Source organism: Stylophora pistillata, chromosome 10 (genome assembly GCF_964205215.1).
Source record: "Stylophora pistillata chromosome 10, jaStyPist1.2, whole genome shotgun sequence".
NCBI classification, from domain to species: Eukaryota; Metazoa; Cnidaria; class Anthozoa; order Scleractinia; family Pocilloporidae; genus Stylophora; species Stylophora pistillata.
Genome location: NC_142528.1, coordinates 20,413,230 through 20,482,807, shown reverse-complemented (window position 1 = coordinate 20,482,807; position 69,578 = coordinate 20,413,230). Strand labels below are relative to the sequence as shown.

Below are 69,578 nucleotides of genomic sequence, written 5' to 3'. Positions count from 1 at the left end.
AGTTACCTAAAATTGAAAATGAAGGTAGATTTAATTTTTGACTGTGGCCGCGATTTTATCAATTTGATCGTTATTCTTGTGCATTTCCTCTTAACTCAACAACATCCTGCTTGAAAGAAAATTATAAGGTATTCAACACGCAATCCAAAAACCTTAAACGACTGGCAAGACTCAGGCTCAGTTTTTTACCACAAGAGTGACTAGTGATTGTCCAAGGGAATACAGTCAATACTGGTATAACCTACATTAGATATGGAATATTTGATGACCATACATTCTTCAGTTCGGAGAGTTGCCACAGCCATCAACAATTAAAACAGGTTTTTTATCCATGAGTTTCAGAGTTAAGAAAGTACTTTTGCAGACCCCTTATGCATGCCTGCTGAGTTGTTTTTCAATGAAAAAAAAGATGAAAATAAAGTCCCTAGAGCATAATTATACGTACTATTTTTAGGGAAAAAAGAGAGACGGATTTACTCTATCTGTGCGTAAGTTTAAGTGGCATCTTAATTAGGAAATGATATCTGGGAAAATTAACCACAGTTAAAAACTAAATGTGTTAAGGACCTCTCTTCTTTTGTATGAAGTAGGTAAGTGGGAAGATAAACGAGAAAGATTTGATTTAGCTACATAAAAAGGATTAGAAAATTTAAGGCCGTCAACTCAGTGACACGTTTTGTGCGTATGTATTTACTTGAACCGTAAAGAAAAAGCATATTGGTGTAAATTTATTAAACGACTTAAAGCAAACACTCACAGTAAAAAAGAAATCATTTTGGTGCGATTCAGTCTCGTCCGTAAATATTTCGATATTGAGGAATAGCATTTCAATTCTATAATTGTTTAGAAAAAATAAACATCATTATCCAAGTGTGCATTAAAATCTGTCAGAGCAATTAGTGTTTCAATATGCAGTTTACTCAACGGCAATTTACTGTTGATGCACTCAACGATTAAACCGAATACTCGTGCATCAATTCGTCCAACCTGAAACTAAACATATATATTCACTTTTTGAGAAAAAAAAAGATAGTTTTAGTTGGTAAAAATCCTTCTACTAGCAAGATATTTTACTAGCCTCTAGAATGCCTACGTTTACTTAAATGTCTTCAGCCTCCCTTTCAGTTTTGTGCATTCTCAGGTTATTTGGAGGGAATGAGCTAAAACAGTCATGTAATTTTACTAAAAACTCGAAAATAATGCATAGAGTAGCTACTATGTTTAAGGAATTTTTAAAGCAACAACTTGCAAATTTATTACAAGCTGGGTGTACAACTTTAGAAAATATCCTGGATTACCTCACGTATTAAGGAACCTGTGCACAGCTGTATTTGGTCAACGAAGACAGCTGATTCATCATTATATCATCCAAACCTTTCCCACCTATCAATATCTTTAATTAATTTGTCACTAATCAATGGTAGCAAAGCGATAAAATAGCCTGGTTAAGATCAGTTAGCAATCATTTCACCCTAAAGCCCAGAGTGTTCGTTTGAGTTGTTTCGCAGAGGTAAGTAAGCTTTGAACTTCTAAAGAAGAACTGAAATGCACTCGAACTTAGCGTTGGAATGTTTAAGAAACTAAACAATTTTTATCTCTTGAAAAGGTTTGGGAATTCAGTCGTTGGGTTTTTCACCTTGTTACGAAAAAAAAAAGGAACACTGTTATGATTCCAGCCATACTCTCAACATCAGTCCACGTCTTACGAGAATGATGACTGAAAAATCTTTTTTACAGAATAAATTTCTCAGGCAAAGGTGAAAAAGTCAGTGGAACTAGCTAACTCAGTGTAATTCCTTATTTATAAATAGACTTTTTTATGGGGAACGAAGGGATCTAATAGTAGCTGATTATAATTATATGTGTTACAGTCCTCATTTCAGGTCAGTGATGAATCTTATCGTCTGCGTTTTGCTGATCACTTCTTGTGTGACGCTCGCCATGTAAGTATTTATGAACTAAATTGAGAAGACTAAATTGATAACAGATTTAAACTCACCTTGCCTTCAACCAAAAACGTTTTTCAACTTCACGGTATTCGTTATTCTCCAGACGCCTTATAATCTTATAAGCGGAATTCAGTCGATTTTCAATTTACTGATTTCGCATTTTCTTTTCAGCTCCGAAGAGGTGCTTTTTGGCGTTACCAATAATGGTAAGTTCTACAAGCGACATCCACCTCAACACGCCAGCGACAATTGGCTGGGATCAGCCACTTTGATCGGCAGTGCAGGATGGACCGATTTCAAGCATTTGTTCTTCCACCCAGACGGTACCTTATATGGTGTTCACAAGGACAAGTTCTACAAAGGGCCTCCACCTACCTCTGCGGGACAGAACTGGATCAGTGAAGCGACTCTCGTCGGCACTGGAGGATGGAATGTCTTCCAGTTTCTGTTTTTTGATCCTAAAGGGATGCTTTACGGCGTCGCAAATGGCAAGTTTTATCGGCGAGCTCCCCCTAAGCATGGCTCAGACAACTGGCTGGGATCCGCAACACTGGTTGGAAGTGGCGGCTGGCAAGTCTTCAAGCTCTTGTTCTTCGATAACAGAGGAACGCTGTATGGCGTTGAAAACGGCAGGTTTCACAAGAGAAAGCCGCCCACTCAGGCAGGAGACAACTGGTTGGGATCATCGACTCTCATTGGTACTGCAGGATGGAACGATTTCAATTTGCTTTTCTTCATGAATGATGGCCTGTTGTATGGTGTCAACCACGACAAATTCTACAGGCGTGCACCTCCTAGCCATGCACACGATAATTGGGGGGCCTCTGCGACATTGATAGGCTCAGGTGGTTGGTCTGTGTTCAAGTTCCTGATGACTCCTCTGCGGCCTCACCCGGGGTAATTCAAAGTTATCATCATTAAGTGAATTTTATCGTATTGCATTTCTTAAAGTTGCTGCGCATAATATTACACGACCGTGATACGCACAAAAGAGGTTTATTTGTAGGTGTGGGTGGGTAGGAATACTAACAACACCCTTATTTATTCATTCCCTCTGGTTTACGAAAGATACAGCAGGAAATGGTGAAATGTTCCTCGGCTACGAGGTAAATGATGTTACACAAATAAACCCAACTGTAAACAGCTTAAACTAAAATGAGTACTTCAGCCGGTTAGGATGAAGAAAATTCAGTATAACTAACCTCACCAAAACGAATTTTGATCAGAATCCAATAAACGGTAAAACCATGGGACAATTAATCATCGGCGGGACTCTTGTACAAATACAAATGCATCATATTGAAAGCGTATTACAGGTAGGAAACCAAGGCCAAACAACTTGCAGAATACTTACTATTTGATGAAATATTTCTCACACAATAAGCTCCACCCATTAACTAGAAAAGAGCTTTGGGGATCAGCGTTTGAGTCTTTAGTTGTCGTTGTTGCTGTGGCTGCTTTTTTTTCAGAATAGATTGACGGTGCGTAGTCTGGTCAAATGAAGGAGAGGGACGTTTTTTGTTCTTTTGGTTAGGACGTGAGGACACATTTTGAATGAATCGGCGTTAGGTCTGAAATCCAGGGAAACACGTGAATTAATTAGTATTTTTCCATCTATTCATTGTGATTGTGATTCTATGTTACGAAGAGCGAACAGAGAAAGCACAAGTCGTGTCCTGATCTGTGGTGTGCAAGGAATAAACACAAGAGTCAACACAACCAAGCTTAAATTTCTGCCCGATAATTAAACACAGTCTGTCGTAAGCAGTTTTAAGACTAGTCGTTTCCCAAGATTTCGCTTTTAAGGCTTCTCAGTGAAACCTGATGTGACTTATTTTGGAGTTTACACCAACCATAAGTCTCCAAGCATTATTTCGTAAAAGAACCGCCTCTGTCTGTCTTACACCATATTTTAGTGCACAAAATTCAGTAAAATATAAAGCATTAACAGAAGCATAGTTTCTTTCCTTCCGTACGAGAATGGATAAGAGCTGATAAAAATAGTCAGTTTGCAGTAGCTAAGAAATTGATTTGATCATTTCAGAATACTCTATGGAGTTGTCAACAATGGTAAGTTCTACAAGCGAGAACCACCTCAGTATGCCAGCGACAATTGGCTGGGATCAGCCACTTTGATCGGCAGTGCAGGATGGACCGATTTCAAGCATTTGTTCTTCCACCCAGACGGTACCTTATATGGTGTTCACAAGGACAAGTTCTACAAAGGGCCTCCACCTACCTCTGCGGGACAGAACTGGATCAGTGAAGCGACTCTCGTCGGCACTGGAGGATAGAATGTCTTCCAGTTTCTGTTTTTTGATCCTAAAGGGATGCTTTACGGCGTCGCAAATGGCAAGTTTTATCGGCGAGCTCCCCCTAAGCATGGCTCAGACAACTGGCTGGGATCCGCAACACTGGTTGGAAGTGGCGGCTGGCAAGTCTTCAAGCTCTTGTTCTTCGATAACAGAGGAACGCTGTATGGCGTTGAAAACGGCAGGTTTCACAAGAGAAAGCCGCCCACTCATGCAGGAGACAACTGGTTGGGATCAGCAACTCTTATTGGTACTGCAGGATGGAACGATTTCAATTTGCTTTTCTTCATGAATGATGGCCTGTTGTATGGTGTCAACCACGACAAGTTCTACAGGCGTGCACCTCCTAGCCATGCGCACGATAACTGGGGGGCCTCTGCGACATTGATAGGCTCAGGTGGTTGGTCTGTGTTCAAGTTCCTGATGACTCCTCTGGTCCTCTAGTAGCTTTCATAACGACGGCACAGTAACTCAAAATACCGTATCCTAGATCACCCAGGAATTAAGTTAAGGGATGGATGATGGAAAATATTATTTTCCCTCTTCCGTTAATGTAAAACAAGGGGAATAAAAGCGAAAAATATAATCAAATAAAAATGTCTGAATTGTGAACATTATCTACATTAATCTTGGACAAAAAGCGAAAACAGCATCTCCCTAAATATTCTGTTTAAGCATAAGAGACAATGAAGAGAATCCTAGCACAGCTTTCCTAACGGAAAAAATTGCAGTTCATTTATTTAAAAAAAGGGTTTGGCTCAAATGTTTTCTGATTTTTAATTTCTGTTCAGTTACCTTTTCATAGAAAGGTAACTGATCCCTATCTCTATCTCTCATTTGGCGTTAGATTAGCTTTTTATTGGGCTGTAATAATGTCTTGAACCACAACGCAGTGCGTGTGTGTAAAAGTCATCTCTTTTGTCAATCAAGTTTTTGCACAGAAACTACTTGGACTTCTTAGAGATGGCCTGCGGACCCATGAGGAAAATGTGATGCCGTTGATGGTGATCTTTTCCACAATTATTCGCCCCATCTGGCAGTGTTTGGTCGACGCAAGGAAATTCTCATGAAATTATAGTCTTTTTTTTTTTTACTAACCTGCAGCACAGGCGTCTTATTTTGAGGGAAATTCAATGTTGCGAGCTTACGATCGTTTATTAGAACGGTCACATTAGGTTTAGAGTACGAGGGGACGTTCGGGGGAGAGGGGCGGGAAAGATACCACAAACTGCCTCTCCTCCCTTTTTTAGACCATCGCTCACCCTTTTGGTACAGCTTTTTCTCTACCCAGCCTTCTGCTGCAGTAAAAAAGATAGCAACAATTTTCACCAGGAAAATAATGATCACTCGATCACTTGCCAAAATTAGGCGTGCTCTGCCGACACTATTGTTTTACTCTTCCCCCCACCCCCCTTATCTTAAAGTTTCAAGCAGGTGATCTCGTAAAAATTTCATTCAATGCTCTCTTGGAATGCCGGCCAAGGGCTTGTTAATGAAAAGTACGTCTAGTCTGATCAGTTACCTGTTTCTTTGTAGGGAAAATTTGTCTAGCTGGCGACTTATTCAGTTTGATCATTAAGAACTAATGAGCATCCGGTGACCTCAGAGTTAAGAAATCTTCAAGAGAAATCCACCTCAGCAAGCCAGTAACAACTGGCTGACAACAGCCACCCAGAGATTAGTCCCAAATAGAAGTCCTACATAGCGTTTCGTTGCTTATCGTTGATGTTGATGGTTCCTTAGCCAGGCTCCACAGTTGTTCTGAACATGCTGAAGAGAACCAAGCATGCTCGCGAAGGAAGTACACTCGTAGGTTTTTCTGATCGGTATTTCTGATTACTTTAATTTCAGTTGAGCTACAATCGATTGAAATTAGTTCCATAATGATATGTGAATATTTAAACGGGTTATATCAACTAAGTTGAAATAGTAAATTGGCCACCGCAAAGAATTAAAAAACTGACGTCTCGATCTTTAGCCCTTCGTCACAGCAAATGGAGGAATTGTGGGTTTCGATAGGCGAGAAGCTGTCATTGCAGTCGCGGTGGATCTTAGTAAGGCTTTCGACTCAGTGTGTCATTCACTTCTTCTAGCTAAATTGACGGCCTATGGTTTTTCAGGGAGGGCATTACAACTCATGACTGCATATTTGTGCGAGAGAAAACAACGTGTTAAACTTGGCAATACTTATTCTCAGTGGAGAACTGTTAGAACTGGGGTCACTCAGGGGAGCCTTTTAGGTCCTCTGTTGTTTAACATATACATGAATGATCTAAATTATTTTACTGAAGGCACCTCATTGCGATTATATGTCGATGACACTACTGCTTATGACTCAGATACATCTCCTGTTGTTTTACAATACATTATTAACTCAGATCTTCAAGTAGTGTGTACATGGCTCCAACATAATTATTTGCAAATCAATGCAACAAAGACCCAAGCGATGGCCATTGGCCCAGTAGATTATAGATATAATATTAATCTACAAGATAATAATGTAGAGTTGACTGATAGTCTGAAGATTCTTGGTGTCATTTTAGATGAAAGAATAACATTTAAGCCCTATATATAAGTACAACTTAAGAAGGCATGTGCTAAGGCAGCTGCCATGCGTAAGCTGCGTAAGTTTATACTACAAGGTGTTATGATTCGCCTTTACAAAGCATATATACTACCCCACTTAGAGTATTGTAGCCCACTCCTGCTAGGAATAAATAATGGGCTCCAACACAAGTTAGAGGACACTAATTACTACATCCTAAGGACTATCCTAGGGTATTCAAGCTCAGTGCTTTATGATTTTCTCCTTAATTTAGCTAAATTACAAAACTTAGAGACAAGGAGGCAAATCCAGTCATTAGTTATTTTATATAAATGTTTAAGAGGACAGGGACCGGAATTTCTTAGAAAGTTTTTTAACGTTTAAATGTGAATTACAACCTGAGGGGGTCTAGCACACGTCTTATGCTGCCGTCGTTCAACTTAGAATACATGCATAAGTCATGGTCATATCTAACCACTAAGCTTTGGAATGGTTTGCCTACTAGAGTCAGGGAATGTCCGGACTTGGCCGCTTTTAGGCGTGCGTTGCATTCGTTTATGGCGAGGCCTTAACACGATTTTTAACGCACTTTCGCTTAATAATTATCTAGTACTTATAAATTAGATAAAATATAGCTTTTCAACACTTTTATCTTTTAATGTTAGTTCTTATTAGCTCATTATTTGTAATTAGTTTCACGTTCACATTTTAAACGAGCTATTAGCTCTTAGGTGATACGTGGGTAAATAAAGTATTATTATTATTATTATTATTGTGTGTGTTTGTATGGAGATCACATCATGTCGCACCACCTCGACATGGTGTTCCAGTCGGCTTACAAGAACTTTCACTCCACGAAAACAGCCTTAGTGAAGGTCCAGAACGACATCTTGCGGGCAATGGACAATAACGAGTCTGTCTTACTTCTTTCATTGGATCTGTCTGCAGCCTTCGACGACTCGATATTGCTATCGAGACTGCAAGATAGTTTTGGAGTTAAAGGCATTGTACTTGCATGGTTTAAATCCTTCCTGACGTCTCGCCAGCAGTTCGTACAAGTCAATGACTGCAAGTCGACACAGCGCTATTTGGAACGTGGCGTACCTATCTCCTCAGTACACATCACCCATTGCCGACATCATTAAGTTCCACAAGTTGCGGTATCATTTCTACGCTGATGATACCCAGCTGTATATATCTTTCAAAACTGACTGTAGCAAGTTCCTTGCCAAACGTCATGCTGAATGCTGTGTCAATAATCTTTACTGTCGGATGGTGAGTAATGGCTTAAACTCAATCAGGAGGAAACTGAACTTGTCCTTATAACCTCACAATTTCGTTCCAGGCCCGCCCTAGAGTTCATCCAAGTGGGTGATGAAAAGATTCAACCTAAAACTTCTGCCCGGAATCTGGGGGTTACCATCGATCATTGTCTTAACCTAACGGAACACGTTAAAAAAATCCATTATTACTTGAGGAACATTGTCAAGATTAGGAAACGGTACTTAACTGAAGACACTTCTGAAATGCGTTTATTAGCTCTAAACTGGATAATTGTAATTCCATGTTATATGGACTTCCCAGACATCTGCTGAATAAGCTAAGATAAATACAAAATACTGCTGCACGCCTTGTTACGTTAATTAAGCGGTTTGACCGTATTACTCTTATCACATTTAAACTTCACTAGCTACCGTTAAACTATCGCACGCATTTTAAAATATTGATTTTAGTGCAGAAGTGCTTGACACCAACGCGCGCATTTTAAAATATTGCTTTTAGTGCAGAAGGACTAGACACCAACTTATCCATCTAAACTTTTATACTGCCATAATAGTCCACGTTTACTTCTTTCTAGTTCTCAGAATATTTTTGCTGAGCTTAGATCCAGGTTAAAGACATATGGTGATAGAGCTTTTTCTGTAGTTTCTCCTTGGCTATGGAATCAATTCTCCCTTGAACTCAGGAGTGTTACCTCTGTTGACCAATTCAAGAAGCAGTTGAAGACATACTTATTTCAATTGGCTTATGACGTCTAATTTTTAGTAGTGTAGTTTAGTTAATTTCATTATAATAGCTTTTGTATTTTATAGTTTAACCAGCGCTTTGCGCAATTAGTGGACAGAGCACTTTTTAAGTGTTTTTATTATTATTATTATTCACCAAGTGGAACTACGCTATTGGCGGAAACATGGTGACGAGAAAAACAAAAATAAATTTGATTTAGTAGAATGAAAAGCGTTCGTTGATGCCTGTGGGGTTCAGAGTGCCGATTTTAACGATAAACTTTTGTTCAAGGGTTTTCCAGTTTTTCCGAGCCACTTAAATGTAAGGAAAGACCGCAGATTGCCATATGCTGCTTAGAATGATTAGGTAGATTAAAGTGTCTAGCGACTGGTTTTGATGCGTCCTTGTCATTCCTTTCTACGTCTCGAAGGTGTTCTTGGAATCGGTCACCTAGTCATCTTGCTGTTTCACTGATGTACATCTTTTTGCAATAAGTGCAAGTTATGCAATGGATGACATTGGCGGAGGTGCAAGTGAAGTGATCAGTGATCTTAACGGATCGTTTGGGTCCCGATATTTTCGCAGCGTTATGAATGAAAGGACAAGTATTGCATCGTGCGCGAGCGCATTTAAAGGTTCCGGGTTGGTCATTAGTTTGGAATGAGCTTCTGACCAAAAAGTTGCCTATGTTTTTGTCACATTTGAATGAAATAGGTGGAGGTTGCGAAAAGATAGTGCCAGGCTCTAGATCGTTTTAATTTAATGTTTTTTTTTTAATAACAATGGATTTAACTGAATGGTCGTGAGGGCGAAGTATGAGAGTGAAAGGAACGTGGTCGGAATTTTCCTTCTGTGGCGTTTGTATTGTTGACTGTCAATCAATAGATGGATTTAGCAAGAGTACAGGAACGTCAGTTGACAACGGCGCGCACAGCAAAAATACCGGTAAGAAACTAGGTCGAGAACGTCGCCCTGTTGTGTAGCAGTTGTTGCAATGAGGCGTAAATCTTTAATCTTTATCTTTAATGAAATACTCCTAAAGCAGTAAAGACTATACTAGGAGATAATCTATGTACAATAAAAACTGAAAATTAATATATGCATATAAATTAATTAACAAATTAATACTTAATAAATTAGTTGAATATGTGACAGGAGTTAAGCTTCTTTGATAATCAAAAGCGCATTAGCCTTGAGAGCGTCTAAACTAGTGCAGGAGTTTGGAATACTATTTCATAGAACTATAGTTTTAGGAAAAAAAGAAAATTTAAAAACAACGTTATTTACTCTAAGTTGTCTAAAGGGGATGCAGTTTGAAGCTTTCGAGGATGGCCTTGTGTTTGGTTTGACATCAGGTGGAAAGGGGATGCCTACTTGACCAATATAGATTTTATAAAACATTAATGCCTGGGAGAGTAGCCTGGGTTGGAGAGTAGCCTTCGATCATGGAGCTTGTCCCATCCAAAGGTATCAATCATGGGTGTCACGTGGCTAAACCGCGAGTGGTCATTAAAGACGTGGCGAGCAGCTCTACGTTGAACGGATTCAAAGTTATCGATGTTTCGTTGACTGTGAAGACTCCATACACTCGATGCGTATTCCACTTTGGGACGTACAAGAGTACGATATGCAGTGTCTTTAACTTTACGGTCGCACCTTGACAAAACTCGGTGGAGAAGGCCTAAGGTAGAGTTGGCGTTCTTGCAGACTTGATCTACATGTTCATTCCAACTCAGCTTACTTGATATTGTTACTCCGAGATATTTTGTGGAGTCCACTTTGGCTATTGGCAAGCCATTTAAGGTGTATTGATGGAGGTTGGAATTCTTTTACATGTAACACCTAGATGATAGCATTTTTTAACGTTAGAACCGAGTTGCCAGGTTTTAGACCAAGCGCATAACAGATCCAGGTCGTCCTGCAAAGATATATGAGATACAGTCATCAGCAAAAAGACGCAGATTGGTGGTAACAGATTTAGAGATATCGTTTATGTAGAGTAGAAATAATACTAGGCCCAGTATAGAGCCATGTGGGACACCAGATAGAACGGGCGTGGAAGTCGATTTAATGCCATTGATGGAAACACATTGAGACCGATTTAGTAAGAGGGCTTTGATCCACAGGAGGACGTTCCCTTTAATCCCATAATAGTCTAGCATCAGAGGTAATCTTTGGCGAGGGACGGAGTCGAAGGCTTTCGAGAAATCAAGTAGAATGGCGTCTGTCTGGTTGCGTGCATTAATAGATCTTGCCCAGTCGTGAATGACAGATATTAATTGGGTTTCACAAGCCGTAACGCTGACGGAAACCATGTTGCTCGTCTATAATGATATTGTTTTTCGACAGGTGTTTAGCTAAATGACTGAGCACTATATGTTCCATAATTTTGCAGCAGGGAAGTTAATGAGATTGGCCGGTAGTTTGAGGGAACAGATTTATTGTCTTTCTTGTGGACAGCGGTAACGAGGGCCTTGTTCCAATCAGACGGGACTGAGTTTTTGTTAAGAGATTGCTAGAAAATAAAACTGAGCAAGCCACGCAGACGCTGAGTGGGATATCTCCTTCAACACACGTGATGGCAATTCATCCGGGCCACAGGCTTTTTTAGGGTTCAGCTGAGATAGCAGTTTAGCGACACCTTCAGGAGATATCTGTAGATCAGAGATGGAGAGGCATGGAGATGTAGAGACACTAGGTGGAGGCATCTCTTCGTTAGTAAACACAGAGAAGAAATAGGAATTTAGAGATTCGGCCTTATCTTTGTCTGAGAAGCTCAGCCCATGTTCAGATTTGAGGGGTGGGATGGCAAGGTTCTCAGATTTGTTGTGCTTGACGTAAGACCACAACTTTTTAGGGCTAGGGTTGTCCCTAAGGCTTTCTCCGATGATGTCATTAAGATAACGGCTGTGTGATTCTTTGATCAGATTTGATACATAGTTTCGTTGACGTTTAAACTCCTTCCAATGATGCTGATTTTTCGAGTGAATTGCCTTTTTGTGAAGTCGATCTTTTTTGCGCATTTCACGTTTTATCTGGGGGTTGATCCAAGGCCGGAAGCTTAAACTTAGACTTGGAAGATCCTTGAGGTATAAATTGATATTGATTCCAGAAGTTACAGCATTTTTAAAAGCAGACCAGTTTTCTTCCACGGAGTTCTGCCATGGGTGTGCGGCGAAGAATTCAGATGAGGACTTCGTAATTAAAGCATTCAGACCATTAAAATCAGCCCTTTTGTAGTTAAACACCTTATGAGGAGGTTTATTTGATCAGTGGGGCTTTAAATTAATGTCAAAGTTTACTATGAGATGATCGCTCAAGCCAGATGAAATAGATACATGAGAGACACTGTTTGGATAGGTAGATAAAAGTAGATCGAGTGTTTTCCAGGATACAGGTCTGGTGGGGGCTTTGACATGTTGAAATAATGAGTAATCGTCAAGCATATGCATAAATTTGTCATGCTGAGCCGTGGTAGCAGGATTGGTTGTACACGGGATCTCTTGGTTCCAATCGATATCGCCCAAGTTGAAGTCTCCACCCATGATGATGTTCGGATGGATTGGGACTTTCGCGAAGACATTGTTAATGGTGTCACCAAGATGATCGAGTATCTCAGCAGACGAGTTTGGTGGTCTGTAAAAGGTTGAAAGGTACAATGTTTTGTGATTGGCCACTTTCAGGGAGGACCATAGGACTTCGCAGTCATCCACTTTGAAGTCAGGTTCTTCGGTGCATACTAGATCATTCTTGATTGCTTGGAAGACGCCACCGCCAAAAGCATTTCTATCGTTTTTAAAGATCGTATAAGATTGCAGGAAAATTGAGTATGATGGAATATCCGGACTAAGCTTAGATTCAGTTCCCAGGACAATATCTGGATCATGAAGCTCCAAGAGTGCTTTAAATTCAGTAGAATGGTTGACACTTTTGAGGCTATTGCAGTTTATTATCATTCCTTTTAATTTGGATCTTTTGTTACGCCTCGGTGCACATATCGGTGAACTTGAAATCCGAAAATTGTTTGAATTATTAGCCACGGAGTTAGACAGAACATCAAAGGAGTTATATAGGGCCAGAGAAGGAGTAGTAGATAGATCCAAAAGCGAATTTGAGAAGTTAGGAACGTCGCATTAGGGACAGATCCACAAACAGGACGAATTTGCAAGTGATTGATATTCAGCGTTGTCCATACTTAGATAGCGTGCGTTTAACCAAGAATCGCATGAATCACATTGTATACCTCGTTGGTTAGACTTAACGGGTTTTTTACAGGACTTGCTAGGGAATTTCCAAGCTGGACCAGGGTTTACATTAATGTCGCCACATAGCAGAAGTAGGTTGAGTAGGATGCACAACGTAGAGGGAAACGTAGGAGAACGGTGTTGTTGATGATGCGTTTTTATGAAGGCTTCAAAACCAAGCAGATTTGTAGATTCAGGCTTTATAGAGACATTGCTTTGGACCAGTGGGTTAAAAGCATTTGATTTCGAACATTGAAGTAAGCATAATCGTAGAAATAAGCCGATTAAGAGCTAGGCAAATTAACGGAGCTCTAAAATTCACAACCGCCATGTCATCACACCTTCACATCACACCTTCCTTCCACGCAATATTTGTTCTTGAATAGCCTAAACTCGGCTTTTTAAAGGTCGTCAACACAAATTGTCGGTTTCAACAAACAGCTTTAAGGACAAAGAAATTGTCCTCTTTGAGAGTTATGCAACAAGCGCAAACAAAGGATATATTATAGTTACGGATCCATTCCAGGTAAGAGTCGTGTCTGTTGATTCAACTGTCAAACTTTAGACCCATTAGATATTTTTTTCTGCGATTTGTGTTGCTGTCATTTCGTTTCGTTCCACTAGATTTTAGTAATGCTCATCTTTCTTCGTAATTTTACGAAGTATAATTTGAAAATCGTCATCGTTCCTCCCCTTGTTGGCGCGGTGGTGACCCGCTTGAACGACACAAACAGGGTAACCACTTTTTACGAAAAACTGGCACATTAACTCTGATTTGTCGAAAAACTCAGAATCATCACTACATAAACGACGAGGCCTTAGAAACTGAGAAAAGGGTAATGGAATTTTTGACATGAGATGGATGTGAAGATGAATACAACACTCTGTGAGTTTGTAGGTTTGTACTATACACTAGTGCATGAACCGGCCGTTGCCTTCAACTGAAACTTTGATGCCGAAAAAGGATAAAGAATAGTCGGAAATTTCTAAGGTAAATTTGAGAGCTGGGTGAAAGGAATTGACTGCGTTTATAAATCGAGCTAGCTCCTCTCTGGTAGAGGAGGTAGTGCCGGTACAGTCGTCATTGTAGCGACCGTAGAGTTCAGGTTTAGGGCCGTTGTATTGGCTGAATAATTGGTGTTCAGCAAAACCTACAAAAAGATTAGCATCATGGTTGGGTCACATTTTAGTACTCATGACTACGCCATTAGTTTCTTTGAAATAGTTGTCTCCGAATGAAAAACAATTGAGTGTAAGCACTAGTTCGGCTAGGCGAAGTAGTGTTTCAGATCTAGGTTCGTTAACAGTGCGTTGATCAAAAAAAATTTTGAGGGCCAGAAGACCTTCGCCAATTACAGTATAAAGATGTAATATCCATAGCGAAAAGAAGTTTGTCTTGGCCAAGGAAATTAAATTCGCGAAAAAATTGAAGAGCGTGTTGGCTGTCTTTGATGTATGTTGGTAAAGTTTTGACGATGGGAGCCATAATTTTGTCGAAATAGCTGGAAATAAGTTCAGTAGGACAACTGCAAGCCGAGACAATGGGCGGACCTGGTTCGTTAGGTTTATGAATTTTTGGTAAAAAGTAAATACAAGGAGTTCTAGGAGTGGTAATGACGAGATTTTTTGCAGTGACCGGCAATTCTTGTTTAGCTACGAGTTCGTTAATCGTATTTTTGACATTCTTTTGATTAGTGGAAGTAAGATCTTTGTCAACATTTTGATAAAAATAGGTGTCCGGCAGAAAGTTGCCGCAAAGCTTCTTTTTGGTAGAGGTTGGTCCCTCAAACAACTACGGCGCCGCTTCGATAACAATGTCTGCGGATTTTTAGGCTTTTCAGTGCCGACCACTCTTCAGAGGAAAGATCGGAAAATTTGGTGCTACGATTGATTTGAAGTTATATCGTGCCGACATTTTTTGATGAAAAAATCTAACGATGCGAAGTGGCCCCCTAGGGGAGTCCATTCAGACTTTCGAATCTGAAGTGCTTCGAAAGTGTCTTTGTTCGAGGTGTTAGAATCATCCTCTTTGTCATGAAAAAAAGGCATTTAACTCTTTACGGTGGCCAATTTACTATTTCAACTTAGTTGATAGAACCAAATTACCTTATTACCCCCGCCGACGCAGCACCACAGTTTCTTTAGAAACTTACCTCCTTTGTTGATCCACTTAGACCGTTATCATCATAAAATCTGCCTATTCGAACTGAAATTGAAGATTGCTCAGTTTCGGCTCTTGCAGCCAGGACGGAGAGAGGTTAACGACCGTGAACCTCTCTCTGCCTTTTCTGCAACTTCATGGACTTGACCAGTCCTTCCTACCAGTCACGCGTTTGTTATGGTCACGCATGTCATGCAAATGAGCACCTCACGACCATTCTAATGCAATAAAATAGTTGACGTGATTCCATTACTCACACTATAGGTGAGGTTACGCTTGCGGTAAATGCTTTGTAAGATTATCTGGTTATTATTTTTATCTGAGTGTAAACACTTTGTCGCTAGGTCACGAAGCTAACTCTTCAAATGCTTGGCACTCTCCTCGCCAACATGGGACTGAAACAAGAGCATTTTGACGAAATAATACCAAGCGAATTTATTTGTTCTCATTGCCACGATGTTTTTCTGGAGCCAGTTTGCTTAGCTTGTTATCATGTGCTATGTAAGAAGTGTTTCAAGAAGAGGACGAAACGCAAAACACCAACGTGTCCTCTTTGCAAGAAAGCCTTGTGTTTGGGTGACCAAAGTGTTGATGGGAAATGGAGACAGCAGTACGAAAGCCTTCAAGTTAATTGTCCGAAGGGATGCGAAAAAGTGCTGTCGCTAGGAAACCTAAATGATCATTGCTCTAATCACTGTCCACTGACTTTCACAGTTTGCGTGAACGGCGGTTGTAATCGAAAGGTACGGCGAAGAGACCTACCATTACATCTCCAACATTGTGACTTTAGAGTCGTACAGTGTGAAGGATGTGGGTTTTCAACAAAATACATCAATTTACGAATGCATCGAATCGTTCAGAAGTGTCTCCTAAGGACTAATTTGCACATGATTGTGCAAAACCGCCGTGAAATGACCGCGCGAGTGAAAGAGCATCGTCTGAAATTGCAGGAGGAAAGTTTTCAAGTCGAGCTCGCGGAAAGAGATTTGAATCGCGCAAAGATGTGGAGTGCCATTGCCAGGAACGAAATTTCTAGATCCAACACTCCAAATCATCTTGCACTCGGAGGGAGACATTCTCCAAAATTAACTGGTTGCAAGAGGGCTTTACCAAGAGTGGTTCATAGCGCCCCATCTTCTCCGGTGATGCCCTCGGCAGTGACCTCTAGAACTCCCACAACTCGTAGTACTACTAATCTATGTACTAATTGCAAGAAGCTATTTAGCGAACACCGTAACCATGATGAAGCTTGCAGGTGGCACAAAGGGGTAAGCGACTTTTCTTTTGTTGATGACAAGTTCATTGCTATGTTCCCTGGTAGCCTGAACTCAGTAGGGGAGGGAGGGGGTAGCAAACAGAGAGTTTTAAAAGCCCTTTCAAGTTCACTTTGAAACGTAACATAACTTGCAGCGGTGTCTCATAATATCAACAGTACAATGAGCTCCATGTTGTCACATAGTAATATGGTTGCTTAGTCAGATGACAAACAAGTAGTTGGAAATGGTGCATAATTACCGGTATGCATCTCCATCTGCGCATGCTATTCAAATCCTTTTCATATACCTTTCACATGCATTTAAATTTTCTATATGAGCTAAGTGTTAGAATCTTATGAATACTGTGGGAAGTTTATATTAAAAGGCCCTGAGTACATGGAGATGTTCATGTATGCTTACTTTGACATCCAAATGGAAGACATGAACCCGTTTGGGACTACCATTTTGAAAAAATTTTTATTTTAATGTATGTTTACCCAAAGCTGATACTGTTACTATTACAAGAAAAGCAGTCTGTGGTCCCTGTTTCTGTTACTTTTAACAAAATGATACAATATAAATTTAAGCATTTTCACAAATAAAGTACACGTATATAGAAGTGTAATAGGACTACAGGCTGTCCAATTTGGAAGTAATTGGATGAAAAAAATTCTGGGGACAGAATTGGATGAGGCTGTAAGCCAAGTCGAATTTGGCTGCCAGAAGAATTTTAGAATCCAAACATTTCCAAAATTGGACAAGCATGTAGTCCTCTTAATTGTATAGTTGGTAGTTAATCAGAAATTGTTAGCATAGCTATTGTTCTTTCATTTTGTAAAACTGTCCAATTAAGGATTGATTTGGATAGTTTAAGATATCCAAATAAATTCTTTATTGGACAGTTTAAAAAAAAAACAAAGAATGATAGCTATGCTGACAATTTTGGTTTAACTAAAACTATACAAGTAAATATTAATCATTAACTAGTTAACTTTGTCTCTTTCATTTCCCCTCTAAATTGTGTTGGATCTTACCTGACATTGACAGCCGGTATGTACAAGTTAAAAGTTTTCTGTTCAATGCCTTTTCTAACAAATATTAATTTGCAGAGTATTATCAGTATACAATTCATTAATTCCCCAATCTTGAAAACTAAATGCTACAGTGCCTCCCAAAAGAAGCTAATGTTCATTGCTAGAAACTCTGTTTTGTTTCATAACATTTTGAACATCTAATAGTTTAAGTGTGTTATTTGAGAATTTACAATTTCTTTATGGATGATGAGTTAGGTTACAATTGTTCAAATGAAGGTTAACCTCATCCAAATGTAAGATTTACAACCAACCATTCCCAAAATAAAACCCTTCTCAACCAAGTTTATGTTTTATTTTCAATTATAAACACACAATTCAAAGGTGCTGTAATTTATGCCTTTTTTTTATCTAGAATAAAACCTTATAGTTTAGGAATGTACAATATATCTGATTTTTTTTTATTCCTTCTTTCATGTGCTATGAAAAGGTTGTGGATGTGGTAAGTGACAAACTTGTTTTTTCAGACCTAAGAATAATTTTTTTTCTTAAAATAAAAGATATAAAATAATAATAATAATAATAATGATTGTCACTGCTAATCGCCGTCACAAAGTACTGCAACGACGCAGCTCAACAAGGTTGAACCAAAAGCTTACAAGTTCAACTTTTGGCTCAATTGAGTGGCACAAGAACACAAAATGCAAATTGTTCACAAAGAAACCTTTTTTTTTTTTCTAAATTTTTTACCTGGTTTTGAATTTTAAAGGATTGCATTCCTAAGTAGCTGAGTTCTTTAAGACAGCTCACATGCCTGCCATCATTAATTTTCTTCTTGTGTTTCTTTTCTTGCACTGATGCATTTGTTGTGATGTCCTCCTCTTCAGTTTGTAAGTAAAATTCCTCTTTTATAGTTAATTTTTTTTTAAATAATGAGATACTTGAGTGGATTGAACACTGTTCTTCAGTTGAAACTCAAAATGTGGTTACTTGTTATCATTTTTGTTTGTTTTTGATCCAAGCTAGAAGTTAGGATTGAATTAAACAATGTAATGCCATGAGACTGGTAAAATAAAACTAATCAATGCGCAACGTTTTCAATTTGCATGAATCGGTGAGTAAATTTATACTTATTCTCAACATACATGGTCAAGTAAAGAATGCTACAGCTTAAATCTGTTCTGGTTTGACCAACATGGTAAAATAAAACTAATCAATGCACAACGTTTTCAATTTGCATGAATCTGTGAGTAAATTTATACTTATTCTCAACATACATGGTCAAGTAAAGAATGCTACAGCTTAAATCTGTTCTGAAACGCCTCCCGGTAGCTCAATGGATAGAGGGCTGGACTGTAGTGCAGGAGGTCAAGGGTTCAAGCCCTGGCCAGACCAACACCCAAGGTCTTAAAATAATTGAGAAGAATTTGCTACCTTTCTATAACATCAAGAAATGGTTAGATATTCTAGTCTTCTCGGATAGGGACGAATAAATGGAGGTCCCGTCTCCTGCAGGGTTGGGGCAGGAGATGTTAATTTCCCACACACGAGATTACTGTGTGATGGATGTCCTCCCCTGGGGTGGGATGGGTGGGTTAGGACAGCAGGTCCATATCAGCTATTACAGCTGCCAATTAATCAACCTGCTTAAACAAATAAATGAACTACAACTACTACTAACAAAAACAATCAAACAAACTCACAGTAGTTAACTGAAGTTATTAAATACCAATTGTTTTTGTTCTGTTTGTTTTCCATAAATCTGGCTTGGTTTTGCAGGGGGTAAGTTCCACTTCTTACTTGTGATTTCACAAAATGTTACACTTATGATAATGTAATAAATTAAGAGTTAATTATAAATTAATAGATCTGTGCTGCCAGCAAAATTTTTTTGAAACTGAAAAAATTTCAAATGCTCTTGGAAAAATCATAGCAAAGATTCTTTAAGTATATCATTTGTCACAAAGATGCAATCAACAATTTGTATTCTATGGAGAAGGGAATATTTTCAAGTGACACTCATTGTGCACATTCTCTTAGCTTCTATACATTTTTTAACAGCTCTTTGTTAACTGTCTCTTTGTTATCAAATGGACTGAAAGTTACAAACACCAATTTTAACCCTGAATATTGAAACAGTAACTTTTCCTTACACCAAGAGTGATGATTTACACATAGAAGACAAATTCTTCTAAACTTTTTTTTGACACTGAAATAACTAGTTGAAGTTGTTAGGGGAACCCTTTCATGTTATGGATTTCATTTTCAAGTTGCCTGTTTATAGATGTTTGTCTGGAAAAAGTGTCACAGTAACTAATGAGAATGTTTGCAGTTGGGAAAAAAATGCGAATTTCTCAAATTTACAGCTGTTAAATTATTTTCACATTATAATAATCTTAAATTAACTTCTTCTTTTTCATTTTAACAAATGTTCCGTTACAACAATGGACAATTTGTGAACAGGGGGTAAGTACTGACAAGTAGTCAATGCATGCAATACGACTGCAAACTAAACATTACATTAATAACAATTATCTGCTTTGATTTACAGCAAAGTGAAATTCGAGTATTCTGAAAGAAATTGTTGAAATATATGTTTTGATGGAGTTATATATTAATTTTGTATGTTGTATATTCTACGAATCATTTTTTATGTGATAAGATTTTGCCAAGGGTAATTTATTTTTGTTCTTTTTATCTCAATCTGTTATCTACAATGGATTTCTCTCCTCTTCACCTAAAAGATGGTAAGTGTTGACACATCTAGACATTAATATGGTTGCCATGTTGTTTAGAGGATATACTTTACCTCATACATTGGGGAGTTTAGGTTAGAACCCCCTCCCCTCTTACCTTGGTTCATACTTTTTTTTTAAATAAGGTTTCAAGTTGGTTCTTGAGCCCCCACACTTCCTATTGGATTTCTGTGTACCCTTCCTTCTGATGAAAAGAATGGATGTTTTCTTACTCATTAATTACTATTTTTTAATTACTCTGTGGTTCATTTTAATTATAGAGTCAATTTATTTAGATTGAAAATGTGCACTACTGAAAAAAGGATGTGCAAAATGTAACAAACTCTTAAAATGTTACATAACCGTTTTTTGTCAATCTCATATTGGTTTTAAAGGAATTATTTTGGATTGTTTGAAAAAAATATGGATAACTAAAAATACAGTTGCATCATTTTTCCATGCATTACATCCAATAAATATGATTGATTGTTTTTGATAACAGTGTCAAGCCTGTGGTAAACTTGATAACCTAGAGGGATGTGTGAGGGGCCAACATGTATCTGTTGATTCAAGAGACAAGAACACTTCAACAACTATCACTGCCTTTCTTACATGAATAGTCCTGGAAGATTAATTTTTTACTGCTATAAAGTTTTCAGCTCTTGCAATATAAAGAATAATTTTAGTCATACCTAAGCTTTATTGCTGCCTTCTGAATGTTTTCCATTGAATTAATTTTCGACACTATATCTGCAGTCAAATGTAGCTTTACTTTATAAAGTGTGGTCTAAATATTTATTCTGCTCAAGGTCTGAGGATCTTACCAAAAAAAATAACATTTTATATTACCAGACAGCTATGGTAATAGGCAAGACAAATATCATTGTTGTGAACAAACAACTAGACATTAAATTATTAGTGGTATTATCTTTCACATACAACTATGTAATGTCTGTTAAATTGGTATTTACATCCATGTGTATGAATCAAGCTAATGTTTCAGAAGTATAAGGTATTTTAAAAATTTGTGTTAAAACATGTAGTACATTTAATGTAAGTTTTCTCTCTATCAACATTATTACTAGTTTAAAATAAAGGTTATTTTCTTTAAACAGTATTAGCACTGAAGTACTTCCCTACTGCTTCATTTCTCTTTTTAAACTACACATTTCATTGCACGGGCTCACCGAGAAAGAAAACCAACTTCAAGTTACTCATTTCACCTGAAATAGTTACACTCCATTACATAAATCAACTGCACAAATAGCTACTCAAAAGATAATTGTACTGAACATGTTTAGTAATGTAACACCAAAGAACAGAACATTTTCAACTGTTGAGATCAATATTCAGTTTACTTGTTTGTTATTTTGTTTGGTTTATTTTTTTCACAAAGCTGATTGAAAAGTTAACCACAACAGCACATTATTGGGACAGTCTTAGTAAGGTTTTCACAACTACCTATTTGTTTCTGAAGTCCAAGCTACTTCCATCAAGACAGAACAGTAAATACCTGTCTTGTATGAAATAGATTGTAATCTTTGCCCTATTTCCATAAATGCTCACAAGATTGATTTAAACTGAAAGAAAATGATTAGTAAAAGCAAAGAGAAAACAAGCTAGCAGAATACATGCTAAGGCCCATTGGAAGCCCACTTGTTTCCTGCCAGTTACTTTTCTTTTATAAGAGGTTTATGAAAAATCTGTGAAAAACACTGCTCACTTACTTCAACCCTCTATTTTGAAATAGTAAGTAAGTAATGGCCCACATTCAATATGTTTGATACTGTGCAAGAAAAGGTTGGTCCAGTACATCATAGTGTGTGTTTTGCTTGTCTTTTCTTATTATAAGCTCCTACCAGATAAGACTTTTCAGGGCTCAAAATTAACGGTAACCCGTTAATCTATGGTTTGTTATTTTTCAACATTTGGTTACTAAAAACGTGTCCAACTAACCAGACATGGTTAGTAAGATTTTCTAATATATTTAAACATTGGTGGACTTTGGGACAAAGAGCATGTAGACCCGACTCTCAGAGGAATACTTAGAATACACAAGTTGTTAAATCAACTTAAACTCTTTCTAGAGAATGTGCTGTAGATGTACTGTTCTTGACTAATCATGGTAAATGAGAGGGAAATAAAATAAGTGCATAATTGTAAACGTTTTTAAGGTCACCATGCAATTTCAGCTACTCTTTAATTTGTCTTAGTTGTTATTATCAAAATGTTGAATATTTGAGATATCGTAACTTGTGAGCTTGGATGCTAATCTTTTTAATTTGGTTAGCAAAAAAGATGTCTACTGACCCAAAGGGTTAGTGCTCCAAAAATTACTTTCGAGCCCTGCTTTTAAATTTGGAAGTTGTACTTGCAAATTCTGATCACACAACTAAATAGTTGTGACAGGCATTTGCAAACCCTGTAGTAAAAGAATATGAAGTCATTGTTGCAGACAATTTCTTCTCTGAAATTAACCCAAAAGCATTGACTGAGTACACTCAGTCTGGTTTTAACCAGGTTAATTAACCAATCTGGATTTAACTTGGAGCTGAGACATTCAGTATCACATTTTTAACAACAAATCATTTAAGTGTTGTGTTGTATTAGTAAAGATTCTTCATTTTCAATTCATTAAGTTACATAGTAGTAGTAGTAAGACTTTATTTATTGAGGATAGCACGTGATAGTGCACAAACACTAATAAACTTGTGGTCCTCTTAATTACAATAAATATATAAATGCAAATACAATAGAATCATTAATATATTGAAAAAAAAAAAAAAAAAAATTTAGAAAAATAGAAATTTAGCTAATTACAAATAATATTTAATTGATAAAATATATACTACAAGATAATATAAACAAGTAAGAATATATAAAACTACTATCAATAAAATTTTTTTTACCGATTAAAATGAGCTAAGCATGATTTGTCATCATAATAATATTTAAATACGTCATCATAATAATATTTAAATACATTGATTTTGAATGGTTTATGTACCATTAAGAACCCTGTTAAAATGCTACACCTGAACATTTACCTTTCTATGTTAGTATTTGAAAACATGCTAAACTTAACATTCTGGCTCTAGTGTATAATCAAGTATTTCTGAGTGTCCTTTAAACTTAAAATATCCAGAGAACTTTTGTCCTTTTAACAGGAATGGAAACCAGAGAATGTCATCTGGCCACATGTCATCAAATGGAACCTCTGAGATTGGAAACCACTGAGGCCGCATTTCTGAAAAAAATATTATCAATTATCACATAAAGCTTGGTTGTTAAATCCCAAATTTTACCTTGTCAAAATTTAATTGTGTTAGAATGTGCCACTCATAAATAATATATGATTTTTAAATTTTTGAACAGGTTAATGTTCTAGATACCATCCTTGTCCTTACCTTCTGATTCTGTTGGTGTTCCTTCAAACTTATTTGTGGTGAATACATGGACCTCCATTATTTCAGTTTCACCAATAAATTCAAACCTTAAAGTCCCAGCCTCCTGCAGTTCATTTACCATAAGACCAGACTCTTCATGTAATTCCCTACAAGTACAGTGACAAGGCTAGTGATTTGAGAGTAAATCAGACGGTCCTCAATGCAATATACAAAACTAGAATCTGCTTACAGTAAGTTAAATCTACAAAGTCAGGTGGAGCATTGGTAATATTTGTCATAAACTTTTGATAACCCAGCTCTTGAAGAGATTTCCGTAGGTAATACATTGTCTTGTCATTGTTATCTTTTATCCTAGCATAGTTAATCAAGGGGACTATGATCCTAGTTATTGTAGACATAATGAAGTTTGGGGTTATAAGGAAATCATGCTCTGTTTTTAACCACTGAAAGAGAGTCTGCTCCCTTAAAGGTAATGCAAACATTGTTAATTTTTTGGAGGGAACATTTTGCTCACCCATAACTAATGCTACGAAAGAGATTCACAATGGTTATTCTAGTTTAAGAAATGGGTTCCATGTCACTTTGTTCAGTTATAGATCACAGATGATAACAGAATTTGAAAAGAACAAGGCGCAGCTGAGTTTGTAAATTGACGTATTTTATAATCTATCAGTGAACAGATACACGGAGACATGGAATCTTTTTGTATTATTTACTGAAGCCAAAAAATTGTTGATAGTGACGTCATCTAGGCGTCTGCATTGGATACGTAGATGATGGGTTGAAGTACGATAAAAACACTTATTATCGTACGCGTCTTTCCACCTGTCTCAAATATTTATCATACAGCGATTTACTTATGCATATTGTGATCAACTCTACCCTCTTGTGAACGAACCGCGTGCATTTAACACTTAGTACGGTCCCTCTCAAATCGGTCAAACCAGCGTCTACTTTATCAAACAAATCTAGCCTATATAATAAACTCCTTTATCGTCAGTCGATTAAAAAAAAAGAGAAAGAAAATGCGCTATGTAATGGTACCTCTTCGCCGCTTCCAAAACTGTTTCATTTGAGTGCACTTTCCCGCCAAAACCATTCCACCGTCCCACACCAAATCCTCTCTTTTTCATTCCAAGAAGAATGTTACTGTTACTTCGAATCAGGGCTAAAGTGTATAGCTTAGTTTTAGTCATCCTGAGCCTCTCAATTTCCTAGATCATCGAAGGATTTTTCCTTTTTTCTCTTGTGCCGGCAGGGCGATTTCCTGCTCTTGTCAGTCCCCGATACTTGTCGACGGACGTGTCTGCTGTTTTGTGGTACCGCACGAGTATGGCCAGTGGCTTTCCATTTATTGCACAATACTTTTTGTGTATGCCTACAGCAGTTGTCTTTAACAAAATGATTAAAATTGGACTTGTGAAAAGCAGCACCGTACTAAGTGGTCACGCGTACGGTAAGCAGTCAGTTGTCAAAATCCCGAAATTTCTATTACCTAACTAATTAATTATTCACCTCTATTAAGCAGTCGTGGTTACCCTTTACTAAGTCCTAACGGCTTGTTGGTGTAGTCCTTCACCTACACTGAACGGCCAAATGATCTTTCATGAAAACTTTAAACCATGTTTATCTCCCGAAATCAATGTCAGTGGTATTTTTGAGGGATTTGTTGTACATTTTTATCGTTTCTTTATAATACCGATACTCTATGGAGCCTTTATTTTTATTTTGTGTGGACCACCTGTGTGAGCGATTACCTCTCTTGATCCCCGTTTGTCCCGTTTTGCAGGGGTGAAAGAAAGTTAAGGGTTGTTATCTTTCGAATTACCATTGGTTGGTTGACCTTGACTTACAGACCTCTCAAGTCTCACGATTTTGTCGTGAGACTCACGATTTTCAGTTCAATCTCACGGTCTCACGACGAGACAGACAAATCTCACGATAAATAGAGGCGTAAGCTGAAAGGATAAACTTTTTGTATAATTAATTTTTGGATTGCTAGTGGTGAGTTTTTTTGTGCCAATTCTGTGCAAATCCATAACAAACCAAGCTGTTACGTTCTTCATCCGTCTGTTTGCTGGAAACACCGTGAGTCGTCCATGACTAGATATAGAACACCTGACGCTCGAACCGTCAGCTTTTGTAATCATTACGGTGGCCAATTTACCATTTCAACTTTGTTGATATATCCAAATTATTTCGTTACTCCCACCGACGCAGCCCCAAACAGTTTCTTTCGAAACTATCAGCCTTTGTTCCAAATTAGTTCATCATAACCAGTCTCTCGCATTTTGACACGACACGTTATCAAAATGGCGGCAATTGATGAACCTGATGAATATTATTTATAGTTTATTTCTGTGTCAAGGTTCACACATGTTTTAAGTAAATTATGAGCAGGACAAAAAACACTTTCTCTTAATTTAAGAACATGTGTTTACTTGGTTTTGTCTGCCGGTCGACCAATCTCCAGATTTTTACTGAAATCTCCAGATTTTTTTACATCACTCTCCAGATTTTTGGTGTCTTGAGGTTGAGAGTTAGTGTGACAATGATCGTAACAACACTTGGAAGCTCATTATGAATGCATTAGAACGAATAACTATTAAGGGACAAATTCGTTATTACGGCGTTTACTTTATGATGATGTATTTTTGCACAATTAACACTTCTGAAGGCTATATATCACTGTCACTATTCGTTTCTCCCTACTACGGCTTTGCCTTTTTAGAAAGCGACCACCTAAGCTTGGCATTTTGGGCGCTGCCTTTACCATGCATCACTAACAAATTTACTTCCTAATCCCAAATTTCCCAACATAGTAATGTTGAAACTAACCTTAAGGTGGCTGGTGATGGTTTGTAACTTTGAAAGAATACAACAAAAAGACTGACCAAGGCCAGTTCAACACTTTTATTGGGTTGAATTATATAATCATTGACTATTCAAAAATAGGTGTCATTTCGTCACTAGCAGTTTCCATGGCAATGCTTTCATAGGCTTATTCAGACGCATTTTTTAGCTTGTGGCTTAAATAATTCAAAAACTAACCCGGTGACCCCGTGTTTTTCTTCAGTGATTGCTTTTGGCACTTGAAAAGGAAAATGCACAAAGATTTTTTTAAAAATTCTACGGAGCAGAATTTCAGAAAATCTAGAAAAAAGGCAATTTTCACACATCGCAAATTTCCTTCCGTAGAATTTTCTAGTTTTTTTTCTGAAGATTCCTTTCGACGTTATTATCATATTGGAACAAAAAAAAAAAGGGGTGACCGGACTTGTTTTCATGCAATAGCTTTCGTGAGTTTACCAATTTCCACGTGCATTCTAGCGCATTTAAAAATCTGGATTCTATAAGATCGACATTTGCTCATGATCTGTTATAGCCACCGCTGACAATTGCGTGTGCTCGCGCGAGCGCCTACGATCGGATGTTTACAGGATCTGTTTACAGACGTTTACTGCTAAGAAAATTATCACACAGCTAGGTAAACTTCTAACAAAAGTAGAAAAAATTCCACGCGCCGCCATCTTTGTTTTGAATTTTCATCTTTTGATCTCGCGCTTCTTTCGCACGTTTCTCTCGCGCTTGTCACGCAAGAGTGACCTGTTCCCCGCGCGAGGAAACTGGTACGAGCCACCTTAAGAGCGTGTATTTGATGTGATGAGTGACCACTGTGAATGCGGGAGAAAGAAACTAAGATAAAGAAGACGATTTAAGGAGAAGTAAAGGTTGCTTCACTTCATATCTAAAAGAAATATTCAACCGATTTGAAATCTTGCGACGGCGAAAAGAGAACAACTCAAGTGAAGGATAATCTACCTTAAGTGAAAGAAGACTTTGAAACTTCAAGGAAAATAATATGATATAGCCAGAAGTCGTGTGTAGGATTTTTAAGACGAGCTCGGGAGGCTGTCTTCGACAGCTGTTTAATGATTTCTTAGCAGTAAAGGCGAATTTACGTATGTAAACATCAGATCGTAGGCGCTCGCCCGAGCACACGCAATTGTCAGCGGTAGCTATAACAGATCATGAGCAAATGTCGATCTTGTAGACTCTAGATTTTTAAATGCGCTAGAACGCGCGTGGAAATGGCTAAACTCACGAAAGCTATTGCATGAAAACAAGTTCGGTGACCCCTTCTTTTTATTGTTCCAATATGATAATAACGTCGAAAGGAATCATCGGAAAAAAAATAGAAAATTCTACGGAAGGAAATTTGCGATGTGTGAAAATTGCCTTTTTTCCAGATTTTCTGAAATTCCGCTCCGTAGAATTTTTTAAAAATCTTTGTTCATTTTCCTTTTCAAGTGCCAAAAGCAATCACTGAGAAAAACACGGGGTCACCGGGTTAGTTTTTGTATTATTTAAGCCACAAGCTAAAAAATGCGTCTGAATGAGCCTATGAAAGCGTTGCCATGGAAACTGCTAGTGACGAAATGACACTTATTTTTGGATAACCAATGATTATGTAATTCAACCCCGTAAAAGTGTTGAACTGGCCTTGGTCAGTCTTTCTGTTGTATTCTTTCAAAGTTACAAACCATCAAAAAGATGAAAACCGGTACGAGCCAACTTAAGGCACCTCATCGCCAGAAAATCCGCCAGAAATCGAGGACATTTTGCTCCCGCATTCATTGGTCAGCGGATTGCAGTCGGATGAAAACAAAGATGGCGGTCAGGACAAGTTCCATATAAGATATCGAACGATTTAAGTTCTGTGGACCTTCTTTATGGAGAAAAAAAAAAAGCAAAAGAAAAACAACTTTGAACAGATCTCTTGGTATTTTTAAGGCAGAGCGACTTATAGCAATTTGCTGTCTGATGTAATGCAAGGGACATTCTGTAGTAAGCTTCAATGTCTACTCAAACTAGCTTTTTTTGTAATCTACTAAGATGTAAGACATTTTGGAAATTGTAGCTTAAACCACTTGCATTAAATAATGGGAATATCTAAGCAAATCGTACTTGAAAAGGGCTTTTTCTCCCAGTTGACAACACAGTTCAACGAACGCACTATACAGATCTCTCTGATCTGCTTCTTAATTTTCGTGCGAGAAAATAAATTTATTCAAGGCTCTACTTCAGTATGAGGGGGTCTGGATAGAGTTTATTTCCCGTCAAACATTGTAGAATAAGGAAAACAAATATGGCGACAGTTTGAAGGTTTCGCGGAGGGTTTTTCTTTAAACGCTTTCCCTTCTGGTGCGTTCTCAAGGATGGTCTCAGATCACAGACTCCACAGAGCAAAAATAGAAAATTTCAATCTCTTTTGGAAGTATCTCATTGTCAAGAAATGTCTTTTTATGGACGATTTGCTTACTTCGAACTTCCCTTTATTTAATGCGAGTCGGAGCTAGCTCACTTCTTGGAGGGTTGCTCCTCAAATCGACGATCCTTTGCCATGGATTACGCTATATTTGAAACAGACTAGAGGTAATGGCTAGCTTCGAATATCGAACATTGCTGACATTGCTGGAAGTAAGTAGACAAACAGCTTTTGAATTATTTTTATGTTAGAAGTACAGCTTAATCTCTACTAAACATGTTTCGAGTAAGAGCTAGGGAATAATCTGACTCGTATTTGTTGTATTTTGGATTTTTGTGGAAATCCCATACATTTCCTTACACTATTTCGCCGCCATTTACTTCTCAATACGCACGCGCGTCCGGCATTTTGACCCAAATTTCTGGCAATGTTTAGTTATTTTATCTATTTCCTTATTAAATAACATATTGCTAATTCCCCCCTTCGCCTCTGAATATTTTCAAATAATCAAAAGCGTTACGAAATAAATAAAAACACGAATGGCTTTACTGGACTATGAACTGGTTGTACACAAAAAAACGCGACTAGCAGTTGAATATGTTAGAGTGAGACAATTCTCCACCCTATGGGGTGTGAAGTTTTTTTTTTCCTTTTTTAAAAAGGCCCGCCCAGTAAAAAAAAATTTTTCAATATTTTCCACTCACAAAGTTTGACTAGTAGCGAAAATAAATACATTTACAAAACCTTTCATAAACACCCATTAAGACCCAAGTATTACAATATTCTTCAGCCTTAGAAACTCAATAAATCTATGAAATAGAACATTGTCTGATAACGAATCCAGCACAACGGTAGCTGGCGAGCAGGCTCTCATTGTTTGCACTGCAGAGTCAGGAGAGGTCTGCAAGGGGTCTGGCACTACCATCTAGCTCAAGGCTTCATATTTTTGAGGAAACACTCGTGCCTAAGAGCTAATAATGAGGGCTTGCTCGTAAGCTACCACAAGTCTGTAACAACCCTCGCAAGTTTAACCCTCACTAGTTTAACAGACCCAATTTGTCTGTAAGTCCCAATGCACTTCTTTGCATCGGAGAACCTCGCATATAAAAGTTTCCGTGTATCCCAAAATTTTTATACAATTCTTAAGATCAAAGAGCATTTTTCAAATCACACATAACCAGAAATTAAAATTCAACCTCACACATAATTCCTTTGTCTTCATTGTGCAAAGGTAATTAGTTTCAAGTAGTTCAAGAAGTAGAGGCAGTAGAGCCTAGGTCCAGTCCCCACAGCACATTACTTGGGTATTGTAGCTGAAGAGCTTCTTTAACTTGAAGTCCATGTTCGCAGTCTCGTACTTCAAGTACCACTTTGATCTGTCAAAATGAACACAAACACGTCTGGTTAATTACATCAAAGACTGGTTAGATTAAACTATTGTTTGATAACATACTTCTCTCTTAGTCCAAGTAACATTTTTCATGATCTGTTTATGTAAAGAGAAGACAGAGGTAAAGCGATCGGGCTCCTCAAATAATCGCTCTTAGAATCAGAAAAGGAAAGGTTAGGAATGAGATATTTCTCTTACCTGAACGTTAAACACGCTGGACACGAGCCATGCTCTCTCGTGGAAAATATCCTTCACGCTGAAATAATAAAAAATGCTTAGTAAAAAAATGCTATTCGCGGAATTTTGCACTCAATAACAATTTTCAATTGGCAACTTGCAGCATACCTTGCTCCCAGAGAAGCCAACAGTCGTGTTAGTTCAGCAATTCCACCAGGGCGATCACTTACAGTAACGATAAACCTACAAAGCCTTCCATCTGCAGCTAATCCTCGATCAATACAGCGACCAAGCACAGTAGAGTCAATATTGCCTCCACACAGCGGTATCACAACCCTACAAAGAAGCTGCTAGGTTAGTTCTGATCTAACAAAGAAAGTTATCTATAGAACTGTTCTATTAGCAGTTTTTAATAATGATAATAGGTCTTTAATAATAGGTCTTTATTGTTTTTAAGCAAAAAAAAACATGCTAAAACAAGAAAATTTACATAAAAATAATTTCAAGGAGGGGGGCATTGGGGCCTCTGGGAAACTGCAAAACCGGAGAAAAAAAACCTCCAAAACCGAAAAACCGACGATAAAAGGCAGCAAAACTGAAAACCACATGCAAACTTGACAAAACCATTACATTTTCATCTTTAAAGGGGTCAAAAAGGAAAAACCGACAACCGCATCTGAGTTTTCGTGAAAACTGAAAACCAAATGCAAAAACATGTCAAATCCGCAAACTGCTCTGAACATCAAAACCGAAAAACCGAACCTTTTTGGCCCAAAGACCGAAAAACCGATCCAAAAAACAGTAAAAACCACAAAACCGAAAATCCCAAAGCCCCCCTCTACAAGGCTATCAACATTACATAATATAAGACATTACATTAGATAGCTATTCTATATTTGAAAAAGAGCCTTTGCGGGGCTAGAATTTGATGTTTTAGTCATCACAACAACAAAGGGGAAACAGAAAGAGTCAAGAGCACTGGCCAAAAACATACTGAAGTAATTGTATTATTAGGGGGCCATTTTTCGAAATTCCCAGTAACTTATCGGGCCTGAAGCCATATCTTAAATTCAAAATTTAAAGAATAGAGAATCAGGTTCTAGCACCCTTACCAGTTCATTTCGTTTCTTTAGCTGATAGTTTTATTGTATAATTTTCAAAACTTTTGAAACCCCTGGCCCAGATTTTCTGGTAAACAGTACTCAGGACTTTTTAGGTAAATGATATTTTCAGTATACGTAGTATTCCCCTCGTGATAAGTTTGAGTAGTTATAGGTAACCTTTATGGTAAAACAAGGTAACCTACAACCACCTCTCCCTTCCCTAGCCTGGCCAAGCCTACACAATGAACAAAAAAACAAAAACAACCCTTAATGCATTTAGATTCGGAGAGGGGTTGATGATGTGATCAGACATTCATGAAAGCAATCATCTGTTCTTACAGATGTTTATGAGAATGAAGTAAATTTTTTTTACCCCAGACTGACTTTGGGCAAGACTACTTGGACAGAGCAACAGCAGGTTCCTCTGTGAGAAATGGCACAGTTATAGTTACAAGAGAGATTATCATGTGTCGCAATCTGTACAAGAGCAATAAGAATTTTGATGTTGTCAGATACAAAACTTGTCAAAAAGAATTATATTCATGGTGTGTTAATATCAGTTTATTTTTACATATTTCAAGCATGTTTTACCTTAGGCTTTTTACAACTTTGTAATCAAATTGTGAACAGCCATCCGCCTTACTTGCGATCCTGTAGTTCAGGTAACATGCCGGCAAGAACAGCAGCAAAAGCTGTCACTCCAGCCCCTTCAACAACTGCTTTCTCTTCCTCAATTAGGCGAAGTATGGCGAGGGCGATGAAATCTTCGCTAAAAAAAAAAACCAGAACAAAACAACATATAAATCCCACCTTCAAAGAGAGATTTCATAGTTTCTGAAGAATCCCAGACAAAAAATATAACAAAATTAACAAACAGAGAAGTTGCATCTCTTCCTTCAAAAGACTTGATGAAGAAAATTAAATCAAATTTATAACTTGTAGCTGTTACCTGACACTGATAACTTTATCAACTAGTCCTGTAGCTGTTGCAAAAGCATTTGAACCAACCTTGGAGACACACAATCCTGTCAGGAGGAGGAAAGGAACCTTTACTTCTGGTTTTGCTTTCTAATTCCCAAAAATTCAGCACACAAGTAGTTTGCAACAACCTTGTTCCTAATCTTGGTTTTCTGATCCCCTCTATAGCTCCAAATACAGACGATAGGGTTTAATTCGTGAAGCTAGTAGACATGGCTTAGGGATAACGAAAGCAGTACTCACTCAATGACTGCATGAATGTCTCGTAAATGGTTCTCACAAAACCCCATTGAAATCTCACATTTATTATAATTTTATGCCAACATCTTCCTAATATCCTAACCAATCTACCGTTAGTCCTTCGGAATTCAAGTCTTGTCTTACTCTCCACACCTCTTTTTAACACAGTGCCAGTTAATTCTTACCATCAGCTAATGTTTGAGACTGGTTGACGTCTATCTTGACAGGATGACCAGCATCCATTGCAGCCTGAAAGCTTGCACAGCGCTCAGACTCCACCCCCTTAGGAAATCAACAAATTAAGTATTGACACTTAGCAAGAGTTAAACACTGTTAGTAGTGAAACACGGAAAATATTTCAAACACGATGTGCTATCTTGAGGGACGTATAAAACATCTCTCCCTGAATTCAGGTTTGCGGTTTGTATTCAAAAGGAAAAGTACCTTCAATTTGGACGCAAAGTTATGCATGTCCACTGATTAATCTTGTTATCAAAGAATAACTTTTAAGACAAGAAGAAGGGTTGTTACTTTCGGAGTTAAAAACAGAATCTATAAATTTTTTAATAAAAAGGTTCAGATGAAAGGTTAAATCTTTTTTTCTTACAATTATCTGCACATCAGGGCGTAACCCTTTGACTGCCACAGCAACACCAGCCAATAGGCCTCCACCCCCCACAGGGATCACAACTGCTTCTAAGTCAGGAACTTCTTCTACAATTTCTAAGCCCAGCGTCCCTTGGCCAGATAGAATGTGAGGATGATCATACCTGAAAGAAACTTCCATTAAAAGATATGCTACACAGTCAAGCAAATAGAAGAGGCCTGAATTTGAGTTTCCTTACCCGTTAATATAAGCTAATCCATTTGCCTTTGCCATCTTGAGGGCAATTTCTTTAGACTGTTTAGAGAGATTTGCAAACCATTTAATGTAACTTACTCCTACGAACAGATGCACATTCAAAATTGTTGTGAGAACTATAGGGAATTAATTTGTTCATTGATTGTGTAGAAAGAGGCTCATGGAATATCCCACTGGATGACATTGCATTTTCATGACTGGATTGACTCTAATGGTGTTGCATTTTCAATACAGTTACTAGAATGGGGTTGCACATTTTTTAAAATGTTGGGGGTAAAAAATTTTGGTAAGTGAGAGTTCCATTTACCCAAAAGGGACTAGGATGGGGTCTATAATTAGCCACATAATATACCATAATAGAGTAACGGTCCTGAGAGCCCGGCAGCAGATACCAAGCAAAATTTGACCTGTTACCCCTGCCATCCCCTACCGACAATCCATGGCATCATGACCATCATCAGTGAAGCTCCAGTAGATTGGCTCAAGCTTGAGAGATAAACTTGACCTAAAATTATGGTTGAAGGCCACTCTTGTAAAGCATCATCAACTCATTCAACATGGTTCTGAACAGCAATAGATATTCCAGCTTTACTTTTGATTTTGCTTGGCACTGCTCTTTTGTACAAGTTACATGCATGTAAACGCACAAAGCATGAAAGTGTTCTATGTCAAAAACTAGCCCAGCTGCCTTTGAATTATTAACACACACACTGGATACCAATGCCCAAGGTTTAATCTATTAGACACAAAAGTGGAGCTTTTTTAATTTGAGTTAACTGCAGGAATAAATGTAATCAAGTTTAGTAATTATTTGTAGAGGAACACTCTGAACAAAGAGCTTTTTACAGGTAAAAGAATCCACAATGATTGCTAACTCTGACCTCTATAAGATCAGCTCCATTCACATGTACTGATGCTTGATGTTTCCTACAAGCTGAGATTTTCATGATAGGAGCATTCAATGGCATAACAACAGTAACAGGTATCCCCAGATCTCTCCCATGATATGATAATGCAAGGGCATGGTTCCCAGCTGATGCTGCAATTACACCTTTTTCCTTTTGCTCCTATGAAAAAGTAAAATTGAGCTTGAAACAGACTTTTTTCTGCAAATATTCAAGATATGAATTAAGGTGTTCCTGGTTCCTACTTACCATTTCCCCAAGCAATATACTTGAGTTAAACTTACCATATCTTAAGCTGAATTTGAAATCAAATATGTTTTTTTAATCAATCTTTAAAGCACTAGGTGGGCCTGACAAAATAAAAAAATAATTAATTTACACCCTCAGATTCTATGTAGGACTTTAAGAGAGAAAGGGTAATTTAGAGGTATTTTTTATTGAGAGAAAAAGGTTGAGTAATGTTAAACACATGTACAGTACTTGAATATGAATTTTGATTACTTACTTTTGACAGCATCAGAAGTGTGTTCCGGGCACCCCTCTCTTTGAAGCTAAGCCAAAATAAAAAATAAGCTAAAAGCAACCCGTTTTCAAAATGTCCAGTCTATATATACTGTTTAATCCTAAAAGCTACAAATCCTGGCACATGAGTCTGAGAGAGAGGCATGTTGAACAAAGATATTTTGATCCTGCATTTTCCAGTGGTGTTCTTCAGCTCTCACTGAGTTTACAAAAACTATGGCATCTAGATGTCTGCAATATAAAGTAAGGCTTAGGCTGTGTCTCCTTTTGCTTTTCTTTCTTCTTTCAATAGCTCAACTTTGCAGATCTGTTCTTCAATGCTTTGAAAACTCCAAGTGCAGAGAACAGCCATAAATTGCACTATAATAACCCATGTTTTCCTTGCTCTACAAACTCCTACTGTAAATGTTTATTTAACTAAATTGAAATAATCCAATACAAGTTACCCAGAGATCTCAACAGTCTCTTTTCAATGTTGAAAAGTAGGAAATACAAGAATACATACAGGTTTCCTGTCCTCCAAATCATTAACCAATCAGTAATGATTTTACATTTATTACCTTCCTGTATGCTGAAGATAGTCCTTCTTGAAATACAAGTCCATTTTTAATGCCTCTGACATACTGGATCTCTAAAAAATAAAAAATAAATTCCTTAAATGTGCAATTATTTTACAAATTAACAAATTGAATTTAGTTTAATACTTAATACAGAAAATGTATATAATTACAAGCATGCTCGTGAGTTTCATAGCAAATTTATGAGAATAATGCAAACAGCCTTTAGTTCGATGTCTTGGGTGTTTGACATGCTTATGCAATGATTTCAAAATTCTCAGACTCAATCACACAAAAAGTCAAGTTATTCCTAAATAACCTGAGTGTGTAAGTCCAAGAAAAGTGTCCTATTAAATTTGAACAGTTGGGCAAATTATTTCCGAAAGAATAAAGACTGTATATTGTAGTGCTCATCTGTAATTTTCATTAACTATTGCTTAAAAAGGAAAAATTTGTCAATTCTTGTGCAGTTCCAACCACGGGTCCTATCTGTAAAAAATCTAAGGTATGTGTTGTCCAGAAAGGAATGGGCAAACCTCTAAAAAATTGCTCCCTTCCTCAACAAGAGACAAATCTGTTTGAATAAATAAGTATTTCCAGACTACATTACTTTGTTGAAACAAATAACAAAATGTATATTTGATGAAAACATTTTGGTGCCTAGTATTGCTGAGTATTTTTACTAGTTCTCTGTATTTTGACTCATCGGTCCTGGGGGCTTAATTCTCAAAACATATAGTAAGATATATATGTCTGCATTCAAGAGACTGTGACCTCCTATCCAGCCACTAGGTAGAGTGAGGAATTTTAAAAGTTGCTTCCAGCTTGGAAACCCAATCATATAAGAAAAAGAGAGGCACTGGATGGGTATCAATGGGGAGCTCTCTCCCAAAAGAGACAAAGAAATCATGTCACAATATTTTGAGTCAGTACATTTTTCCCCGTGCAAAACAAAATTGAAATTCACATGACTGAAAAAAAAAGATAGTTTGATGAGATAGAAAGCATAAGGAAAGGCAGGAACAGAAACCAAGATGGAAAAAAGCATGGAGAAGATTTACAAACTATTTAGTGGGAAAACATTTCCCAAATTTTCCAAGAAACACAAATGATAGCAACTATCCAGTGCAACTCTCTCTCTCCACCAAACATTTTTGTTGACATAAATCCGTTCAGGGTCTATACAGTTAAATATGGAGCCTAACAGTTGATTACAGATATGAAGAATTTTTTCTTTGGCAGAACATGAACTCACAGCTAAACAACGCAGCAAGCTAACTAAATGATCATCCCCACATGAAATAAGTTTTCCCTGGGTCTCGTGAGGGGTAGCAGCCACGACAACTTACATTAATTAAATTCAAGCTGTCAAAACAAAGAGACCTGTTTCGACATGTTAAGTACCTAATACGGACCGCATGACAGAGGTCGAGCCAGAAGTCAGTTCCAACTGCGGAAACCATTTTTAGATTTTGCTCCACAAGTGGTTAACTACTCACTTCACATTGCGTTTTTTTCACCCCTTTTCGAATCCTGTAGGAGGCAGCACTGACGTCTTCGAAGCTAACCAATATGGGTTCTTCTGTTTCACCCGTGATTGGATTTAAGTGTTTCAGTTTATTCACTCTTCCATCAGCACCGCTCGATGGAGAGAGCGAAGAGCGTTCAAGTCGCTGTTTCTCTGCCATAGCACTTTTTACACCCTTTTTACATCGGCGTGCTTAGTACATTTTCGTAAGCTTTGTCGGTAAGAGGGGCGGGCATACATCCCTTCATACCGCAAAGGGTAACGGGTAAGCTTAGAGGGGGTAAGAGGGAAAGTTGCATGGCTAGCTTCTCGCGTACGTGTAACCGAGTGTCTTCTCATTAGCTCGAAAACTACATGAAAGAGTTAAAAACTAACGCGGACAACCTTTCTAAATTGATCTTATTAAAACTGAGAAGTGGTTTCAAAAAATTTCTCTTATCACATGCATGCATGCATGCACACACATAAAAGTTTTACTGAAATATTTTTCTCTTGAGCAAGTCATAGCACACAATTTAGTTAGGTAATAAGTTCCTGAACTTTTGTTGATGGCATCAAAATAGATTGCATTTCACGAAAATGAAGGGAAATAGCTTTGGAACCCAAACTATGGTTTTTCACGATTTCCTTTTGTAACTTTTCTTGACATGTTGAAATATCCAAGTTAATTGCACATTCTAAATGTACAGTGCATGTTTTAATTTTTTAAGACCTTATTTGTTTCAAAAAAGCTTTTCGTCTGAATAAAATGATTCATCATGAACTAAAATAGTCAATGGTGTTGAAAAGCACACTCTGATTGGCTACTCAATTTCCAAAATATCCTTTGCTATTCCCCTCCCAAGCATTTGCATGCAGGATTTCTACCCAAAAATATTATAACCATTGCAGAAATGAAAGAGTAAAATCATCTCATGCTAAATTATCTCACCGATTTAGTATATACTAAAACAACTATTAACCTCAGCATTGGTGGCTAGCAGTGGATATTTACAATGTACCTCACTGCAACACGGCTCTGTAAATATGCACCACTAGCCACTTACGCTTCAGTGAATAGTTGTTGAATATCTCCCAATTCATCTTAATCTAAAGTGATGTGGAGAGCTTTTATTTCACTTTTGTATCTTACACATGCATAAAAACGTTTTTATTGCAATTCAACATCACTTTTTAATGAATAAAACTGAGCAATGGAATACAACATGAACAATAAATAAATTAATCAGCCATATGGCCAGAGATGAATGTGGATATCACTCCTGTCAGTTGACCATTTTCCATATATCTTTGGTGTGATTAAACGAACAATTACAGCCATCCCACCCACTACCGATCGACCCATTTTAGAAATATGCCTTTCTCCAACTGCATTACACAAGACTTGGGGTCATTACTGTATTACTGATTTGACCTTGGTGGAATTAGAATGTCAACTTCAGAGAGTGGTAGGTTCATTAAGAATGGTGAAAACATTTCTCTCTTCTGATGATAAGAAGGCTCTTGACTGACATCCCAACAAATAACTGCAAAGGAGATAACTGTTATCTGAGCACCTGCTCAAGTCTTTTAGGGCTACTTCTAGGTACATTTTACAACTGTATATGAAGGAGCTTTCAATTTTAAAATCTGTGTTCTAAAATTAAGCCCACTGCATTAAAGGTGGGGTTTCAAAACTGCCTTCATGAGTGCCTATTGTCAGTAGAGTAGATGGATTTGAAACTAAAGTTTTCTACAACAGATATTATCTTAACAGGCAGCAGTAACTAAGGCCTTATGAGTAGTGGTAAAGTGCTATTAACCAAGTTTAACTAAAATTCCTGTTAAAAATTAAAATTGATGACACAAATTGTCCCTGGTCTAAATCTGTAGCACTAGGCCTCCAGCTGTAATATGGTCTCCCCCTCCTCCTGTCTGTAATACTTGGGTACAAACTAACACTGGAGCAACACAGATTTCATAATCATTTTCATCCCAACAAGAAACAGGTGAATTGGCATTGAATTCAACTTTTGGACTGCCTGGAACTATACTCTTAGAAAATGAATCATCCATAAATAATTTAGATTTGTCAGGATCAATTTCTTCTGAGCCACACACATGACGGGTTGCTGTCAAAGAGGCCTTTGCTGCAGCTGCCTTGGTATTTTTCCAGTTTGATCCTTTCCTGGTTAGAATTGCTTGAAATGCCAATGTGTGGACATGCAGTCTTGTTAACTGTCTCTTCCTACTTTTCCCATAATCCTTTTTTGAAGTCTTGTACACATCTCTCATGAGATCCAGCACTTTTGCAACCCTTGGTTTTTGACTTGAAACGACTGTTATGTTTCCATAGAGAAGCTTGCTCCACAAGTTCGGCAGTTCCTGTTCATTCATACCCACACTGCTTGAGTAAGGAACAACAAACTGCAAAAGTTCATCAAAGAAAGTTTCTTGATGGAAGGGGGCCATTTCAAAGTGAATTGGAACTTGCAGTGTGTTCAGAAAAGATGACAGCTTTTTCAATATTTCACCACTGTCCCCTGGATTAAAGCCTGGAAAATTATCTAACATATGAAGTCCAGAAACCACCACAACTGCTGGGGAAAAATCCTTTACTTTCTCCTGAAATTTTTCCATTGACTTCAGATATGGATTGTGTTCATCACTGTGTAGAACTAGTCTGTTTGCTCTTTGGGACTCATATTTCCCCCAAGGAAAATGTGCAGGATATTCTAACAACAAATGGACATCATCAACCTCTACAATATTACCCACTGCTGTTAAATTCTCTGGCAATATCTTCAATAATTCTGAACTTGAATCAGCAGCTGAAAGAACGTGGCATCCTTCATAGGCAAGGCGTTTACCAATTTGCAATCCACTGCCACCAACTAGTTTGCGAGTGCCTTCAATTTCCTGAGATTTGAGAACTAACTTACGAAAAAAATCTTTGTCAGTCATGTAGCGGCTGAAAAAAAAAAAGACACCACATCATTTATTAAATACATACCTTTTCTAAAGAACACTTATGAATGTACTGATAATAATTTGAACATAAAAGGCTGACAGAGGATGTTATAATGTTTGAATATTTTGAGTGAGTTCCACTTTTTCCTTTAAACAAAAGTTTTGAAAAATACCACCCAAAAACAAAATCTTGATACCCTACATGCCTCTGTCACTCAGTGAAATGTTCAAAAAAAGGATTGTTTCAGTTTGATCCCTTGACAGTTTGCTGGTATTTGGCAAATAAACCACTTCAGGTGGCAGGTTTGTCTACTGATAACGTCCACAGCTGAAAGACTGTCCAAAAATTGAATATTTGGCTAAGAAGCAAAGTGACCAGGCCAGACCACATCACAGTAATGTCCCCTGCCTAACCAAATTAACTAATTAAAGAAGCAGGAGACAGGACCGACTGTTTATTCATCCTTATCCAAGAAGACTAGAATGTCTATCCACTTTTTGATATTATAGAAAGGTAGCACATTCTCCTCAGTTATTTTAAGACCTTGAGTGTTGGTCCAGCTGGCCCAGCTCGAACCCTCGACCTCCCGCACAACAGTCCAGCGCTCTAAACAATTGAGCTAACTGGGAGGCGGTTAAAAACAATTTGACAAAGAAAGTCTTCATGTATTCTTAATTTCATAATTTTTATTAAAAGGAGATTTTGAGAATATCAGTGCTGGGGCTTAAGTTAAGTTGTGTAAAATTTCAGAAGTGCTAGGTCTAAATTTTAAACAATAACTTGGGTGCAAGTAGTCCAATAAATCAAATAGTACCAGTTTTTTTTTTTTAAGGAAGAAAAAGAGCGGGGCCATGGGGAAAGCTTGAACGTAGGGGTGGTCCATGGAGGTTCACAGCCCCAACCTCGAAATTTGCTTGAACTCCACCCTAATTTCCATTAAACAAGCCCATGTGTTTTGGGTGTAGAACTGCAACAGCTTCTTTTTCGTCGAAACTGATCACTGGTTTACCTGAACGTGTAATAAGTCTTGCAGTATGGGGGGAAATTTAATTCCATGATAATGAACTAACCCCGCCTTCAGTATCAGTAGTCGGAACCTACCCAGGAAAGATACCAGTGCTTCTAAAAAATTTCTATTAATAATTGCAAAGGACCTGAGTATAAAAGTTCAGATTCGACACTTACGATGACGCTGCACTGTGATTAAAGAAGAACGCAAATGTTTCCAAAAATTGTTTCTCAGTCTGCAAAATGTCGTGAGGTTTGGCTTGCTCGGGCGGTTCAAGGTTCAACGCTTCGAACAATTCCAAAGAATCCACAAAATAATCTACGTTAGCCTCAAAACTAGTCGCTACTTTGGGTTTTCCATGCACTGGATTTTCTCTTTCCAAAGACTTCAGACCCTCCAAGACCGCAACAATACGGCTATCCTGGCTTGTTACGTGTCGGTAGTAAAAATATGCTGCCACGACAGCTGCAATGGCGATTGTGGTAGCCACAATATTTGCCATTTGGTAGGTATATCAGTCCTACTTGAAAAGAAAAACTAATTACATTAACTCTATTTCACAAACTTTTCTTCCCAGTTCAAACACTCGATCTTTCGATAGCAAGTACCTTACTTCGGACAAAGAATCGAAGAGCACACCTCTCAGAGGAGAAACCGCTGACAGGCAACACTTCAACTGCGAAAGCGCTATCGTTTCAACTTGAATCACAGGGGGCCCATACCATCTGTTTGTGGAGCAGACCGTTGTTTTATAGTGAATGTACCAGATCTACCGTTTGCCTCACCTAGAGTGATATATTGCTGACTATGTACATAAATCATTGATAAATAAACGTTGAATTACTTTACCTGTGGTGCATAGTCGTCTTTTTGCCTCAAAAATAATACTTTTTTGAGCGATTTTGAAAAAGTCTGATTCCTCGTTAATGTAATGCATTAAAGAAAGACCTTGTCTTTCCTTAATGCATTTATGTTTCCATAAAGTAGCTTGCTAGTTCCTGTTCATTCATACCCATACTACTTGAGTAAGGCTGAATTATATATTGCAAAAGTTCATCAAAAATGTTTCTTGATGGAAAGGGGCCATTTCAAAATGGATAGGAACTGAAATAATATCCAAAATTAATTGAAGCCCCTGCAAAATTTGACCGCTACCACCTTCATCAAAGCCTGGAAAGTTATCCAGCATATGAAGACCACCAACAATTAGAACTAAAGGAGAAAAATCCTTGACTGATTTTTCAAATTTCTCAAGTGAACGTACTGGTAAGGGTTATTTTCATCACCTTGTACAACTAAACAGTTTGCTCTTTATGAATTATAGTTTCCCCAATGTCTGAGGGCAGGATATTCCAAAAGCAAGTGAATGTCATCTATTGGAACAACATTCCCAACAGAAGACATGCCCTTGGGTAGCATTTTTAAAAATTCATTTGATGTATCTCCTGCCATTAGTACATTAAATCCCTCAAGAGCAAGACGTTTCCCAATGTGAAGACCATGCAGTGCCCCCCATTGCTTTGTACGTACTCTGAAGTTCATTTGCTTTTTTACACAATCTTTGAAAAAGTTCTTTGTTTTCCATATAACGTCTGAAAAATAATCGTAATAATTGTTTCATTTTCAGGGCAATGACAGAGGTACTACATATACAGCATCATTCAAAATCACTGAATAATCTTTGCCAATAAAAATTTAACACCTAAGTGCTGTAATTGTACTATTACATTAAGAACAATTATGATACAAAAAGGAAAATTCATTTACATCTACTAGGCAACTAAAACATCTAAAATCAACAAAAGCAAAAATAGTTCTTAAGTGTGGGAAAAAATCCAAGGTCTATTTCATGGACTATCTCTGGGTTTGACAGATTGGGACTGATGTAAGGTGTAACAAGTGTTTTCACTCATTTCTCTTCTTGATATTTCCGTTTGTTTGCTTACTTTTGTTTTGTTTTGTTTTTTTCCCCATGAAAACAAAGCATCCACACCCCAAACCAGGACACCAGGGGCCATAAGTGTCAAGGCGCGGTCTTTGAGTACTGGTCCCTAACCATACCCTCTCATGATAAATATTTACAACTTAACTGCATAAAAAGGGAATAAAACGCAAAAGAAAGAGTATTGTTTTCAATACAGGCCAGGCATCATTAACATCAACAGACTTACGATGACGCTGCAATGTGATTAAAGAAGAATGCAAATGTTTCCATAAATTCTCCCTCAGTCTTCAAAATGTCGTGGGCTTTAGCTTCCTCTGGCGGTTCAAGATTCACCGCCTCAAGCAAATTCAGAGAATCCACAGTCACTACATAGACTATGGTAGCTTCAAAGCCAACAGCAACTCTGGGTGTTCCTTCTAAAGGAGTTTCTTTTTCTGTAAACTTAAGACCGTCGAAAACTACTTCTATACGTTTTTGTTCACACGTATGTTTGTAGTACAAGTACGCTGCGATCAATTGCACACCGCCTAAGATGTTTGCCATTATCTGTTACGGACAAATGTGATATTTATAGGATGGCAAGAATTCCGTATAACCCCATACATTAATTATGCATTCAGTCTTTGTTCAAAGAAAACAATAGCGAGAACAATAGAACTCCGCAGAGACTAGTAGTCTTTGTTTTCAAAAATTGGATTTTTTTTCTAAGTCTTTTTTGAAACAGGGTAAATTCGGCGCGTTTTGGCTTTGCAAAACGGAAAATTTAAGTCATTTTCCAGAAGTTTTTAATTTTAAAATATAACTGAATGTTCAGTTTCGCGTTGAAAGCGTATGGTTGGCCGAAAAATATGAAGGCTATCGTCAGGCTGTAAAGTTTGTCAATGTAAAGTTTAAATAAATGTTGTATCTTACCTGTTCCATTGCTTGTAAGCCTATGTTTAGTTTAAAGAACTGTTAAAAATTCTAAGACATAAAAGCGGCCAAAACGAGATGGCAAGTCTTGATCATAGCTCATCATTTCATTATGATTTGAACCATAAAAAAACGAAGAAGATGACGAGTTTTTTAATGTGGCTGGTACCAGGTTTCATCTTTTTGATGGTTTGTAACTTTGAAAGAATACAACAAAAAGACTGACCAAGGGCAGTTGAACACTTTTACAGGGTTGAATTATAGAATCATTGGTTATTCAAAAATAGGTGTCATTTCGTCACTAGCAGTTTCCATGGCAACGCTTTCATAGGCTTATTCAGACGCATTTTTTAGCTTGTGGCTTGAATAATTCAAAAACTAACCCGGTGACCCCATGTTTTTTTTCGGTGATTGCTTTTGGCACTTGAAAAGGAAAATGCACAAAGATTTTCAAAAAATTCCACGGAGCGGAATTTCAGAAAATCTAGAAAAAAGGCAATTTTCACACATCGCAAATTTCCTTCGGTAGAATTTTCTAGTTTTTTTTCTGACGATTCCTTTCATATTGAAACAATAAAAAGAAGGGGTCACCGGACTTGTTTTCATGCAATAGCTTTCGTGAGTTTACCAATTTCCACGCGCGTTCTAGCGCATTTAAAAATCTGGATTCTATGAGATCGACATTTGCTCATGATCTGTTATAGCTACCGCTGACAATTGCGTGTGCTCGCGCGAGCGCCTACTATCTGATGTTTACATACGTAAATTCGCCTTTACTGCTAAGAATTCATTAAACAACTGTTAAAGACAGCCTCCCGGGACCATCTTAAAAATCCTACACACGACTTCTGGCTCCATCATATTATTTTCCTTGAAGTTTCAAAGTCTTCTTTCACTTAAGGTAGATTATCCTTCACTTGAGTTGTTCTTTTTTCGCCGTCGCAAGATTTCAAATCGGGTGAAAATTTCTTTTAGATATGAAGTGAAGCAACCTTCACTTCTCCGAAAATCGTCTTCTTTATCTTAGTTTCTTTCTCCTGCATTCACAGTGGCCACTCAACGCATCAAGTACACGCTCGTTGGTAAACTTCTCACAAAAGCAGAAAAAATTCCACGCGTCGCCATATTTGTTTTGAATTTTCACCTTCTTATCTCGCCCTTTCGCACGTTTCTCTCGCGCGCGTGACGAAAGGGTGACCTTTCCCCGCGCGAGGAAACTGGTGCGAGCCACCTTAACAAACATTTTATAATAAATCATTACTGATACCCAAACTTTCAGTGAATCAAGCCAGTAAGAGGAAAGGGACTTTAAATGAAAAAAAAAACAAAAAAGACCTTTTATCGATAATTATCGATGACCTCACTTCGAATCGAGCCAATGAGAGGAGATGCACATGTATATAAAAATTAATGACTTTTTTTAAAAAAAAATATGATAAACTGTTTTCTACAGTCATCAAGGACCTCTCTTAGAATCGAGCCAATACAAGGACTGGTAAATTGGGAGCTTGACACAATCTGGCGTAGAATTACCTGAGTTCGCTGGACAGTGACGATAAGAGATGGAAAGACACTCAGTGACAGCAACATGCTCATCATTTGTAGAGTGAGTTATGGAGACGCTGGTCGATACACATGCAACGCTAAAAACAGTGAAGGGAAAAGGGATGCAGTCTTTCCGATTGGGTTTACAGGAAGACGTTAATTTTCTCTTATTCTTTCAGTAACTCTTTTCACTTTCTGTTTTCCTTTTTCAAAAAGTAGTTACTTTCACCTACTTTGAATCGTGCTCGTTAATTCCTTACCCAGGTCAATCGTTTGCACATAATTCATCATTCCAGTTCAAATACTCTCTGAGAGGTTTCCCTACACCTGAGGTACTCTGGACTAAGACTAAGGATGCGGTGAATATTGGTTGCGAGAACAATTTTACGATTTTATAAAGCGAGGTCTGAAGACCTTGGCCATTAAAAAAGCAGCACCAAAAACAATGAAGGACGTAAGAATTCAACTTAGATTAAAATAACAGTAGGTACGATTCTCATCTGTACAGACAAGAAAGGGCTGTGGTCAATGTGGAACTTAACTAAAACGTCCAGACCTTAGGATATTTCACTTAGGTTAACTATAGAATCTGTTTTACTGACTTGAAACTACACAGTTGTAAAGTACTTAAAAATCCAAAAGGATATGAAAGAGAAACTCACGTTTGAAGCCCAATCTCTCCATTGAGCAATCATTTCTAATCATAACTCCTGCTTGAGTAATGAAAGCGATTGCTAAACATCCAAGAACAGGAATAAAAATGTTTGGACCAATGATTTCATAATCCGTTCTGAAGCGCAATGCACATCTATCCAACCACTTTTTGCCTGTTTCTTCAGAATTCCGTAAACCACATCTGTGTTCGTTTGCTTAAAAATAACATTAGCTCTAAAATAAATTAAGCCTGAATCTTTAAAAGCGTAAGCTGCGCCATTTCCGGGAAACCTTTCTCGCCGTGGCCATATTTGAAATCAGCTCAGGTGACCACGTCGTCGACGAAATGTTCACTTTGAAAATAGTTCGTAGCTTTGATGACGAAGGATTCAGAACAGGATGTCATCCAAAAGTTAGCGGGCTGGAGACGTGATTAAAAAGTCTGCGTCTGAACTCAGCCCAAAGTCATTGTGTTGTGTTTTTTGGTGAGATAAATCTTACATTTTCCGTTCTTTACCTTACTGAAAGGGGTTAAAAGTTACCAACAAACTCTAAAAGAAGCCTGAAAAAGTGAAATAGTTTCATTTCTAGCTACTATTAGGGAAGTTAAGTTTTTCTTGGTGGGGGGGGGGGGGGCTGAGGAGTTTTGGTATTTTTTTACAAAAGAATAGTGTTGGCCCTCCCTTGCGTTTTGACCAAAAAAATTGATAGATCCAAATTTCAAGGCCACACAAACAGGGGCAATAAGGTAAAGAAACGATACATGAGTCCAGTGTTTCTCCATACGGACGGAATAGGACACGAGTCTTCCGAGAAAACTACGTACCATGACCTGACATGCATGTAGAAATATAACCTAGAACCTATATAAAACACCAAATTAAATCAAAGTGGGCGAAAAGAAAAACTTAATCTATAAGAAAAATGGAAAGCAACATCACAAGAATCCTCCATTAAAAAATTCTGGAAAAATTGTGTGACCTTTGCCTTAAATAGCTTACAAAGAGGTATTACCCTCCCCTTTTGGTGCTCACTTTCACTGATGACCCTTCCCTCTGAGGCCCCAGCCCTCCCTTCCCCCCCAAGAAAAAACGTGCCTTCCCTTAAACTGCGACGGATTTTTCTGTAAAGGCCATCTGGTCATTTATTGTCATCCATAGTATTTTTCATACTACTTGATGTTGCTAAGGGCAATTTTTTTACATTTTAGTTTTGCTTTTGTTTTGTAGTTCCATCGCACTGATTTCTTTTCTTTTCGACGATATTAATGATTCCCTATATGCCATGGAGAGTCTGGTTGACGATGTCTTGGACGAACGCATTCCTGTGATCGAAAAGCGCGTTCAAAAGCAACACTAACCACCGTGGATGAACAAAGAAATAAAAGGAACAATAAAAGAAAGGGATAAACAACTCACAAAAGCACCAGAATCAAGTCTTCCAGAAGTCTGGTATCGTTATAAATATGCGAAGTGTAAAACAGTAAACTTGATAAAGAAAGTAAAATGAAACTATTTTTGTGAGTCAATTGACAGTAATATCTGAGCTGAACACTGGTAGTGGCTCAATAACTGATGCCGACAAGAGAGCAGAATCAGTGAACAACTACTTTATCAGCTCTGTTTCAAGCTTAAATGAGAGAAACCGGCAATGTAGAAAGCAATCACGACAAACGAATCTATTTTGTTTCTTCAAGAATTCAGCCTGGTACCTCTTATGATATCCCGCTTATCTCTGAAAAAGAGGTTTTTAAAATAATTCAAAAGATTTCATCAAACAAGGCTACTCGTCAGGACGGCCTTAGTGCTCGTATACTTAAAGAACTCTCATCAATAATTTGTTATCCTCAATTAAAAAATAACTTATGCATCGATGGCGAGAAGTGTTTTACCAGCAAGGTGGAAGATAGCAAAAGTAACACCAATATATATAAAGGTGGACCTCACAATGATTGCAACAATTACAGGCCAGTCTCGGTCCTTCCAGCTATTTCTAAAGTTATCGAAAGGCACGTTGCAAAGTCTTTACTTGCTTAATTACAAGATAATGGCTTGATTTTCCGAGCGTAGTCGGGATTCCGACCAAACCACTCGACGGAGACGGCTCTCATCAAGCTCACTGACAAACTTCTGTTTGACATGGACAGTGACAAAGTATCAGGCCTTATCTTTATTGACTTCAAAAAGGCCTTTGACCTGGTAAGCCATAATTGAAAGTTCTACTCGATAAGATTGGATTATATGGTGGAACTGTTCGAACTGTCAAGTGCTTTGAATCGTATCTAACTAAACGGAGTCAGTCTGTTAAGGTTAACGGCACTATGTCCTCTCTTACGTCAGTTAAACAAGGAGTACCCCAGGGTTCAATTGTTGGACCTATATAGTTCTTGCCTTTTTTAATGACTTGCCACTGTATGTTAGCAATTCTGACATTGATATTTACGCGAATGATATAACTCTTTCATATAGGTCAAGCCGGAACAATGATAAATCCTCAATAGGAAAGTATATCTCAGAGGATTAAGAAAACATTGGAAATTGGGCTAAAAGAAACAAATTGGTCATCAGTGAAACGAAAACAAAATCCATGTTGTTGACTGGCAAACATTTAAGGAAGCGGTTGGACATAGCAGAGGGAAGTCTTGATATCCGCCTAAATAATACCAAGATCGAGCAAGTTAGAACCCATAAACTCCTGGGTATTGAAATGGACCAGGGTTTGAACTATAATGCACATACTGAAACTTTATGTAAAGATTTATCTATAAAAATTGACCTTCTAAAGGACATCAGCCGCTTTTTAAAGCGCCCACAATGTGAAATGTAATATTTTGCAGTAATCAAACTCACTCTTTTATATGGATCAAGTGTCTGGTCATCTACAAACAAGGCTAATCTGGACAACATTTTACATACCTTTTTATATTTTACATTTTTAAATCGATCTTCTTTATATATTTTGGATTTATTTCTATATTTATTACATAATACCTATTTTTGTTTTGTTTTATTTGAATCCTCAGTAATAAGTACTGACATGTGCCACCCTCACTAAATAAAGTTACTTACTTACTTACACATTTAAATCATGAACTTGTGAATCGTACTACTGCATTTGACTCCAATTTAATGGAAAAGTGTGTTACTAGGGGTGATGCGTAAATATTTGTCAACTGGAACAAGGATGGACTGCTACTTGAAGGGTGATGTGAGTCATGAAAACAGTGGTGCGATCATGACAATAAACCAATTCGTCAAAATCTGCTACTTAAAACCGGAAAAAAGCCAAAACTATACTAAAACTAGGGGTAGCTCTAACTAAATAGGTCAATAAATTCTGTGATAAAGGTAACGATTGTGCAACCAAAATCAACACTACCACTTCCCTCATGAAATTGAGTTCGACTCTTGATGATTCTTCTGACATCCCCGACCCATGCCTAAGTAAAAGCACGGCTTTCTTAATCAACGTCATTTCTATGAAATGTTTTCGTAATATATGGACGTCAACTAACAGTTGCGTCCTACGTCAGCTATTTCCTATTCCTGAAAGCCTCTAATAGACCACAAAGAAAATTTCTATATGCTATTCAATGAAAGGGCAAATATTTTCACATTGGCATGATTATCCCCTTGGCAAAATCTCATCTCCTGGAGTAGTCTCATTTTTGCCGAAACCCACTATCGTCCTCACTTTTTCGATTTGGAATTTGTGAAGAGACGTCCAAAACCAGTCACCATGTTAAGAGGTTACTTGATATTATCAGCTGAAATAATCGTCCACATCTCTATATTTCCTTCACTTTGTTAGAAATGTTCCCCCTTCTCTTCTCTAAAGACCGCCCGCCGGCCAGCAACTCCAAAATTTTGCGCGTTCGGGTGCATAATTAACTCTTTTATTATCTTCCCGACTCACGAATGACAAAAATCTATGCAAATTGCAAACTGTTATCAAACTTGACCGCGGGGCATAATAAGCTAAAGGTATTAGAAAAACTTATACAACTCTTCTTCTGGATAAACATTTCTTTCTCCTTGGGCATTAATACGATGGCAAACTGATTGGAAAGGTGAAAACTTAATATACGCTTACTAGAGTAACTTTCACCGACTTGTTGGCGGCAATCTTTTTGTTGGTTAATAAGGTTAAGTAGTATTGTGGGTTGATGATAGTGATGATAGTACCTGAGAACCTCTTTAATAAAATGTCTAATGATCAACGAGTGTGTTCCGAGTGACGGCTGATTCTCACCATGGAAATTATTGTTAGGAAAACAGTTCCACGGTGTAGATGTTCAAAGCTCAATTTCAGCCCCATTCATTTAACACTTTTCCAACTTTGCCTCTCAGTATTCCATCAGTAGTACTGCGCCAAAAAAACACTGCTGAGTTGATTATTAAAAAATTCATAAGATTTATTTTACTGTTCAACTGATCCACTTTTAGTTGGATTTATCCAAGTATAATTCTTAGATTGGCCCAGTCAGTGTATATCTGATATTGACCGTTTGGCTAAATAAGATTCGCGATAAACAAATTTTCCTCGTATTAAATAGTCATCGGCAAATCTGACTTTTCGTCTTCTCAATGAGCTATTCTCATTACCACTGAAAGACGGGGAGGCGATGTCATGATCTGAAAACTTTTCTTTCTGTGCAATGTCTTTTTCTAACACCAACGAAGATTCTGATCTACATCGTGCTCGCTCCAAAGTTTTCCTCTTCGTTAAAGTCATAAAGTTTTGCCGCCTTATCGACTCTTGATGATTGTGTTGAGGTTGGTCGAGGCTTGAGGTACTGTCACACAATCGATCTTCTTGCAAACGCTTGATGTTGTGGAAAATAAGAGTAAAAGCTTGGTCCATCTCTTTATCGTATCCACTTTGTCTTCTGAGCGAGTAATTATTTGACATGTTCTTAGATAGTTTGTAGTCTCTCATAATATCAGGACACATGTAGTATAATATATATCAGGAGCATATAGTTGGACACATATAGTTGTATCAATATTGACTCCACTATCAATTTCGCAGTTTGATGTCGCAATACGCAATAAACGCAACGGCCTACGTCAACTCACAGATATGTTCAAAGTATCCGCATGTTTCAAGACCTCACTCCTGACAATAAAATGTTTTATAGTCATGAAATCGAGGCGCGTACTCTGTTTTCAAGGAATGTCACTCTCTGTATAGAAAAGCTCTCTCTCGGTTTTTTATTGGGATACAGTTCCATTCCTGTAGTTTGTTGTATGCGTATGAAAACATCTAGTAATATTATAGTTCTTCTCAGCGAGTTTGTTTGACTCTTTTTGTCTCCAAATTAAAGCCATACAATTGAAATCAATTATCATACCGTCACGCCATAACAAGATTCACTTCTCTAACAACTATGCATAAACAAAACTCTGTTGTGCTGATAAAATAACCTAATACTGTACGTTCATTCATTATCCTTCCTATTTTTTAAAAGGCATTGTTATACGGTGAGCAAATAGGTCAGCAGGTCAGCTCTTACACAACTCCGCCACATTTGGTCCTATTCCGTGCGCTTTTTCAACCTAATCGTGATTAGAGTGAAGACAAAGCCAGAATACATTACTGAGTAGAAAGAGGTACCTCAAGCATTCCATCATTTTCCTATTGTTACGTTCAGTCCCTCTTTACACCCCGCCCCTTCACAAGTTAATCACGCTTCATCACAGCCTTGAGGCGCCTCTGAGATGAAGTAAGTGGTTGCTTATGCATCTATTTATTCATTCAGTTAACAGTTTTTGGAAGTCGTCTTGCAAATTTTCATTTCAGTGTCGAGAGATTAACAATTCAACTAGTATTAACTCCCTACCCATCAGGAGTGGTCTAAAAAAAACTCGTTCACCCTTTCAATCATTCAGATACAAAACTAGAATTAATTGAAGCTTAGTCTTTTGTTTATTCCGAGCGTTTGTTGTTCTTCGTAATTCCTTTCTTGTGGCACTAACCCCGCGGACCTACTCATTAATTCAAGGGCTTCCCAACTGGGGGGAGGAGACAATAAGAAAGGGGCACCTATTACAAACTCAATCGATTTGAGCAAAAATGCAAGTAATTACTCCTCTTTCTGCGCCTTGGCTGTACATGAAATTAACCTGAACAATTGTATTTCTATATCGACGGCAGCTTAAAGTCCTACCTATAATCCACAAGTGGGCCTAGAAATAATACAAAAATGGCATACGTATATATAAAAAAAAAAGAAGTGCAGTGAGCATCTTCATGGTTGTATGGTACTTGCAGCTGGCTGCACAGGTAAATGAAGGCCTCCAGTAAAAAAAACTGTTGATAAAAAAATTGGAACCTGTACGTTGGGAAACTATTTGGATGTCAGGTCCAAAATAGAAAAGCTTCAACTTTTATGATAGTCTTCAAGCCTGCCAATAGATTCAAAGTTCCTTTCATTATAATTCCATTACCATCTCCCAGCTGACCACCCTGGAGTACATCTATGTCAGCAAGAGTCATTAAAGGAACAGATTATTCGGTGAGACGCAGGCGACATTGATTTTAAATCTTTCATGGCGGGATTCGCTGAGAATGTGAGGTTATTGCTTTTGAGATGACACAAGTTATTGTACTGCAGAGTGGGGATCTAGGTGCTGGGGCGTTCTAGACTGATGCTGCCTTGGTGCGAAGGAATGGTACAGTACATGCTCAGATGATACCTTATGGAATATGTAGGCCCATAGAGATATGCTTCCACACCGAAGTGCTTTCGTTAAAAAAAAAGTTACTACTGATACTGATACAGGCAAATGAACTTTCAGCCGCTGAACGGAGTTGTCAGTCTTCTTACCATCGCATTTACATTTAAGCAAGACGTTAGCTTTTCAAATATTACATGAAACTATCCGTGCAAAGATGTTTCAAAAACTGAGTCCAAGAAAATAATACGGAAGAGTTCATGCATGCAGACTATGAAATATTAAACTGGATATTACTTATTTTGGGTGATTCACAAAATCTGTCGTATTATGCAGTTGATATTCACGATCTTATAGTGAAACAAACATTCAAATAAATGAATCTACCAGAGCGGAGTAAACGATTATCCTTTTGACGTAGTGTTTTTTTTTTTGTTTATAAATAGTTCGATGGGGTTCACCAGGGCGTAGTAAAGGCTTCTTTTTTTGACGCTGTGTTTTTTTCCCCCTTTTTTTGTTTGTTTATGACTGGTTGGATGGGGTTCAAGAGTGGGTGGGGGTTAAGGGCAAGGGATCCAAATTCAATCCAAAATTCAATGTTTCTCACTACTCGTAGTTCTGTATCTCTAAATTTTTTAGTGAAGCTTTCATCACGATTTCTCACTCTTTCTTCGCCACGACGCTTGTGCCAGCTTGAATACCGATCCTTTGACTTAACTTCCAAGATGGCTGCCCTGACGAAGCGTACCCTCTCGGCTGGTTTCCTCACGTCGTTAAGACCTAGTGGGCACCCTCGTATTGAACCAACTTTATGCAATACTTTGAAGTCCATCGGTATTCTTAGGGCTCCAAGAGAAGTCCGAGCCGGTACTAGGGTAAAACAACGAGCTGCCTTGTCATCTCCGCATCGTATTCACACGGTCATTACTATTTATCAGCGTGCACAATAAGCCAAATACGGAGCCGAGCACTTAGCGACGAACTGTATAAACAACCCTACAGGGACCAGGCTAACCTCCAAGGTACCTACGTTTTTAATAACTAATGCCTGCCATGTCACAAATAAAGTTGACGAGCTACACGGAGTCGTCGAAATGAATAATGCAACCGTGACCATTGTAACTGAGTCCTGGTTGACGGACAGTGTACCATCAACTGCTATCAGCATTAGCCAGTAATATGTTTCGTAAAGACAGATCTACACCGGGCGCGGTGTGCTGGCTCGAAGCCAGTGACAAAGAGGTGTTGTGGTTATTTCGCACGCCACCTCGGATTCCAAGACCTTTCAGTTGTATAATTATGGTTGCTTTATACTTTCCGCCAGGGAAAATGTGTACTGAGAAGAGAGAATTGACCGACTATATCGCTCGAAGCGTTTGGACAACTTGCTGATAGAGAGACCATCGGCGGATATCATAATTACCGGAGACTTTAACCACCTTAACCTGCGTCAACTGTGTCAAAGATTCAGCCGACGCAAATTAGTCAAAATGCCTACACGTGGCCGACAGAATATTCTAAACCAATTTCTTTCGAATATGGGTAAGCTATATGACGAAGCACAACTTTTACCACCGCTTGGTCGAGCTGATCATCAGTGCATTCTATTCTCCCCGTTAAACCAGCGACGGCATGGGAAAGCAATATTAAAAGCTGTTAGGAAGTTTAAGCCTGATAATTTACGTTCTTTAGGGCTTAGACTTAATTTGGAAAGCTGGAGTGCTGTTTACGAAGCATCTGATGTTGACGAAAGTTGAGGCATTTAACATCAGGATAACTAATTCTCTTGACACCTGTGCTCCCCCGAGTCGCGTGCGTTTGCATCCCAGTGACAAGGAGTGGATAAAAACCGTCTATAAAAGAGGAAACACGTACCAGACAAAGGGCTTGGATTAAAGGTAACATGGAAAAATACCAACAAAAGCGTAAATTGATAGCAGCCCTCATATCCAGTGCCAAGCGTAAATTCTATGAAAGCAAGGCCAGCCGGATCTCCGTAACAAGAATGCGAGCAAGTGGTTTAAATATATCTACTAGTTCTGTGGGGCCCAGCAGTTGTCAAAAACCCCAAATACGCCAAACAAGGCTGAATTACAGAAAACAGCGGATCTTCTGCTTGACGCTTTTGCTGCTCCGTGGAAGGACCGAGAACCAACCCCACTGTCAGTTAGTGAGATTACCAATGACCTGGACGACAGACCTCCGCCTGTTCCAAATATAGGGCAGGTCAACGCTATTCTCAACCATGTGAATCCGAGGAAAGCAACAGGTGTTGACGGTGTGCCTGCTTGGCGCCTTAAACGGTTTCACGAGGAACTGGCGCCATTTGTACAAGATATTATCCGTGCCAGTATAGTGCAGTCCAAGTACCCCACCAGCTACAAGCATGTTCTAGTCAGCCCGGTACCCAAGGTTGATAATCCGACGGATATAAACAATGACTTAAGGCAGATTTCAGTTTTGCCACAAGTCGCCAAGGTGTTGGAGAGAATCCAGCTGAAGCTTAACCTAAAGGACCTGAGTCTTAATGCTTCCTTACATGCTTTTACGGAAGACAGATCTACTGTGACTGCGCTTGCCAGCATCATACAAGACTGTACAACGCTACAGATTCTGGAGGTCCATATAATGGCGTGCATGTGGTCCTTGTCGACTTCCAAAAAGCCTTCGATCTAGTAGGTCATGGTGTTCTGTTGACTAAACTCGGCGGTATGGGCATCGCCAAGGGGCTTTTGGAAATAGATACAAAGCTACCTATCAGGCAGCACACAGCAGGTTAAGCTCCCGGGAGTCCTCTCCAGACATGGTGAGGTGATTACTGGTGTGCCCTGGGGCGGTTTCATTTCTCCTACACTTTTTAACGTGCATGTCAACGATATTGAGGACTGCATCCCCAGGGGAATACCGCTTGCAAGTATGCTGATGACTGCACCCTATATGAACTTGTCTCTAAGGACTCTGTCAGTCAAATGCAGGTGCCGTGACTCACGTGGAGAGTTGGGCTGTGCAGAATAAAATGGAGGTAAATGCTGAGAAGACCAAAGATATGTGGATCACCTTCAAGAAGTCCTGTCCAATTGCACCTCCTATTAGCATCGGGCCTTCTGAACTGGAGAGAGTTACAGAGTTTAAATTTTTGGGTGTGTATGTACAGAACGATCTCATGTGGAATCCACATATCATAAGTATTGTCAGCAAAGCGTGTAAACGGATCCATTATATTAGGGTCTGCAGAACAGCCCATCTTCCCAGGGACATTGGCCTAACAACATACATCACTAAGATTAGAGCTGTGTTAGAATTTGTCTCGCCTGTCTGTGGTGGGCGGCTCATCTACCTCGAAGAAGATCTACAGAGAGTGCAGAATAGATGCCTAAATGCCGTAGGACTCCCTAGTGATACTGTTGAGTCACTTGTAACTAGGCATCCCAAATTGACGAGGAAAGAATCTAAACGTATCCTAGAATCTGAAGCGCATCCTTGTAAACGTTTTTTAGACAAGGCTGTAGATCATGGCCATAACCTAAGATCTTGTGAGACCAACCCAGCACACATCAGAATACTTGCATCACGCCATATTAGGCACAAACAATCGCTTATTCCTAAATAATTTGGATATATCGACAAAGTTGAAGTGGTAAATTGGCCACCGTAACGATTACAAAAGCTGACGTTTCGAGCGTTAGCCCTTCGCTCCGACGAAGGGCTAACGTTCGAAACGTCAGCTTTTGTAATCGTTACGGTGGCCAATTTACCACTTCAACTTTGTTGATATATCCAAATTATTTCGTTACTCCCACCGAAGCAGCCCCAAACAGTTTCTATTGAAACTATCAGCCTTTACTCGCTTATTCCTAAGGGTGCTAAACTTAACTTAATTTGACATAGCTTAATTGTATATACACTTGTTGTGTTTTGAATTTTTGAATTTTAAATTTTTTTACGGTAATAATACCGTAATTCTTATCGCCAAAGGTAATAAATAAAGGTATTATTCAAGGGCGTAGCCAGAGGGGGTCCTGAGGTGCCCGTGACCCCCCCTTGGTAGGTCTTCTTTACAGCAAACAACCTACAATATTCAGGTGGCGAAAACGCCATGACAATATCTTGGCCGTAAAAGCCATTGATATGGGCCTTCATGCCGCGATAATACGACTGAGCCCGCTGATACACGCGGGAGATCGGAGAGCAGCGCTGTAAGTGGTGAGTAGCCTCTGTGACCCCCCCCCCCCCCCTTTGAAAAATCCTGGCTACGCCCCTGTTATTAGACCACGGGCGAGATAATTTACGGGCGACTCCACCAGTTACCTCTCAAACCACGTGACCAAAAACAAACGAGGCCTCTGGGAACGATATGTATGTGCCCACGATCGCGATTGTTGTTGTTTAGTGGGGAAAAATTAACGCCCGGGCGTAGTGTGGAGGTCTTCAGCGGACATGCCTTTAAAGTACGTGTTTTGTTTAGGCGTCACGAAAACGCACAGGACATTTGACATGGTCATACGTGAATCGATAAACCTTTCCCGCCAGAAATGCTAATGTTGCAAGATTTGCCGTGATGATGATAGAGAAGACTGGGTGGGCTGTGATGGTTGCACCCAGTATTTCCATGCAGAGTGCCTTGGTCTTGAATACTCCGAAGTTCTCTCACAACCATTCTTTTTTCGTCCCCGTTAAGAGCTACCTGTAGTTGAATAGCATACCACCTATTTACAAGCAATTTTCGGGACACGTTTATTTCGCGAATTTCAAGAAGAAATTATCGAGACATTAACGCGACACGAAAAATAAGTGTCGCGACATATCATAACGCGAAAATGAGGTACACATTATGTCAATAATCAAGAAAAAAAATTAATGGTCTTTTTATTGAGTGAATAACCACACGTTTCCAGGTCCAAAAGCAAGTAAACAGTGGTATTAACTTTGAAGATATGTGTAATAAATCGAGAATGTATCTTATAAATCACGTCTGGTTTAATCAACTGAATAATGATTCAGCTTATAAGTACATATGCTCTATTGTGTCCCTTGGGATATCCGATTACCTCATGGTATGCACGTGCAACGATTATGTCAGGAGTATAACAATATGAATGACGACCTTAGGTATCGTTATCATGAGACCAATTCATGCCACTTAGGTAATGAAATGTCAGAAGACTTTCGCGCGAGCGTCCTTTAGGATTTGTTCAAATAACAAAGCTAAATCAATTGATACCAAATACAGAATTTTGATAAAAAATACGAAATTATTTTGCTAAAAATCGGAAAATTTAGTGTGGCGAAATATGCGAATCTTAAAATCACGGACGTGTCGCGGAAATAATGTACTCTGGGCGTTAAGGGAGTACACTCAGTTTAACTGTAAGCAACTTTATATGTTCGATACCTGTACGTGTTTAGTGCAAATATACGTGGATTTATTTATTTGTTTACGCAATAATATATTATCTGTTTTTATTATATGGCTGTGTCTCACAAGGACTGGGAACAACCGAATTCACGAATTTGATTGGCTGAAATCAATATTGAAAGCAGTCTAGATTTTCCCATCTAGACCGGCATCTAGACCGGTCTAGGAAAAAAAAAGGTACAAAGAATATAACAAATTGGCATATAAGACAGCCATTTAATGAACATCTTATTAACCGAGCTAGGTCGTTCTGTATGGGAGAATCTTGACCTCGCTCGCTGGTACAGACCTCACTGCGTTCGGTCTGTACTGGCGACCTCGGTCAAGATTCTCCCATACAGACCTCCCGCTCGGTTAATAAAAACTAAGTACTAGTAATTAGAGGTAGAATAAGAAAGTATGAATTTATGTATCTTATATTGTATTATCATCTCACCTTATTACCGTTTCAATTTTAATTTCAATTTATTTTGCTACTTTCTAGTTTTATTTTTTCATTAAATTTCTGAGAATTTTTTATTTTACCAAAAGTTGCGTTATAAAGATAAGTGATGAGATTCCTGTTTAGTTGATGTCAGAAACTGTGAATTGCACAAATTTTATTGAAGATACATATGTAAGTGACGAGATTTCTGTTTGATTTATATCCGAAACTGTGAATTGTCCTCCTTGTTTTAGTCCTTTCCAGTTGTCCAGTCGCGCCCAGAATAGCGGGGAGACAGTTCATGACACTTAAATGATTTGATAACCTTAAAGGCATGTCCGCTGAAGACCCCCACACTCCGCCCGGGTCGCCCGGGCGTTAATTTTACCGAAATTTTACCCTGTTTATTGAAGAATATGACTGGTACAATTGCAAGGCAGTGAAAATTTCTGCTGCTATGTCATTCTCTGGATTGAAAACGATTATCCCTCTCTAACACCATAACGACACTTTTCAAGTAACCGAGCTGCATGTGATATAAAACCGGTTATCCAGAAATGGGAGTAAGTCGGCTGTGGCTGATCGACCGAGATGGACGAGTGTTCATATTTGACCTACGGGACAAGTCTTGGCGTTATATAACAACTCCTAAACTTGGATCAAGGAATTTTTTTAAGCGTGTTTCAGCAGTGGAGCAGTGTGCATGGGCAATCAGTGCCAGTCAACAGCCTTATTTGTTTGTTCACGCAACTGAACTTCCTATCAGAGTGAAGGTGGAAACATATGAGAATCAGCGCTGGGGAATTCTTAATAAATGGTCGCATAAATCGGTAAGATCGTACCACTACTCGTTTCACATCACTATTTCAATTAAATTAACATGTTGAGGAAGAATGACTGATGCTTTTCGTTTGTTTCGTGGCTTGTTTTAACGGATTCAATTACAGTTAGGCTCTACACTAAATATACTTCCGCTTTCGGAAACAGGAAATGTCTGTGTTTGTGCCTTCTGTTAGCAGGTTAACAGCAAACTGACCAGCTGCCTGTGGTTTCTTGCATGTCAGTATCATTTTTCGAGATGCTTTTCCAAGTAACTTGGTTTATACTTTATTTGATATCAAACATTGTTAAAGATGCTACCTTTTACAATTCCTCCATTTGTCAGATTAGTCAGTCTCATGAGACATCAAGCACTCACTGGTACAGAAGAGATTTAAAGAGGTTATGTTAAGCTTTTGTGAAGTGTTTTGTTCACTAAATGGTTATGACAATTTAATTAACTTCGTTGTTGATGTTATGGTCTTTTCCAGATGTTCCCCTCTGATCGATGGCAATTTAGCAGTAAAGATGGAAAGCGGTCTCTCCCAAAGGAATCATTTAAGTTGCCATCAGTAGAATGGATATGGGAAGGAGACTGGTACATTGATCGTGGTCTTGATGGCGATAGTGATGTAATTAAGTAGTATGATAGTTATCTGACAGTGTTAACTTGTGGAGGGGGACAGGGGGACGGGAGCCTGGGAGAACAAGGGGCAGGAGAGGGAGGGAAGCAGGAGAACAAGGGGTGGGAAGCGGTATCTACATGAGGGTGGGAACCGGGAGCAGAAATAAATAAGGCGATAGTTTGTTGTTTATTACCGGGTATTACTCAGTCATAAACACTTATCAAGCAAGGTTTTGAAATTTCCATTTAATATCTACCAATGCTTAAAAACATTTTCGGAGGCAAGAAAACGTAAATTTGTACCCGGGCTGGAAAAAACAGCATTACTTCCGGTAAATTTGTGAATCCTTTCAAATTGATTACATCATTGGTCATGAGATAGCATGACATGTACAGTGTCTGGTAAGTTGTAGCTGTCGATGTAAAATGGGGTTGACAGGCCTACATGACTCCCCAGCGCGTGTTTAGAATAGCCTATTCAAGGTTTGGCCATCGCGAGTATCTTTGCGCGACCATCCTCTTTTGGTTAGATACAAGGGGCGGATTTTTGTTTATTTCGCTCAGTAGCGGTTGTGTTTCTATTAAATGCCAGTGTGTCATGAGAATTTACTTTAGGTTTGGCACTGATGGTTGGTATTGTGTATCAAAAGGCAAGATTCGTTTATTCGTCTTTTGTTTCTGTTGAAGAACTAATTTCCTGTTTTTGAAATTCACCTCTGAGAGGGTTTTGTTAATGAGGTCCTCTGGGTAGCCTCTCTTTAGCAAATGCGCTTAATTGTAGAATATTCAAATTTTAACAATCTGTTGTTGTTCTCATAGTTCGCGGTTCGCTCAATCATTCAAGACAGAATAAAGGCTCGTTTCCAAAAAAACAACATTTAATAACAACATTACCATGCCATCTTGAAGGCGTGCTCATTCCTTCTTCTTCTAACCACAATACATTGCGAACATAATCGTGACACGACGTCACGACATGTGTAACAACATCCGCATCACTTAATTTACAATTTTCTCCTCAAATATTGCTTGAGAGGAGCTTGTTCTGAGAAGTATAAGGGCCTCCCCTTTTATGAAGCCTTTCTTAACTCCTTGTGAGTGACAGGAACTATAGTGTGTATACTGAAATGTCTCAGTTTGTTTAAAATGAGTACGCACATCAAGGATTGCGTCTTTTTCAAATCGTTCACCTTTGTAGATGTAGATTAACAGCTATTTTTTTTTACTGTCTCGATCATTACGTTGCGGTTACGATGATCAAACTGTGATAACCCGGTTAGTGAAACTTAGTTTAGTAAGAAAACTGACCAGTAGTAGCTTTCATCGGGAACTAATGATCCCCAGCCAAAACAAAGGCCAGCCCAAATGAACAAGAATATTAACTTTTAGCTCTGTTTGAAAGTTAAACCCGGGCTTCTGATCCTCTTGATTAACCTGAAGACAGGAGCAACACAATGGAGGGCGGGGGTCGGGAGGCAAGGGAGCACATAAGTACGGGAGGCAGGAGAGCATGGCACAGGAAGCGGGAGACTCCTACCCCCTGTCCCCCCCCTAACTTGAGAACTGAGCATACATGCACATGAGATTGTTGCAGTGATGTAAGATTAAAAGTAAGCTGTAATATTATCCAACTACACTTCATAGAGTACAAATAATGCCATAGACAAGTACAAATATCATGCGATATTTGATTTATGTATCCATGCAAATATTTGGTGATGAAATTAATTACCAGATCTGATGTTAAAAAAATTAATGTTATTCTATGTAAACCAAAAGAGAGCAGATCTACTTAAGCTCAAATCACTAAGACCAGATCCCTATAAAACTATACAATAATGAAAACAAATGTGATAGATGCATAGGAGTGCACTGTGACTCATATGATAATGGCTTACAAGAAGAAGGGTGATATCATTAGGATCTATTTAAATCCTAAGGTATAGTGGATCTAACAGCTTCATTCATCGAAAACATGATTGATCAATCAATAATTATTGTGATTTTGCATCAGACTGATTAAAAAGATTGAAATGAGCATATCTAGATCAATCACAGGGTAAAGTGTCATCCTGAATTACTTTTGATGCTTTATTTATCATTAATCCATTTATACATTGTACATGTCACATTAATCTGTGTTAATCAATTTTTATAAATTATCCTAATTTTTTGCAAGGGTTGGCAATATGCTCTTGATTTTCCAAGAACCTATCATCCACAACAGAGTACAACATCTTGTGTAAGAAGGCGATTGTGGTCAAGATATTACAGATTTGATGGCTATGACCGCTGGATTAAGGTTAGCCTTACTTATCTTTTTAGGCTAAAAGCAACACTGAAATGTCATGCAAAATACCAGTCACTTTAAATTCCATCAATTGGCTGAAAGCCTAGAAGTGATTTTACTTTCATGAACTGGAAAATAAAACTTACTCAAAAATGATAATATTTTTGTGATATCACTGCAAAGATGTTTCCTTGAACTTTGTAATGTTTGAAGTCTTGCAAGTAGAATTCAACTTGCACTCAGGCTGGGAAATGTGCATTTTGTCCTTTTAGCCAATCAAATATTTTGGCATTTTCACTGTAGGAAAGTTGTAAGGTTGAATTAGGTATACTTTCCAAGAGTTATAGACCTATATACAGTGCATTGCAGACATATTAACCATGATTTTGTTATTGGTTCCAAGTCTGTTTTGGTATTCATGTACACAGATGACATACTCGTACCATAGTTATATAATCTAACCTGTTTCAAGAGTTACAGTAACCTCACTTAATGTCATTAATTTTAAGAAGAACAATAAATTGTGAATACCAGTATTTTAATTACATGACCAATTTTTCCTAGATCACAATTTAAATGAATGATCCCTCTTAAATGAATTCACATTTAACCATATATATAAGTCAATTGTAGTGATACTTCTATATGTTCCTTTTAAGTTACCTGTAACATTTTCATGTTTGTTGTTTGTCCCTCCATCTGTAGGTTCATTTTCATGTTTGTTGTTTGTCCCTCCATCTGTAGGTTCATTTTCATGTTTGTTGTTTGTCCCTTCATCTGTAGGTTCATTTTCATGTTTGTTGTTTGTCCCTTCATCTGTAGGTTCCTTTTCATGTTTGTTGTTTGTCCCTCCATCTGTAGGTTCATTTTCATGTTTGTTGTTTGTCCCTCCATCTGTAGGTTCATTTTCATGTTTGTTGTTTGTCCCTCCATCTGTAGGTTCATTTTCATGTTTGTTGTTTGTCCCTCCATCTGCAGGTTCATTTTCATGTTTGTTGTTTGTCCCTCCATCTGTAGGTTCATTTTCATGTTTGTTGTTTGTCCCTCCATCTGTAGGTTCATTTTCATGTTTGTTGTTTGTCCCTCCATCTCTAGGTTCCTGGTTTAAGTGAAGACCCAGGAAAGGATCCCCTCCAAGACATTGCTGTTGGTGGCGCAGTTATTCCCGGAAGAGATCCTGGTTATCTGGCAGTCTGGGCAGTTACGTTTCAGGGAAAGGTTTGAGCTTTAACTCAATTATTGCAATCATTTTTTAACTTTCCATGTATACATGCATGCTGTCCTGTTGAAGAGAATAGATCAATCCTAACCGAGTGTTCCTTTATTTGAATGTTCTTACAAAGTTCTTTTATAAGGACATGTAAGGGCTCAAAATGGTGCCTCTTTTTCAATAATTTGTGCTTTATAATAGATTATAATTTAAAAGAGGGCCAGAAGTCTTAAACATAAAGTTAACAACAGGTTATAATTAACCTGTTCTTCCTTCTTTGTGCCTTTAAGTATGAAAACTTTTTCCAACATGTGTAACCACAAAAATGTATAAGATTAAAAGTTTGCTAGATGTACCTCAGAAGTAAGTCAAATCCACAAAACATATATTCTTTGAGGTCAATGGACTGCTCTCAAATACTCACAGAAATGCTTCGTATTTTGCATGTGACATGACCTTAAGGTTATTTACCGTTCTGGGGTGTCTGACAAATGTCCTGAAGGTGAAAAGTGGATAGTGGTCCCTTCCCCCCAAATCAGCATCACACAGCTGTCTGTGAGCCCGTCAGGAGTGGTGTGGGGAGTAACATGGGAAGGAGTGGCTGTGGTTCGGGTTGGAGTCTCTTTCTATGAACCAACTGGTAAGAAGGAAGATAATTACTTAGGGGCTTTCGTGGAATCTTATTATTTGGATGTAAGATCAAGGAAAAATAAGACTTCTGTCTTTCAAAGAAAGATGTTGCATCTTTGTGTAAAATGTGAAAAGGTTTCAAGAACAGAAAGTAGCCAGAATAAAAGGAAGTGAATATCCCCATGGAATTTTACAATGCAGGCATTCATAAGCCATCAGATATTTTGTTACAATAACTATTGTGAGAGCACCATTAGACCTTGGAGTCTAGTAGTTATTATTTTTTAATTTTTTTATATTCATTAGCTATTTTTTATGACTTTACTAACTTAAGTTAATCAGTTCAAGAGTGGAAGTTAGGTGGTTTTGGTAAAATGCCCCATTAATGCTTCAGAAGCTGCTTGTTGCAAAATTTCCAAAACCTGTCCTCCTGCATCAGGTATTCAGTCAACCATTCTCCAAGTTGATGTTTAATCCAAAGTCTGCAGGTTTGAGTGTGTAATGATTGATGCATAATATGGTCTTACTAGTCATTTCTTTGATATATTTGCACAGGAACAGCTTGGCAAAAAGTGGCATCCCCAGATGCAGCACCAGAACTGGAACCATGTCATCTTTTACAAGTATCTGCTGGACTGAGCTGTCTGTGGGCCTTAACCAAAGATGGCCAGGTTAGCATTCAATGACAGAATTGCTGTGGACCTAGTCCACTACGAAAAATTGTTCTTAAAAACTGATATATAGATATGTGTGTTTTGATGTTAATCAGTTTGCCAATTTACTGGAAACTCAACTTTTGCTTCTAGCTTCTGATGGTGCATCATGTCATAATTCATAAGCTTCTTTTTTAATTAATTTAAATCATCTCTCCAAATGTAGGAGTGCAAGTGTTACATGAGGACAAAGCCACTGTGCAGTGCAGCACAAATAACTGTGGGAATGAAAATGAGAGTGAAAATGTAGAGGAAACAATATTATTGCTAGCATATCATGTGCATCGGTTATTGACCAGGGATCACCTCTGTCTGTGCCTCTATAATTATAAATCATTCTATGACAAACCAAGTCAACTTCTACAACAAAGACTGAAATTCATACAAGGACAAAACTCCAATGTGACTATTTGTAATCATAGTTTTGATTGAGCTACAGTTTACTCTCTAATTTGGTCAATATAGTCTTGCCTGCATTTTGCCTCTCAGGTTTGGTTTAGAAAAGGTTTGTCAAGAGCAAGTGATAGCGAAACTACTGTGACTGGGTCCAGATGGGTGCAAATGGTTGGAAAATTTTCCCTAATTACTGTTGGTTTAAATGACCAGGTGGGTAGTGGCCAGAGCTAGGGCAATTGTCATGTCTTGTGTAACCTGGTATGGAAGTGTTATGGTAACAATGCATGCATTTTGGGTTCATGTCCACCAAATAAATGATAGCTTTGATATTTAGATACTAAATGTTAATTCATAGACTGTTGGCTGGTAGTGAAATTCATTTGTGGTGATATAACAAGCCAAAAAAGTGGGGTAGTGTGCTTTCAATGGAAAAGAAACAAAAACTTCTTTCTAATTGCAATCAGCTTATCAAAGTTTTTATTTGTATAAAGTTTTAAAATAGTCACTATAAAACATTGCAAAATCTTTGTGGCTGTGATCATACAATTCAAATACTTTTTTAAAGAGATTTGAAAAATTTTAGGTATTTCATTTGGAATATCCCATGTCGTTAATAACCATTGCTTCCTTGAAATTTCGACAAATTTAGGGTATTCAACCTTCATATTCAATGTTGCTGTCATTTTTTGCAGGTCTTTGCTCTCAGTACTCTGGGGGACCACATTTATTTTCGCACAGATGTGACGTCTGACGAACTTGTGGGAAGGACATGGAAGGTCGTGCACATGAACAAGCCCCTAATATCATGCAGCGAAGCCACCAGCCTAGATACAGTCAGCTCTGACGGCAGCAGCTCTGACGGCAGCAGCTCAGCTGAAAATAGTGAAAGTAAGGTTATTAATAAAATTATGTATCAGATGAGGACTGCTCATCATTCTTAGTCCGAAGACCAAAACCCGTGTTTTACGAACAGCTTGATGGCAGGCAGTTTGTAAAGAACGCAAGTTAGAGCTCAAGGCACTCATTTTCACTGGGGGAAATGCTTGACAAAGTATCTACTGATTTTAAGCGTTGCATTGTAAAAGTTAGGAGTATTGCAGAGAGGTAACTATTTTGCAAGCGAAGGAAGAGGAATCACCTTTCTCATGAGCGAAATTACCGTGAACTTATCTGAACTGAATTTTTCTTATAGTCGCTAGGATTTAATCTGGATTTAACCTGGGCGGATGCGCAATACCACAACATCTTGCATCTCATCGGTTTTATCGCCAGTGGAAATGAACTTATAATATCAACTAATCTCGCCCTAGGATGCATTTGCCGTCGTTTTCACCATGTTCTTTGGAATGAGCCCAGTAAATAAAATGTAAAGGTAGACTTACATGTATGTACTGCAGCTGAGTTTTTCTACTTGAAGGTGTCTTCACTGAGTCTGATGACAGCTTCAGTCTCGCCAATCCATCTAACCTTCCGTCCAACATCGAATTTTTGACTTGGCTCAGCAGTGGAGCTTGTGAGGTGGACTCTTCGATATTCACCGAGATAAGTGGCAGTCTGGTTTCCTCGGCCAGCAGCATGAATCTAAGTTTAAGTAGTAGGAATGCCGCCTGGAGGAAGAGCGTAATAAAGCGACTGCGGGAAAGAGACAACAAGGAAACAGGGCACTACAACAAGTACGAAGAAGGTATCTCACAGGTCAGTGAAAGCTGGAAAAAAATGTGTTGATTGGTGTGATATGAACATGCATTTGGGCGATGACATCATGCTACATGCTGTACGCGAGGGAACAGTTGAACTGAATTTAAAATGAGGTAGAATATCTGACGCAAGTCTAATTTCATGGCTGGTATGAGATTTTTTTTATCCACATTTCTTTGTTCCTTTAGATCTAGCCTTCCTTGAAAAGGTTGAGTTGTCTGTTATGAACCAACGGTTTTTTTCTTTGTCATTATGATCTATGGTGACTTAACTGAGACAGTATTGCGATCGCTTTTATAAGCCGTCCCGATGTGAATGCGAGATGTGGGTTATATGAGCGGCTGAAGCATTTGGATAAGATATGAACACGTGTGATGTACTGGCTACTCAACATTTGTAGAAAAGATTCGGTTGGTGATACATAATGATACGAATTCGACCGACCAACCGCATAAGGTTGTGCGTACCCTATGTTTATTCGGCGTTTCGCCCCTCTCTAAGTGTGAAACGCAGGATCAGTTCAAATGGTAAGGAATTGCGTAGGGTTCAGTTCCAAATGAACCTCTGTAGGTATTTCACAATTGAATTCCCAACGAAGCTTGCGCAAAATTACCATGCTATTTGACCTCAAACCGAAATATCCATTTTGTGGCCTATTGCTGAGCACCCATTGTATCGGTGGAATCTGGCTTAATGAAAATGGCAACATGGTGTATCTTTGTGTCAGAGTGGTTAAACAGAGTGAATTGAGTTGGCGGCTTTTATATTTTCTTTGTCCTAACGTTTCCCCTTTTCAACACATATTAGGGTGAATGGTGTAAAAAGGCTCGTTTCCAGATGCTGTCCGCTGCAGATTCCAACCTGTGGTACGAGTGTATGGTGAAACTCGACCAAGGAACCGAGGGACGGCCAGATGCTTTGCATTGCTACTATGAGAAAAATTCTCAGTATGAAGAAATGCGGATTCCTTTGCGAGACATTAAATGTGTATGTACTACTCACAAAATGTCGCGGAATAACTGTTTCGCTGTACACACGCCTTTAAGAACTCAAGAACGAAACCCTCTGGTGATCTATACCGGATCTGAAAAAGAACTCATTGACTGGGTCACAACACTGGCCAGTGCTGCCTCACGGGTACATAACTGCGAGGGGTCCCCTTCATCAAGGGCCATCTGGACCACATCTCTTTGCGGTGACGTTTTCTTTTGCGAGCCGCCTCCACCAGAAACTGAGATGCAACCAGCTCAATTATTTTGGCGGCAAGTTGGCGGACATATGCGTAAAGTAGAAGCCGGTGTGTCTGGAGTAGTGTGGGCAATTGGTTTTGATGGAATGCCTTATTACTACTCTGGGGGATATGGTGGAGGTATTTTTAGTGGTTTTGACAGCAGTATGTCTGGAATTTACCAACAGGAGGATTACGACTGGCATTATATTTATGAGAATCAGAGATGGAACCCTTTGGAAGGATACTCTGATAGGTAAACCAGCTTGGTTCTACTATCAATATCACTTCTCGCTAAAAGGTTCAGTTCTCCTTCGCGCGATGTTTTCTTTATTGTCTTTAGTAGAACAGTGGTTGAACAATTTCAATATTTCACATTTGTCTTGTGATTTAAATATTTCTGTTTTCAAGTTGTTACTTTGATATCCATCACGGTCATTTTGTGGTCGCTAATCCTTCCCCCCCCCCCCCACCCCCCAAAGTGATTTACATCTCATTTCTCCTTGCAATATCACCCTAGATCAAATATAAAGGGCAAAAGATTAAGGGAAATGATCACCATTTAAACTAGCTTTTGATTGTTGAAAAAAATTCTTCTCAGCACCTCAGGAAATGTATAGAAACAGTATGGAGAATATCGGGTTAATAAGTGAGAGAAGTATGGTTAGGCTGAAAATAGGTTACCTCTGTGATGGTTTCATCGCCATGTCTTTCTAAGCAAACACCCACTGTAAGGCCACATAACTTACATTTAACTTTGTTGCGTGAAACTTCCTCGCAGGCGCCTTCCAAGTGACCGGTGGAACTGGAGTGATGAGAGCGGAGTGTATGAACGTACAAGGGAGGGGTACGTGCTTCCATCTAGTCAGTGGCAGTGGACTGAGGAGTGGACAGTAGAGACCAAACCAAACATTACAGATAAGGATGGCTGGCAGTATGCTGTAGACTTTCCAAGGTTTGGATTTCCCTCACAGACAGTGGGGGGTGGGGGGGGGGGAGAGGAGATGGTATAATTTGTATTATGCATAATACAAATCTCTTGTGCCGTACATCGTTTTCCGTCTTTATTAACCAGCTGAGATAGATAAACCCGTTGGGATAAGAAAAAATGAAAAAACATATCCTCTCCTAACAAATGTACAATATTCTAAACTGCTGTGTTTTACTGTGTCCGGAATGTGTTCACCCCGCCTTTCTTCCTCCTCAGGGTCTATCGTCGAGAGCGTGGCTGGAATGACTATGTAAGGCGGAGACGATGG

The 69,578-nt window shown here is 38.4% G+C and overlaps 7 protein-coding genes, 1 long non-coding RNA gene and 1 pseudogene across 15 annotated transcripts in view; 5 read left to right on the top strand and 4 right to left on the bottom strand.

The window, feature by feature from the left end:
- The first annotated feature begins 1,473 nt into the window (after positions 1-1,473).
- Positions 1,474-4,873, top strand: LOC148722163 (uncharacterized). The gene is made up of 4 exons (XM_088736887.1): positions 1,474-1,510; positions 1,872-1,943; positions 2,121-2,846; positions 3,994-4,873. The coding sequence occupies exons 2-4, from the start codon at positions 1,891-1,893 to the stop codon at positions 4,241-4,243; spliced, it is 1,029 nt and encodes a 342-aa protein (XP_088593013.1). The 5' UTR covers positions 1,474-1,510; positions 1,872-1,890; the 3' UTR covers positions 4,244-4,873.
- Positions 4,874-15,462: 10,589 nt separating this feature from the next.
- LOC111320142 (uncharacterized) lies at positions 15,463-21,352 on the top strand. Of its 3 annotated transcripts, XM_088734630.1 has the most exons (4): positions 15,463-16,486; positions 16,660-18,007; positions 18,393-20,252; positions 20,743-21,352. In XM_088734630.1, the coding sequence occupies exons 1-2, from the start codon at positions 15,584-15,586 to the stop codon at positions 16,675-16,677; spliced, it is 921 nt and encodes a 306-aa protein (XP_088590756.1). In that variant the 5' UTR covers positions 15,463-15,583; the 3' UTR covers positions 16,678-18,007; positions 18,393-20,252; positions 20,743-21,352. The 3 variants fall into 3 exon arrangements, with proteins under 3 accessions (XP_088590756.1, XP_088590755.1, XP_088590754.1); XM_088734629.1 differs by having other exon boundaries at positions 17,522-20,252; XM_088734628.1 differs by having other exon boundaries at positions 16,660-20,252.
- A 224-nt stretch (positions 21,353-21,576) lies between these two features.
- Positions 21,577-25,020, bottom strand: LOC111320167 (oxidized purine nucleoside triphosphate hydrolase). Its single transcript, XM_022922859.2, has 3 exons — positions 24,692-25,020; positions 23,648-23,793; positions 21,577-23,487 (listed from the first exon to the last, which is right to left on the bottom strand). Exons 1-3 carry the CDS (start codon positions 24,841-24,843, stop codon positions 23,321-23,323), a joined length of 465 nt encoding a protein of 154 aa, XP_022778594.1. The 5' UTR covers positions 24,844-25,020; the 3' UTR covers positions 21,577-23,320.
- Positions 25,021-28,992: 3,972 nt separating this feature from the next.
- Positions 28,993-34,949, top strand: LOC148722162 (uncharacterized). The gene is made up of 3 exons (XR_015992106.1): positions 28,993-29,128; positions 30,647-30,837; positions 33,429-34,949. It is a non-coding gene; the product is annotated as an uncharacterized LOC148722162 (long non-coding RNA).
- LOC111320295 (uncharacterized) lies at positions 29,143-37,418 on the bottom strand. Of its 3 annotated transcripts, none has more exons than XM_022922978.2 (12): positions 37,150-37,418; positions 35,654-35,724; positions 35,077-35,122; positions 34,548-34,733; positions 33,650-33,705; positions 33,412-33,574; positions 32,990-33,086; positions 32,536-32,611; positions 32,230-32,355; positions 30,652-30,819; positions 30,505-30,562; positions 29,143-30,292 (listed from the first exon to the last, which is right to left on the bottom strand). In XM_022922978.2, exons 1-12 carry the CDS (start codon positions 37,336-37,338, stop codon positions 30,167-30,169), a joined length of 1,362 nt encoding a protein of 453 aa, XP_022778713.2. In that variant the 5' UTR covers positions 37,339-37,418; the 3' UTR covers positions 29,143-30,166. The 3 variants fall into 3 exon arrangements, with proteins under 3 accessions (XP_022778713.2, XP_022778733.2, XP_088590753.1); XM_022922998.2 differs by lacking the exon at positions 37,150-37,418 and adding an exon at positions 37,055-37,072; XM_088734627.1 differs by lacking the exons at positions 29,143-30,292; positions 30,505-30,562 and adding an exon at positions 31,960-32,063 and having other exon boundaries at positions 30,684-30,819.
- Positions 37,419-38,311: 893 nt separating this feature from the next.
- On the bottom strand, positions 38,312-41,779 carry LOC111320563 (ADP-dependent glucokinase). The gene is made up of 2 exons (XM_088734626.1): positions 41,314-41,779; positions 38,312-40,128 (listed from the first exon to the last, which is right to left on the bottom strand). Exons 1-2 carry the CDS (start codon positions 41,637-41,639, stop codon positions 39,039-39,041), a joined length of 1,416 nt encoding a protein of 471 aa, XP_088590752.1. The 5' UTR covers positions 41,640-41,779; the 3' UTR covers positions 38,312-39,038.
- A 294-nt stretch (positions 41,780-42,073) lies between these two features.
- On the bottom strand, positions 42,074-43,930 carry LOC111319883 (ADP-dependent glucokinase-like; annotated as a pseudogene).
- Positions 43,931-55,886: 11,956 nt separating this feature from the next.
- Positions 55,887-56,480, top strand: LOC148722161 (uncharacterized). The gene has a single exon (XM_088737006.1). The coding sequence runs from the start codon at positions 55,887-55,889 to the stop codon at positions 56,478-56,480; it is 594 nt and encodes a 197-aa protein (XP_088593132.1).
- Positions 56,481-59,061: 2,581 nt separating this feature from the next.
- Positions 59,062-69,578, top strand: part of LOC111320562 (tectonin beta-propeller repeat-containing protein 1) — a 21,209-nt gene continuing 10,692 nt past the window's right edge. For 3 of the 4 annotated variants that reach the window (XR_015992105.1, XR_002693873.2, XM_088734625.1), the window contains exons 1-12: positions 59,062-59,540; positions 60,021-60,161; positions 62,334-62,456; positions 63,540-63,662; positions 64,117-64,294; positions 64,840-64,955; positions 65,487-65,603; positions 66,086-66,281; positions 66,811-67,088; positions 67,899-68,575; positions 69,101-69,274; positions 69,527-69,578. The exon at positions 69,527-69,578 is cut by the window's right edge and continues 5 nt beyond it. Coding sequence is in view for 2 of the 4 variants with exons in the window: in XM_088734625.1 (XP_088590751.1) it covers positions 59,268-59,540; positions 60,021-60,161; positions 62,334-62,456; positions 63,540-63,662; positions 64,117-64,294; positions 64,840-64,955; positions 65,487-65,603; positions 66,086-66,281; positions 66,811-67,088; positions 67,899-68,575; positions 69,101-69,274; positions 69,527-69,578 (2,448 nt within the window). In the remaining 2 variants the exon portion in view is untranslated. The remainder of the gene's footprint in view (positions 59,541-60,020; positions 60,162-62,333; positions 62,457-63,539; positions 63,663-64,116; positions 64,295-64,839; positions 64,956-65,486; positions 65,604-66,085; positions 66,282-66,810; positions 67,089-67,898; positions 68,576-69,100; positions 69,275-69,526) is intronic. The other variant, XM_022923217.2, reaches the window with a different exon arrangement.

Coding starts and splice junctions, on each gene's coding strand:
- LOC148722163 (XM_088736887.1), top strand. CDS start 1,891: ATGAATCTTATCGTCTGCGTTTTGCTGATCACTTCTTGTGTGACGCTC. Junction 1,944..2,120: donor TCTTGTGTGACGCTCGCCAT/GTAAGTATTTAT, acceptor TTTTCTTTTCAG/CTCCGAAGAGGTGCTTTTTG. Junction 2,847..3,993: donor CCTCTGCGGCCTCACCCGGG/GTAATTCAAAGT, acceptor TGATCATTTCAG/AATACTCTATGGAGTTGTCA.
- LOC111320142 (XM_088734629.1), top strand. CDS start 15,584: ATGCTTGGCACTCTCCTCGCCAACATGGGACTGAAACAAGAGCATTTT.
- LOC111320167 (XM_022922859.2), bottom strand. CDS start 24,843: ATGACTAAAACTAAGCTATACACTTTAGCCCTGATTCGAAGTAACAGT. Junction 23,794..24,691: donor GTTTTGGAAGCGGCGAAGAG/GTACCATTACAT, acceptor CTGTACTTGTAG/GGAATTACATGAAGAGTCTG. Junction 23,488..23,647: donor AACACCAACAGAATCAGAAG/GTAAGGACAAGG, acceptor TATTTTTTTCAG/AAATGCGGCCTCAGTGGTTT.
- LOC111320295 (XM_022922978.2), bottom strand. CDS start 37,338: ATGGCAGAGAAACAGCGACTTGAACGCTCTTCGCTCTCTCCATCGAGC. Junction 35,123..35,653: donor TATCTTCAGCATACAGGAAG/GTAATAAATGTA, acceptor ATTTTGGCTTAG/CTTCAAAGAGAGGGGTGCCC. Junction 33,087..33,411: donor GCCCTGATGTGCAGATAATT/GTAAGAAAAAAA, acceptor TGATTTCCTAAG/GGGGTGGAGTCTGAGCGCTG.
- LOC111320563 (XM_088734626.1), bottom strand. CDS start 41,639: ATGGCAAATATTGTGGCTACCACAATCGCCATTGCAGCTGTCGTGGCA. Junction 40,129..41,313: donor AATCACAGTGCAGCGTCATC/GTAAGTGTCGAA, acceptor TTTTTTTTTCAG/CCGCTACATGACTGACAAAG.
- LOC148722161 (XM_088737006.1), top strand. CDS start 55,887: ATGGAGGTAAATGCTGAGAAGACCAAAGATATGTGGATCACCTTCAAG.